The sequence below is a fragment of the Lissotriton vulgaris genome, chromosome 10, assembly GCF_964263255.1.
Source record: "Lissotriton vulgaris chromosome 10, aLisVul1.2, whole genome shotgun sequence".
Taxonomy (NCBI): domain Eukaryota; kingdom Metazoa; phylum Chordata; class Amphibia; order Caudata; family Salamandridae; genus Lissotriton; species Lissotriton vulgaris.
Window position 1 is genome coordinate 434,834,493 of NC_141698.1, and position 72,089 is coordinate 434,906,581.

The window sequence follows — 72,089 nt, forward strand, 5'->3', positions numbered from 1 at the left end:
ACATGGTCAGTGACATCACTCATGACATCACTGATGACACCATCCAGTGAATGTGTGTCTTTCTGAAAAATCAATATGTTTTATATATGTATTTGTAAAGGTCGATGGACGAATAAATGTTTAAATAAGGGTGTTAATGGATGTTTTATAAAAAAAAAATTGATTGGTTAACTGGCTTATTGTTAGCGTGTATTGTTTAAATATTTAAATGTTTGTATCAGTGTTTCACTTTATGTATAAGTGCCTGCATGGGTTGGTGAGTAGCTACATGTGTGTGTTTATGGGTTATTAGATGTTTTTTTACTATCAGTATGAGTGTCTCTATGGTTTGGTGGGGGTGTTACTTAACACATAGATGCATCAATGATTGACTCACTGTTTCTATGTCTTTTGAAGACAGCATATGTGCAGGACTGTATGGGTGGATGTGTGTGTATATGTGTGTGTTAGTGAGTGAATGACTGTCTCACTAGTGTCTTTATCAGTAACTACATATGTTTTAATCTAGTATATGTGAGTATTAATGTATATAAGTGAGTATATGTGAGAGTGAGAGATTGAAAGAGTTCCTGTTTAAATAAGTATGTGTTTCTATAAGTGATTGTTTAAGAGAGTAAGTATGTGTAAGTTTCCTTAGAAGTAAGGTGGTAGTGTGTGTATAGCTGTATATTCAAATAAATGGATGTTCAATAGTTTATTTGCATGTGTGAGTATGTGTGTGAGTAACTTTTGGATAACTGTTGGTGTGTAACAGGATGTATATGTGTATCACTACATATGATGAGTGAGTATATGTATGAGTGACTATATAGAACTGTTGCTGAAGGAGAGGATGTGTATATAGATGGTGGAATTACTGAATTGGTTGTTGTAAGTGATATGGGTATCTCCTTTTTTTGAAAATGTTAGCTTCTATTTTTGATTATGTTTTTCAAGGGTTACATTACACTGAAAGGAGGTCTCTCACTCTGTCACAAAGATGGTGTCATCAGTGATGTCATGAGTGATGTCACTGACCATGTCATGAGTGATGTAATATGTGACGTCATCAGCAGTGCATTGCAGGCGCGCAAGTTATAGTGAGTCCAACTAACTATAACGTGGGAATTTCAATGGTTTTATGTCAGTAAAATTTCCAGCTAACTATAACTGGTGTGAAACCTATAGTTTTTTCAGTGAATTTAATAGGTTTTTTAAATGCTAATTCCTAACTATAACGGATGTGAAACCTATGTTTTTTTCAGTGAATTTCATAGGTTTTTTAAATGCTAATTCCTAACTATAACTGGTGTGAAACGTATGGTTTTTTCAGTAAATTTCATAGGTTTTTTAAAATGTCTATAGCTATAAAATTTAATATTTTTGAAAATGAATGAATCCTATATTTTATTTGTATTTAAAACAATTTTTTTAATGTATATATTTTTTTTATTTTTTTATATTTTTTTTTAACCCTGGAACGCTCCCGGGGTGCGCCCCGGTGAGCGCCCCGGAAAGCGTAGTCTTTTGAAGCGCCCCAGGGCGCGCTCTGGAGAGCGTCCCGTTAGCGCTATTGCCGCGAACGAAAACATCATCGTGACGTATCGCGTAGCCGCGTGCACGTGATCTGCACGGCATAAGCGTACCCGGAAGCACTCAAGCGAATACGATCGCGCAACGTAAACATGTGACGTGCTTACGCGACGCGCCCGGGGGCGCGCCCCGGGGCACGCCGCGTAAGCGCGTCGGTCATGAGACCTGAAAATAACACTTTTTATTGGTGCAGAACAGTTTTGGTTTCATAATGATGAAATCCCTGGTCTTGTGACCTGAAAATAACACTTCTCATTGGTTCAGGCCTTTTTTTTTTTCCAGATGATGAAAGACCCCACCTTTTTTCCTTATTCTGACTTTGTCCTTTGACTTAGGAAGACCTGTTTTGCAATCTTTGAGGTATATTTTGTACTTTGAAATGGCTTCAATAGCAGTAGCAGCTGGAGCATCTGCACCACCACCACAACCAACAAGAGGACCACCACAAGATTACATTAGTGGTCAACAAGATGAGGAGGAGGAGGAGGAGGAGGAGGAGGGGAGGAGAAGATGGCTGCAAGAACACAATACCCCATACCAGCCAAAACCACACATTGTATGGAAGTTTTTTTCGATCCCAGAGGGCAAGAAAAAAGTCAATGCGGCCAAGGTGACTTGCCTAATCGGTGGCATGGAACTTTCCAGGGGGAACCCTAATAAAAAATACTCTTTTGGAAACAACACCATGATTCGCCACATGCAGCGCAGGCATCCGATGAACTATTCTGCTGCAGAGATGAGGGAACTGGCCAGTAACCCTCCCCAATCTTCAAGCACCACCTCCAAAACAAAGCAACCCACTCCATCGGGACCAGAGGCAAGGGAGACGATCCCTTGCATTCAGCCACGGTTTGCGGATTTTCGTATAACATGTATCCCTTGTGGTAAGACCATCTCCTATGGTGAACTGAGCATAAAGCTCATCGTCCTTGCTGGGGACAACCACAAATGCTCCGAGCAAATAAAAAAAAAATATTATTTTGCACTGCGGGCCCTTTTATAGCCCCCACATCAAACCTAGGAGGTCAGGGGGGGTTTACCCTGCCCCCTTATGGTCATGTCCTCCTTTTTTTCCACCTCTTGTGTCTCTATCCTACCGAGACACAAGATGGCGGCTGGTCCGGACTGTTTTGAATGTTTACAGACACCCGAGAGCCAATCAGCTTTCCGTGCGCACCTCACGTGTCGCGCCCGCTGCGCTCCCCGGTGCGCGTACCGGGGCGCGGCCATAGATATATATATTTTTTGAACCTAAATTACTCAAAATCCACTGGAGCACATATCTTGAGACATAGCAAAGGCACATCGGGCTACCAGTCCCTACAATTTTGCCAAGTTTGGTGGAAATCCATTCAGCCGTTCGGGCTAAAAGTGAGTTCGACCGCCCTATGGAAATTAACATGGAGAAAACACGTTTTGGGACCCCCCTTTTATCTCGGCCACCGCTTGACGAATCCCCCCCAAACTTTCAAGGAAGGACCGGAGCTCCGCGAGGCAAATTTGAGGAAATTTTCAGGCAGATTCGTCAACCGGCGCCAAAGTTATTCACAATAGAATTTTGAGATTTTGCATTGAAAAAAATCCTAACTATAACTACCTACTGGCGACCGCCAGTAGGTAATATATGTATTATCATATATATCGCACCCCGTGCCTCTGATGAAATGCAAGACATGAAACGCGTCAGGCGAAAGGGACGATATTTACTGTGCTGTTCTGCTGAACCCCGCTGCAGCTTCCAATAAAGATTTTGGCGATTAACGTACCTGTGTGCGGCCCTCTCTACAACAGGCAACCTTTGTTCTTGATAAATATATATATATATATATATATATATATATATATATATATATATATATATATATATATATATATATATATATATATATATATATATATATATATATATATATATATATAATTTATTATATCCTTTTTTCTATTTGAGAGGAACACCCAAACCTCCCCCTTTTAATTTACTCCTAAACTGCCTTTACAACTACTCATCCCTAAATCCTACAATTACTTGTACCACTCTTTATTACTACTCACTTCTAGGCCCTACAATTACTCTTATCATCCCTAAACTCTAAGATTACCCTTACCATCCTGTACCACTACCCACCCCAAAACCCTCAATTTACCCATTCCACCTATTACCACTAGCCACCCCACACCCTAAAGTTACTGTTTTCACCCTTCAACACTACCCACTGCTAAACCCTAAAATTACCTTAACCACCCTTAACCTCTACCCACATCTAAACCCTAAAATTACTCTTACCACCCCATAACCCCTGAATGTCCCTTACAACCCTTTATCTCTACCCATCCCTAAGCCTTAATATTGCCCATACCACCTTTTACCACTACCCACAACTAAGCCCGAAAATTACCCTTACCACTCTTTACCACTACCCACCCCTAAATCCTAAAATTACCCTTTCCACCCTTAAGTCCTCATATTACCCTAACTATCCTTTACCACAACCCACCCCATAACCCTACAATTATTTTACCACCTCTAAACCCTAAACTTATCTAATCCACCCTCCGGCACTACTCACATCTAAGCCCTAAAATTACCCTTACCAACATTTACCACTACCCACCCATAAACCTTAAAATTACCCTTACCACCCTTAAACTCTAATATTACTCTTACCATCCTTTACCACTACCCAACCTTAAACCCTAAAATTACCCTTACCACCTCAAAACTTTAATATTACCCTTACATCCCTTTACCACTACCCACACCTAATCCCTAAAATTACATTTACCATCCTTTACTTCTACACAACCCTAAACCCTAATATTAACCTCAGACCCCCTCTACTCTAACATTACCCGTACCATCCTATAGCACCACAGACTCAAAACCCTAAAGTTACCCTTACCACTACTCACCCCTAAACCCTAAATTTACAGTTACCACCCCAAAACCATAAAAATACCATTACCACCCATTACCACAACCCACTCCTAAACCATAAAGTTACCCTTATCACCCCAAAACCCTAACATTACCCTTACCACTCTTTATCACTATCCACCCCTAAACACTAAAATTACCCTTACCTCCCCAAACCCTAAAATTACTCTAACCACCCTTTACCACTATCAAAACCCCAAAATTGCCCTTACCACCCTTTACCACTACCCACTCCCAAGCCCTTAAAGTACTCTTACCACTATTTACTCGACCCACCCCTAAACCGTAAATGTACCCTTACCATTCTTTAGCACTACCCACCCCAAACCCTAAAATTACCCTACCACCTTTTAACACTACCCACTGCTAAACCCTGAAACTACCTTAACCACCCTTTACCACTATCCCCCCCTAAACCCTAAAATTACTCAAACCACCCTATACCCCAATATTAATCTTATCACCCTTTACAATGACCCACACCTAATCCTTAAAATTACACTTACCACCCTTTAACACTACCCATTCCTAAAACCTATATTTACTTATCTTATCAATACTTACAGTTAAAAATAAAGGCATGAGTGGTGAAGACAAAAACCTTACTTTCGTAGTGAAGGTATGCATTGTAAAGACTGCATGGTAAAGGCACTGTGTGGTAAAGGCAGCGTAGTAAAGGCTGTTTCCCCACTGGCATCAGTCAACCATCTCTCACATGGTCCACTAATGTTGCCAATAGCGACTATAATTCTCCACCACTACAGCCAAGTGGTCATGACATAATCCCAAACCAATCAGATATTTATGTCACCAGTGGTAGGGAAGGAGAAGCAAAAAGATGCCACAGTCTCACTCCCGTGACTTCATACATCATACAACGCTCACATAATCAATTGGACCTGACAGTGAGATGCTGTACTGCACAGGCTCTCTCCATCCTCTCAATCAATCAGTGGTGCAGCCCACATTAATGGCCCCTAAACCTTAACTTCAACCAGCTAATTAAAAAAAAACACATAATCAAGAAAGAGTAACACATGGCACTAATGGGTAGTAATGATATCCATCAGGCATTTTGGGGGAATAATATTGGTGACACAGCTGAATGAGTTCACCGCTGTCTGCTTCATTTCACTGCACCCCTCACCCGCTTTTAATAGTTTCAGAAGGAAACGTAGAGCCCTGCTTTCCATCCAGAGTGTTCTCTGCCTCGGTAAAGACTGGGAGCCTCTGAACAGTGTCCCCATTGGGTTTTTGCTCTTCTCTGTTAGACGCAATGGTCTGGAGAAGAGAGGGGAGTGATAGGCTAGCTACCTGACGAAACATAGGTTGTGCTTCCTTTGTCATCTAGAAAGATGGGACCCATCACAGGAAACAGAGCCATATTTAACTACTGAAACCAGGTTGGCCATTCACATCAATAGAACAATACAGGACACCCAACCTAGGAGGTGGGAGCACTCACCCTGGAAAGGGTAGGCATAGAAAGGCGTTCAGCCAGGCATACTCTTTTTTTGGTCATCGGTAGTCAGAGAGGAGAATGTGTTCTGTTGAGCTGCTCTTTTGTATTCATGGCACCTTCTTCGAGCTGTGGATGCTGAAGACTGAAGTGCACTGGCGAATAACTGGATGCTCACATGTCTGGTTTGGGACAGCTGCTAAAGCACCCCATTCAATTGGAAGATCTGGGGCCATATTATACATATGGTGCAAATTCCTTGATTGCGCCAAGTGCACCTTCTAAAACGTGCTCCCGGCGCAATCAAGGGAAAAACTCTGTTTTAGGGTAAATTCGCTGCCCTAGGGGCACTCGCACTGCAAAACGGTGGAGCTGCTTGAAAGGGAACCTTTCATTGATTTATTTAACATTTTAAAAAAAATAATTAGTTTTTAATAACTGTTTAGGTGTCTATGAGAAATGCATTACTACAAAAGCTTTAGTTTGTGTAGTAATATTTATAGTCTCAGAACTGTTTGGGAAAAATGTAAGTAACGCTTTCAAATCCTTCTTACCAAGGTATTTTTTTCCCTAACAAAATATGGAATAGTTTACAGTTATAACTTTTAAGGAACATATGGTCTTATTCCAATATTGCTCTAGGGCAGTAGAGGCATGTACTCTTCCCCTAATTGCACTACAGTCTGCATATTTAGAGATCTTTGCCAAGCAGACTAGGATCTATTTACCTTTAGCAGAGACATAGCTGTAGAGGCTCCGCTAAAGGCTCTGAAGCTTGACTGTGAAAATGGCATATTTAAAGTGTCTATACGCAAACGTTGTTTGTTGATCAAAAACAAACTCCCAAAAGGATGCTGTGGCTGATGGCCCAATGGCAGTCAGGCCAGTCCAAGGTTTCAGCCAGCACAGTAAGTTGAGGCTCCATCAACTGAAGCATGATGGTTTGACCAACTCTAAATAGAGCTGGTGATTAGGGACTTTGGCATGCAGGGACTCTACCACATTTGTAATGGAGTACCATCTCTGCCATACTCTAAATAGGCTCAATTTTTTTGAATTCCATGTTTCACAAAAATAAGTTTTTTAAATGTTGCTTTCTAATTGCTAAACAGTGGAAATCCAAGATATTGATGTGACAATACCATAAGTGATGTGGCAAAGTGGTGTGATTCAGTATTCAGTTTTCATTGATTGTGAATGAAATGAAGGTGCTGGAAGGAGGACTTAAAGTCCCCCACCTTTCTGTACTTACCGATCCCACAGAATAAGGGCCCGATTCTGATGTCCTTCGGAAGGCCTCCGAATCGGATTTGGCTTTCCCGGATCCGATTCGTAGCCCTTGTTTCCGACCGAATTACACACAGGTCCGAACAACCGAGTACAATGCAAAGATCGCGTACACGTCGACCGAATCAATTCTGGGACCCGAACCTGTCTGTACGACTCGTTCGTCTCAGCGAGGCGAAACAGCTGTCGGAATCATAATCTGGGGGGCCGTAGCAGACCCCACTTCACACCGGCCCTCCAAATCTGTCACAGGGTGTGCCCATGGGTCCAACCCATCCAGGCATGCATAGTGTGGCCGGCACCATGGGGTGTCTGCCACAGAGTGTACGTATTTCTCCACCCACCCGGTTTGCTATGGGAGCCGGTGTACGCGTCTGTACACAGGTTCCCAAGGAGGTCAATGGGAGTCCGAGAGAACCGAGTCCCTAAGCATACTGCTGCATCGTACTCGCTCGCTCGGACTCCCACAGCACCTTTCACTTGGACAGCCCTCCGGATCCGAGTCATACGGAGGGCTTTCCTAGCGAGATCGGAATCAGGCCCTAAGATGGAGTGGCTCAAATGAGAAAGTATTTTGTTGTGTGGTGTTATTTTCAATTATATGCTTGCCTAACTAAAAAGATTATTTAGCCTGTGGATCATTGGTTTTTAAATAGAGCTGGACATATCATCCCACTGAAAAGTAAAAGCAAGTTAGGCATTAGGAATGATCAATTAACTTGCAACTGCTCTCAACTGAAATCCATTCAATGAAAATTTGACAACACATAAGTGTTATGGCAATCCTGAAAAACAGACAGAAAATGTTCCTATTTGGTGGGTCAATAAAACCAGGCCTTGTTATTAAAAATAGGACTTTATGCCTTAAAGCATCATTAGGGTGTGAATTTCAGTTGACATTGTCTTGGACATATCTTGTAATCTACCTCTAGTTGTTAGTGCACAAGATTACCCACTAATCACTTGATTCTAAGTAGTCTAGATGACTATATTCAGCAAGAACCTTGCACGTTACCTACTTTAATGACTCAACATGTTATATATTGTGTATGCTACAGATTTATCACATCTGCCTGTATGTTTCTATGTAAAGGATTCTGCTATCACTGTGATTCTGGTTCACGCTATTCAAAAATAAAAACCAATAAATAAATGGGAGATGACTGTATTGTCTGTCTATTCTGCCATTTGTAGGTAAATTCTAAAGGATGTATATGTGAGTCTGTTAGACTTGGCTTTTTCAGCAGGTTTATCCCCAGCCTTTTTGCTTCCTGTTTCTGATCTGTTTTTGTTGGTTTTATGACTCTGGGAATTTTACCACTGCTAATCAGTGCCAAAGTGCATAGACTATCTGTGTAAATTGTTATTATGGATTGGTGTTTCCATGATTGGCCTGCTTGACTTAATACAAAGTCCGTAGTACAGCGCACTGTGTGCCCAGGGCCTATAAGTCAAATGATGCTAGTGGGCCGGCAGGATTGATTGTGCCACCCACACAAGCAGCCTTTCAAAGGGTTCTAAGACCTGCCACTACGGTGTCTACGTGCAGTCTCTACTGCCATGTCGACCTGGTAAGTGCACCCACTTTCCAGGCCCTAATCTTCCCATTTCATATATGTAAGAAACCCCTAAGGTAGTCCCAAGGTACCCCTGTGGGCAGGGTGCAGTGTATGTGAAGGGTAGGATATATACTGATGTGGGTGACATGTCATGATAGTGAAATACAGTGTGTTTCATTTTTCACTATTGAAAGGCTATCTGTCACATAGTATAGAATGGGAGTTTTTTATTAACATGTTATAACTTCCCATTGGGAGAAGTTAGAAAGATGGAGTTTAGTATGACTGAACTCAGAATATAAAAATGCTTCTTTTAGTGAAGATGATTTTTATATTGTGTGTTTGAAAATACCACTTTTCGAAAGTGGGCATTTTCTTGTTCAGCCATCCTGTGTGCCTCTGCTGGTTTGTGGATTGACTGTCTGGCTTTGGAGTGGCTGATTGGTGCTCTTAAGTCAGGGCGAAACTGGGCAACCTGAGCGATTGCCAGTGGTTAGACTTATTGTAGGTATCCTCCCATCATCTTTTGTGTGTTTGATGTACTACCCTTGTTTGCCAAGGGTATGCCGAGACATGGGTCCCTTGCACACTGTGCCACTGGAACCAAGCTACACCTACTAATGATCCCCAATCAGGGTGAAACCAGTCCTGAGTTGCTTGTGTTCTGATTCGGAGAGGGCCTGGCTTGGCAGTTCTGGTCAGCCTGCCCTACTGGAGCATTCTCAAGACTGATTTGCATATGGCTGGGTCTAAGGTGGCATGGTGACCAAAAGAAAGATGAGCTGGAATGCTACCCTGAGCAATTGCCAGTGGTTCAATTTATAGTAAACATCCTCCCATCACCTTCTGTATGTATGTTCTAGTGCAAAAATCCCAAGGTTACTGCACACTTATGTCACATAACATAACGCACACATAACATAACATAACATATGCAAATGACTGGGTGCCTTAGGTTTGAGCACTAAATAAACCCTTTAATCATTCTAAATCATTGACTGCATAGATGTTGCTTCGACTTGTTTGCAGACAGACGCTCATATTTTGCCCAACATATCAACATTTTCAATATGGGGTTATCGCGTCTTCGTCCTACAATATATCCTGTCCTGGTTCATGTCAATCGTTCAGTTTTGTGAGACATTGACATGCAGGTTTACTGCCACTACTATGAGGGGCAAGAGTACACAACTACTGGAACTGTAAATGAGTTCAGAACAATTTAAGGGCACAAACACAGAACAATTTGATATTTTGCCCACAAATGGGGGCAATCCCTGAAAAGAAAGGACATTTGCAAGGCTATTCACCACAAATGTTTGTTCTCAATTGGAAACAGGAACAGCAACTGCTGTAAAACTATCAGCTGGTGGCATGCTCAAAGCTAAACCAAACTAAAATAAGATTAAAAAACACAGGTGGAATCCGGGGAAACGGCATGAGCTGCCAATGCCTTCGTTAGTTGAGGGACATAATTAAAGTAGGCCTTGGCATTCGGTAGCCAAAGCTATGATGTCAGGTCTTGAACACCATGCCCCATTCCTCCACACGTCTTTCCTTGCGCCTTCCACTGCCCATCAGGGCGGTGAATGGGGAATTAGCTGCGGCTCTATTCGGACCTCTTAATTAGCTATTCTTGTGGCTCTTCCCGAGCAGGGGGGGCTGGAGCCCCAGCGCTGCCCCCGCTGTGCCCTGGCCCCTCTCCTGGAGCAGGCCACAAAGGACCCAGCGGGCCGTGCCAGAGAAGGACGTGGCGACGCCAAGGCCCGTCCGAGACTGTTTCCCACCTCCCAGAGGAAGTCTTTTCTCTGCTCCTGCCGCCGGAGCCCGCCGCGTTAATTGGGCTGAAAATCCAATCAAAGCCATCGCCCCGCCGAGGGAAGGGAGTGGGGGCCTAGTGGGGCAAAGCATGAGGAAAGAGAGAGAGAGAGACGAGACCGCTAATGAAGGCCTACCACCGCCTCGGGTCTCGAGCACCCTTCGAGAGGGGCGACGGAAAGGGGTGAGGAGGTGCAACCCTGAAGAGGGCACGGGGCTCCTTGAAGCAGGGTCAAGGCAGACGGAGCGGAGAAAACAGCAAATGAGAAGATGGGACGAAAGAATCCAAAAGCGATAGCAACAATAAGCTCCCCAAGAACGAAGGTTTAGGGAACTCAAAGCAATGGTAAATGTAGGATCCTATCAGCATAGATGCCAAGGTTTCAGATTGCTATGTGTGACATTTTTAAAATGTCAGTGTAATTATGAGTGACATTTCTATGACTATGAGTGACACCTCCCGATCAAAATCAAGTCATGTAGATGAGGGAAACACATAAATATCAGAAGTTACACCCATTTGAGCAACAGGGAACTCTTAGAGCTTGAAACTGCTGCACAGTACTAGAAAAGGAAGGGCAATAACATAGCATCCAGTAACTCGGAGAGATCCTCATAAACAGTTTTGCGATTTGCATTGTAGAGTGGCGTTCTCTGCTGCAGGGATATGAATCGTCTGCGATAAAACATGCCGAGTAAACTGCCAGTTGACACATTTCCGACTTTTGAACAGATATATTTATTTACAGCAGCCTTAGTTTTTGATTTGCTTACAGAAGTATTGAGCCACAACAATTCTACCTACTGTTGCACCTAGCTGGGGGGAAAAGTCTTCTGCCGTTGTGTTCTTGCTGAAGTGTCTCTGTCACACTGACTGGCTGCAGACTGAGGTGTTGTAGTGTAGATGAGATTAAAGTCTGAATGACACGACGGACAGTGACAAGAGCTTTGAGAGCAGTTCCTTGTGCTTTTAAAAGACACTGACAGCACCTGCTCTCGGACTCACTGGCCGGACAGAACCCGAACCCACTGCAGCACTTCTCGAGGTCAGATAGTGTTGTCCTAATTTAACTGCGCTGCAGGGCGGCTGCAACAATTCCTGGGGGCATGGGCCCGCAAGAAATTAAAATCATGCTGCGCCTGTAGGGGCTAGTCCGACGTCCTTGGTATCTGTTATGTTGGATCATTGTTGCCACAATAGTATTATTAATTGTTGACAGAGTGTGACCAGCCGATCGACTTCAGAGGCAAAAGCGGACCCATTCTGGCCCTGGATAATATTGAAAAAACTGCTCACAGGTAGTGCCATTGCGCATTCACAGTGATTCTCCCGCATTCAGAATGCCCAAAGAAGCCGTGCAGCCAAAAGGTCAGTGGAGTGACAGTGGGGGTAGCACGTGATTTGCTAGAAAAACACTCAGCAACAGGGAAGGTGCCATCCTGGATGTATTTATTTTACTGATGCAAGGAACTACGGGCACATTACAGACAGCACCTGTGGGGCTGCGGGGCCAACTCAGCTGCTAATCACAACAGTAAGTCAGCTGAGCCCAGCCCGTCTCGGCACCGAGTCCGAGGTGAGCAGGTAATGTCTATATGCAGGCTGCTAAATTAAATGAACGCTATTAATACTATCAATACATATATCAAGAACATGTCAGCCATGAATAATACTCACAGACCGGAGAGCACCCGATACGAGTCTTGCATGGCACTGTGACTGTGAGGCGCCAAACTGTCAGCACATTCAGTGGCGCACACAAAAAAATAACTGGCGCTCACCAGGGTGCCCACAGTATCGGACTGAGAGGGCAGGCAGCCCGGCCCGGCCCCCCTGCTGTGTCATGAGCCTGGCAGAGTGCAGTCGATACATTTGTAGCGCTCTCAGAGCTGAGAGCTGCAGCAGTCTGGGTTAACAGTTTAGGAACACGACGGAATCGCGCACCTCTCTCGGAGCAGCAGAGAGAGCCAGGGCATAGTCACAGGCGCCGCTGATGGCTCGTCTGGCAGCAGGTGGAAAAATGCGTGACAACGCATTTCAGTGCGGTGATGCGGATCACCGCACTGAAATGCGTGAGTGTCACACCTGTTGCGTGACGCTTGGCAGGACTGTATCAGTAATTTGGAATGGTTAATTATTGACAGGTATTGTGGGTGCCAAGGGGGAAACTAAGTGACGTTTTCTGTACAGTGCTTCCTAACGTGTACAAATGACACATAGATCTTTGATGTTGAAGCCATTTGTTCTTCTGCAGAACTCACAGATAGATAGATATTGTAAGTAATTGGCTTATTGGTTAAAAGGAGTTGACGCCCTTCTTAGCAACAACCACAGCTCTTGCCAGGTTAAACCACAAAAAGTCAAAAAAATTAACTGGTGCTTAACCCTCTGGTAGCTTGGCACAAAGCAGTCAGGCTTAGGTGTAAAGCTTTTGTGCAGCACACAAAAAGTAATAAAGTAACATCACATGCACGAAAACTACTGAACCAATTTAGAAAAGTATAGCAAATTGCAATAAGATAAGTGATACCAGAATGAAAAAATCCAATCAGTAAAATCGGGGAGATTCATTTTTAAGATTGTTACTTAAAATAGCACGTAAAAGCACAAGGTGCCACCTGCAGTCAGACCCGGGGAAAGTCATAAGTTTAGGTCGACCACAATGGTGCATAGGATGGATACAGAGACAAGGTAAGTCCTAATCAAAAGTTACCTTATAAGTCTGCTTCAAAAAGTTTGTTCACGCTGGAGGAAGCTGTAAGGTGGAGACTTTCAGTACGTAGAGAGGGTCGAGCATTGTGGGTGGTTGTTGCTGTAGCTCAAAGATCCCGTGACCACTGGAGCTTTATGTTGGCAGTTGTTGCGGGCTCTGAAAAACAATGGGAGAGATAGGGAAGTGCAGGAACACTCTCTTGATCCCCAGTAATATATCAATAAACAAAAGAAGAGAGGTTGATGTCTCTTAAAAGCCACTTGGATGGAGCCACCAGATTTAAGATAATCACACCCTATTTGGGTTTGAAGGAAAGCCCTCACACACCGACCTAGTCAGTGTCATGCTTCATCATCGGGCCCCACCGAAGAGACCTAGTGCCTCTTCGGTGTGCTGCGACGCCAGAAGACTGCGGAGCTGGTATTGTGTAAAGGGTGTGTTGTGAGGAAAAATAAACTTAAACTTAAAAGTGTCTAAAGGGTATCTAAAAAAAGTTTATTAGTGATCCCTAGGACACGAATACAAGAGTTTTATGTGTCTGAATTGTAAAGCCAAGGTAATGGTTGGTTTAATTCAGAATCAATATATCATTAGTATGTCAACATGTTTCAGCCTTAGTATTGGTTTAATTTTACCTAGGCATTCGTCAGGACAATGATAAACCCCGGCGGTATGGACTCTCTAATCGTCCACCCTAACCTGGGGACGTGAAAGTGAAAAAATAAAAAGTGTTTAAAGTGCATAAAAATAGGAAGAGCGAATGCTCATTCCAAAAATCACTCCTAGTTTGGAGTGTCTCGGCACTTTAAAGATTGGCGCTATCTGCACCATGGGTCTCAGGAGGGGGGTTGGAGTGTCCCTGGCACATCGCCCTCTGCACTCTCAGCCCGCTTGTACACCTAGTACTGCCTCTACCGGACCCCGACGATGATTCGTCGGGGTCCGGTAGAGGCAGTACTAGGTGTACAAGCGGGCTGAGAGTGCAGAGGGCGATGTGCCAGGGACACTCCAACCCCCCTCCTGAGACCCATGGTGCAGATAGCGCCAATCTTTAAAGTGCCGAGACACTCCAAACTAGGAGTGATTTTTGGAATGAGCATTCGCTCTTCCTATTTTTATGCACTTTAAACACTTTTTATTTTTTCACTTTCACGTCCCCAGGTTAGGGTGGACGATTAGAGAGTCCATACCGCCGGGGTTTATCATTGTCCTGACGAATGCCTAGGTAAAATTAAACCAATACTAAGGCTGAAACATGTTGACATACTAATGATATATTGATTCTGAATTAAACCAACCATTACCTTGGCTTTACAATTCAGACACATAAAACTCTTGTATTCGTGTCCTAGGGATCACTAATAAACTTTTTTTAGATACCCTTTAGACACTTTTAAGTTTAAGTTTATTTTTCCTCACAACACACCCTTTACACAATACCAGCTCCGCAGTCTTCTGGCGTCGCAGCACACCGAAGAGGCACTAGGTCTCTTCGGTGGGGCCCGATGATGAAGCATGACACTGACTAGGTCGGTGTGTGAGGGCTTTCCTTCAAACCCAAATAGGGTGTGATTATCTTAAATCTGGTGGCTCCATCCAAGTGGCTTTTAAGAGACATCAACCTCTCTTCTTTTGTTTATTGAGTTGTTGCGGGCTGTCAGGCTGTAGTGAAAAGTGCAGTTCTCGCGTTGCCAGTCACAAGCTGTCACTGTTGGCGTGAAGAGCAGGTCTCTCCAGAGTGTCGTGTTCGTGGTTGTTGCCGGCAGTAGAATTTCGGTGCCAATGAGCCTGTTTGCGGTTGCAAGGAGGCCACATTTAAGGATTGCCCATCCTGTCCACACCTAAGCCCCTTTTGCCTCACTGTAAGTAATGTGCAAAACCTATGAGGGGAGCTATTCAAAGTAATGTGACCCGGGACACTGACAGAAGCCACCACAGTTGTTTTGGATAAAAAATGCAAACTTTCAAAAAGTGGCTTGTTCAAAATTGTAATTTCAAATCTGACTTCAACACTAAAGAGGGTTTTAAATTACAGTTCATTTTAGTGTAAACAACATATCCTTATTTGTTCCCAACCGAAAGTTAGAAGGTATTAAATGTAATAAGGAGACCAATTGTTAGTCAATGGGAGAGATAGACCTTGCAACAGAGAAAACTTACCATAGACATTTTTACCGCTAGGACATCTAAAATGTAGATACTTTTTAAAAACAACACATCCTATCCTATGAGCCTATAGGGCATACCTTTTGGTGACTCATAAGCAGGGCTTTAAGTGGGATGAAAAAAGGGGGTCATTCAAAGGGGCGTGGCCAGTGTAATTAGGGGCGTGGCTTTAACAAACTTACACTAAAAATCTGTGATTAGCATAGTGTGCCGCCCGACTTGTATTTTTCTGTTTAGATATGTGAGACAACAAGTAACATCATAACTACAACAAGTCAGGACTATTGGCTTTGTTAATGGTTATTAGTTGCATAAGATAAATAAGCTGCAACTATGGCTTGCTACATATAATATTGAAAAAGCTTCCAATTAAAGACCTGGCGATCCTACCATAATGTTGTTGCTCTTGCGTTACAAAAAAGAAGGGAAATCCAGAAAGAAAATGACTCTAAAGGATTTCCCTTCCCCCACAACTCTCACCTGGCATGAAGTCATGACGTAACTTCTCCACTAGTGAGAAGTGAGCAGTGTGGGCAGCACACATCAATGTGCTTGCTGTCTCGAAATGGGTTTCTATTGGGCTGTTTCGCAACCTGGCACTTTTTTCCATACTGCAGTGACAGCAAACTGCTGTCACTGCAGTCCGAAAAAAAAAAACGGACCGCTTGTGCCATGGCTCAAAACAGAGCCCGATAAAGACCCATTTGGAGGCCCCCTTAAAAAAAACTGCCGGTGCTCAAACCCCTTGAGACCCGGCCCACTTAAAGCCCTGCTTATAAGTATTACCAAGCATTTGTAATGCAATAGGTCTCACATTAGGAAAGTTTGAGCTATTGGCATTTTTTTTTGTGTTTATTTTGAAAATAGATACATTAATAGCATTGTCATTTACAATGCCAAAAGCTTAAATTTTCGCAAATGTGACACCCATTGCATTTGTAATGCAATATGTGTTGAGAGTGAGTGAGTGAGTCAGTGAGTAAGAATGAGTGGAAGAGTCAGTCAGTGAGTGGGAGAGTCAGTTACTGAGTGAGAGAAAGTGGGTGAGTCGGTCAGTGAGAGTCTGGACAGTGAGTGAGTCAGTCAGTGAGTGGGAGAGTCAGTCAGTGAGTGGGAGAGTCAGTTAGTGAGTGAGAGAGAGTGGGCGAGTCGGTCAGTGAGAGTCTGGTAGTGACAGTGAGTGAGTGAGAGAGCGGGAGAGTCAGTTGGTGAGAGAGTGACAGAGTCAGTGTGAGTGAGAGTCAGTGTGAGTGAGAGTCAGTGTGAGTGAGTCAGTGTGAGTGAGAGTTAGTGTGAGTGAGAGTTAGTGTGAGTGTTAGTAGTAGAGTGAGAGTCTGTGAGAGTGTCAGTGAGTGTGATAGTCAGTGAGAGTGAGTTAGCCATTAAAGCAAGACATCTGCAGGTAGGGTGAGTACTCTAAAGCTCAACTTTCATTGTGACTATGGTTAGAATGTACTGCCATTGCCACTGGCTGTTTATACACCTCTCCGGCGGCTCTCGAAGACTATACAAGATGCTCTGCTGCTTGCTTCTTGTGGAAGTTCACTCACAATTGGTAAGAAAGATACAGATGTCACACTTGAACCATGAGGAGGTAACAGCATCTACCACGTGGCCCTAACAATACCTTTTCTTCCCTGGGCTTCCCAGTATTTAAAGCTACTTAAAACCACTCACCCATACGTTTTTCACTGCACCAATTGAGTCCATCTGTTTTTAGCTGTTTCCAAGGATTGGAGGGTTGAGGGGTGGGAGGGTGGAGGGAGTTGAATGTTTTCATACATGGACTACATTTGGTCAGTGAAATCGGATTATTTCTACAGGTTGCCATGCAGAGGGCAGTGCTGGGGTCAGGGAAGGACTGGCTGTGCCTTGAACGTCTGGCACCGGCTCTGTGTAAACACGCTTCTCCAGAGTGTGGCGTTTCACACACTCACACCCGACACAACTACCCTGAAGTGTAACAAACAGCTCTCTAACTCAAAGACAGGGGCAGGACACATGCACCCACACCATGTCATATATTTGTGGGTTCAAAAGACCCTCAAGCCACAGGGAAATTAATCATGTTTCCAAAAACAGTATATAAAATAACTGACTGCTGACACGTTACGTTTTGACAGTATATACAGTTTGACAGCCACAATCAGCCGGTCAGTTTCTTAATGTGGAACGGTTTTTCTTCCAGGAGGTGTGAGTTTACCTTGCCCAGGAGTAACACAGATTTCAGAGAGCATGGTCTGTCTGTCCCTGATTATTTTTTTTATTCAATAACTATTTTGTCTTTTGCTCTCCGGAGGAGAGGAGCCTCTTTCCAAGAAATTATATTTTTTGTTACTCCTGATCCGCCCCCTCCTGACCTCCAGTCTAGGAGTCGCCTTCATCTCAGACATGCATTTACTTGTGTTGGGATGCGGCTCGCGCGTGCTGCCGGTTTAGGCAGCGCCTGTCCCCTTCCGGGGCTCCTGTGATGAAGAGGGAGCCCCGGCACCAAAGAGGAAGTGAAGTGCGGGAGCTGAAGTCCCAAGAGAGCAGCAGATAGCAGTGTGGGGCTCCTTTTCCTAAGGAGGAAGACCTGCATCGTGCTGCTAGATATTCGGAGGAGCTGGAGTGCTGCAGTACCGCGCCGCAGCCAGCCACCACACTGGGTGAGTTTGCACGTTTCCTCTTGACAGGGGCTGGGAGCTTGGTCGTGCCGGGGACCCGGTGTTAGAGGCGCGTGTACGATGCTCAACACCGGGTGAGTTTGTACGTTTCCTCTTGGCGGGGGCGGGGGGCTTGGTCATGCCAGGGAGCCGGTATTAGAGGCGCGTGTACGATACACCACACCGGGTGAGTTTGCACGTTTCCTCTTGGCGGGGGAGTGGATGGGGGCGGGGGGGCTTGGTCGTGTCAGGGAGCCGGTCTTAGAGGCGTGTGTACGGTGCACGTTGACGGGCCGTGGAGCCCACGGCAGAAGGGGGAGGGAAAGTGAAAGTTACTCCATGAGGCTTGCAAGGGAGACAGGAGATGGGCACAGCGCGTGAGTGTATGTGGTGAACGCGCACGTTCACCGATCCGATCTGACCTGCAGCCTACGCGTGCCCATCTCCTGTCTCTCTTGAGAGCCCTTGAAAGTATAGTCGACGACTATAGGTCTCGCACTGCGACTGCGCTTTGCGCTGCATCGCAGGTGCGAGACCTAAAAAGGAAGGTTTAGGCCTGATAACAGTTTTATGTTGCCATGTTGAAATGGCAGTTTACAGATGCACACACAGGCTGCAGTGGCAGGCCTGAGATGTGTTTTACGGTTCAGCTTTAGAGGGTGGCACAGTGAGTGTTGATCCCAACTAGCAGCATTTAATTTACAGGCCCTGGGTTCTGTTAGTGCCATTTACTAGGAACCTAAAAGTCAATTAAATTGGCCAATTAATTATAATCCAAATGTACTATGTTTGAAGGAGAGAGCACAAGCACTTTAGCAGTGATTGTCAGTGGTGAAGTGCACAGAGCCTTAAAGCCATCAAAAGGGAATTCAGCAAACAGGAGGGGTGAAGCCAGAGAGGTTTGGGGGAATACCACACCAAGGATGTCAGGTCTACATATATATACTAACTGTAACTCTTGCGCCGCGAATACACTAGTGATGATGTCACATATTACATCATTCATGACATGGTCGGTGACATCACTGATGACATCACTAATGACACTTCAAATGACATCACTGATGACATCATTGATGCCATCATCCAGTGAATGTGGCTTGGTTCAATATTTAAATATGTATTATATATGTAGCAATCTGCATTGAAGAATGAGTGGATGTATAAGTGTCTAGAAGGACAATTTAGTAGCAGTGTGATTGACTATTTACTTGACTAATTTATAGTCAAGTAAATAGTGTCTCACTACATATATTGGATAGTGACTAAACTGTGTGAACATCTGTATTACTTTCTCAGTTGTTGTGTAAACTGCTGCACCAGTTAGTTACTAGCTGCATGAAAGTCTATATTAGTTATTGGTTAGTTAACTGATTATTTGTATGGGAGAGTGAATCTGTGTGTGGTTCTGTGGGGGGTCTGTGACTGCCCAAAGATGTGTCAATAGTTGATTCAGTAGGTATATGATGTTAAGACTACATGTTATAATACTTGTTTGGGTGAGTAAATATGTATATGGATGTGCTGATGAGCAAATATATCTCTCAATGGTGCATGTCCAACAAACTAGAATAATAAAAGGCAGTGTATGTGACATTTGTTGTATATAAATAAGTATACATAAGACTCAGTGATTGCATGAGTGACTGTATGGATAACTGATTACTTGTAATAGTGGTTTTATAAGACACTAAGTATGAGTTACTATCTATATGATTAAATTAAGTGGTGTTTGTATAAGTGTGTAGCTCAGTAAAAATAAGTATGATCCATTGTTTGCATAAGTGAGCAGGAGCAGGATGACTGCATTAGTAACTAGGATGTGTGCTGGTGTCTAATGTCAATATAGGTGTATAAGTATATTTCATAGTGTTCTATTGATCATTGACAGCATGTATGAGTGAATGTATAGATAATTGATTACATGTTTGTGGAGATCTAAGAATGACTGAGTGGGGTTTTAGATACTTGTATTGGTGTGTCAATGGATTCAAATATGGTACTCTATATTTTACAGTGAGTGATGAAAGATTATAGTTGTGTATGATGAGGTGTATCTGATTGTCACATGGATGATGTCATCAGTGATGTAATCCGTGATGTCACTGATCATGTCATGAATGATGTAATATGTGACATCATCACCAGTGTATTGCGGGCACGAGAGTTACAGTTAGTACAACTAACTATAATAGAGGAATTTCAATGGTTTTGTATGAGTGAAATGTCCAGCTACCTATAACATTCATAAAACCTATGTTTTTTTCAGTGAATTTATAAGGTTTTTTAAATGCTAACTCCTAACTATAACCTGCCTGAAACCTATATTTTTTTCAGTGAATTTCAAAGGTTTTTTAAATGATAATTCCTAACTATAACCTGCTTGAAACCTATGTTTTTTTCAGTGAATTTCAAAGGTTTTTTAAATGACAATTTCTACTTATTATATTTACCACTTCCCCATATTTTCAAACAGAAACCAAATCTGCAATGCTACACTTACCACTAACAAATTAACATCAACATTTAACTACTGTAAGAACGTCGAACATGTACTACGTGATTTACATCCAACTCACACCCATGTTTAAAGATCAATATATATGTGTTAGAGATTGTTATTATACACTTCCGACACCCAACAAAATCACAATACTCAGTGCCAATACCACTAAAACCACCCTCACGGACTTCTCCTTCCTACCACCTCAAAGGCAGCGCAAAACAGGACAACAAATCTTTCCAAAATAATATATCTCCTCAACAGCACACTAGCTTAATCTACAGAGATGTGGCAACCAAGTATGTATAAGGGAAAGAACTCTAACATCAACAATAATGTACACTACGCTGAGACTACCGGTGAAATTATACACAATTCACTATAGAAATCAAAAACTTTTCAGTGTGTAGATATACCATTGATACATGTAGTGTACTGAATGTTGGACCCAACCACATTATCTCAGACACTGGGGAAAATTTCAGTCATGTAGCTGTGTTCACCCCCCTCTTTAAAAAAGAAACAGAGTAGGCTAGTCCAACATAAACAACGTCAACGTACAACTATCAATAATTAGGCTACACCTTGGGCGTGGTTCACTTCTGCAAAGAGAATAGACTGTGCCGCAGCGAATGTTCCCACCCTGCCACGTGGCTGCCGCCATGACTGCGTGCTTCCTCGATACAGGCCGATTTTGAACTCACCGCCACAGCACCGCAGACTTATGTCTGTATCGACTAGTGGTTTCCATCGACACTGCGGACAGCAGGGTTCACAACTTGAATTCAACTTTGGATCTAAATTTGTCTTCAGTATCTGTGCTGAAAACTGCCTTCAATCTATTCTGCGGTCAGTAGAGTTGACAGCTTGATGCCAATGGAATTCAGCTTTGCATCAATACTACGGACAGCATTGAATCCAGCCTTGCTTTATTTAAGGCAGAGACAATTGTACTGTGTCCTCAGATTCTGTTAACTGTGACAAAATAGCATTCATCGATCTTTTTGTCGACTACTGCCTTCAATCTACACTGCGTACAACAAGGTTCACAACTTGAATTCAGATTTGCATCAACACTACGGACAGCATTGAATCCAGCCTTGCTTTAATTAAGGCAGAGACAATTGTATTGTGTCCTCACATTCTGCTACCTGTGACAAAATAGCATTCATCGATCTTTGTGTCGACTACTACCTTAAATCTATACTGCGTAAAACAGGGTTCACAACTTGAATTCAGCTTTGCATCTACACTATGGACAGCATTCAAGATATCCTTGATTTATGTAAGGCAAAGATTATTTTGTTAAAGGATGCCACAAAAAACATTCCTCAATGACTGTAGTGAGTTCAGTTTTCAAATGTACACTGCGATCAAAAGAGTTTACCACTTGATACCAGTGGAGCATAAGCACCACAGACAACATTAAATTCAGTCTCAATTTATTTAAGACAGAAAAATAGTACTGTGTTGTCAGATTTTGTTAAAGTATGTAACAAAAAAAGCATTCCTTGATGTCTGTGTCAACTACAGCCTTCGATGTACTCTGCGGACAGCAGGGTTCACATCTTGAAGTCACCTTTGTATGTATACTATGGACAATAAGGAATTCAACCTTGATTATTTTAATGCAGAGACAATTGTATTGTATGTGTTCAGGATTTTTCAGATAGAATGATGATTGTACATGACTCATTCCAGTAGACAAGAGACATTATACCACTGCGACCCCCCAACCACGAATCATCACAGGGTACACACACGCTGAGTTCCTTCGGTACCACTAAATCACTGCACCACAAGTCATTTCCCCGTAGCCTTATTAAAGCAGAATTCACTAGGCAAAAAACATTGCTCCCAGTACAGCCCCCATGCATTACACAATATTGCAGGTTACGTACAAGCTCAGCACCAAAGATATTACTAACTCAGTGCACCATAAATCATCCGAAAGAGGAGTAAACAGTTTTATGTCAGCAATGAGGCATACTATCACTTTTAAGTGGAATTCATGCAGAATCCAAACGACAAAAAACATTACTCCAATTACTGTGCCCCACTCCCCCCAGACCATGCATCATCACAGAATATGTACATGCAAAGCACCAAAGGTACTAGTAACTCAGTGCACCAAAAATGATTATCACGTGGCCTTGCTAAGGCACCATTCACAACACAAAAAACATTACTATCAGTACAGCCTGCCCAGACCATGCATCATCGCAGGCTCCACAGAACCTTCTTGTTTTAGATACCACTAACTCAGTAGAAACAAAACTAAATATAACGCCTATCTAACCCTACACAATATCCCTTCATTATGCTTCCTTGAAAAACATATTTTATATCACTTATACATTTAGTTGAATAATAATATGCACGCTGCATATATGTTCTATCTTTCACTTCATTCATAATTGCAGATGATGCACCCCTCCCTAAGATCTACACTGCGGACAGCAGGGTATACAACTTGAATTCACCTTTGCATCTACACTATAGACAGTAGGAAATTCAACCTTTATTTATTTAATGCAGAGACAATTATACTGTATGTATTCGGATTTTGTTAAAATAAGTGAAAAAAACATTGTTCTATAACTGTACTGACTACTAGCTTCTATGTACACTGTGCACAGTAGGGTTCACAACTTGAATTTTCCTTTTCATGTACAACACAGACAGCATTAAATTCAGCTTTGATTTATTTAAAGCAGAGAAAAAAATAGTGTTGTTGCACTGCCAGTATGTGCAAGCACCTTCAATAGCTGCATCATGTGAACTATGATAACAAACAATGTACAAGATTGCACCAAAATGTACATCCACCACCAGCAATACCAAGTACCTCTGGGGTATCACCTTCAACATCGCCACCAGACATACGTCCCCAATTTGTGAAAGTTACAATGCACTGCGTGAAGAGGAATCGTTTAATTTGTTATGAGGAGTAATCAGTACACCTAGTTTTCACAGCAATTGATAACCATTGATGCTAGTTTTTTTTCACCCTCAAAGTTCATATAGTCTAGTATGCAACAGTGAATGATTTCAGTGCAGCCCGTTCAGACCATGCATCATCACAGGGTGAGCACATGATAAACACCAGACGTACCACTATCTCAGTACACCGAAAATAATCGCCACATGCCCTTGTTAAGGCAAAATTCAATAGTCAAAACACATTTTTACCAGTGCGGTCTGCCTGGACCACGCATCATCGCAGGTTCCACGCAAACCACCCCTACCTCAGTCCACCACAACTCATGAACTCTTTACAATAGAATCTTCTGTGTATTATTTGACATACAATGCTCCTACCTTTGAACAGCAGAAGTCATAAACCGTTTATGATTAAATATCTGTATAGGATATCATGATTACTATCTACTTCTCTTCTACTTCTTACCAACAACAAAGTAATAAAATGGAGCCAAGCACACGTGCTGGTACCCACTTCAACTATCTATCTGTGTCTGTGTATTTATTGTGTTTGTAAAATGCTGATCCTCTGCCCTACCGCATTATATTGTGCTATAAATAGCGTATGCAACCATCTTACCTGTTACAGTAAGTGTGGGCTATTCCTCCTTTTTTTTAGCATAGTTATAGATCGCAAAATCAACCCAAAACTAATACATTTTCAGGCACGGATACATTACGTCATTACTCTACAATCACAGGATGTGGACGCAACTCCGAGGCTCGAACACTGATTTACAGCACCAAGTTCTACAGTGTACCTGAATAACCACATACGTATATATATATATATATATATATATATATATATATATATATATTCACTGAAAAAACCATAGGTTATAGACCATATATAGTTAGGAATTAGCATTTACAAAACCTTGAAAATTCACTGAAAAAACCATGGGTTATAGACCATATATAGTTAGGAATTAGCATTTACAAAACCTTATTTTACTCACACAAAACCATTAAAATTCCATATATAGTTAGTTGCACTAACTATATATCGCGCACCCGCAATCCACTGCTGATGATGTCACATATTACATCATTCATGACATGGTCAGTGACATCACTGATGACATCACTGATGACATCTCAAATGACATCACTGATGACAGGCTGCTCAGAAACAAAATGTGCCATTTTCCTGAAAATTTCAGCCAATTCCGTCCACAAACGCCAAAGTTATTAGACATAGAATTTTCAAAAATCCCATAGAGAAAAAATCCTAACTATATATACCTACTGGCGACCGCCAGTAGGTAATATATATATATATATATATATATATATATATATATATATATATATATATATATATATGTATATATGTATGTGTATATATATATATATATATATATATATATATATATATATATATATATATATATATATATATATATATATATATATATATATATATATATATATATATATATATATATATATATATATATATATATATATATTAGCTGGCCTTCATGTGCCAAAAACTGCAACTTAAACCTTTCACAGCCCTGTATTACTACAGCTACAACACTCCACTGAATGTACAACAAACATTCATAATCGCAGAAATGCGTCATGTCCACCATCTTTTATGTGTGCAACTATGAACGAAAATAGAGTCAGTAATGCCCCATACCTTCCATGTTGGCCAAGATGTGGGACTTTACAGATATAATGGCAGATTTCTTTTTAAGACCCGGGTGACGTCAGCACTACAAAACGGACACCCGAATCACTTGATTTCTCACATAGCTCACGGCAGGACCACGCCCATAGCTCCGGAACAGGATTCAGAGCCTGGCGCAGCACTGGCATACTTCAGGCCAGCCCACTCCACGTACGCTTCCAGGAAAACACAACAACGAAACATTGCCCAGATTTAATTGTAGTGATTTCTTAGTTCCAGGTCTAGTTGTCATAACGGCACACACACACCCCCTCATGGCTGGTAAATACCCACACCACACCCATCCAGAGCATCCGTCACTACACACGTGACCTTACCAATAAAAAAGATGAGGCGCACGTGCTCTATGCCATTTTAGAGTTGCTCCCATCCCAAGTGCTGTGATGGCCCGTCCTAGTGATTCAAACGCCTCATGTCGGCACGAACCACCGAGTAGAGGGGCTCACCACTACGTGTGTGGCCTCTTTGGTCACTGAGTTAGTGGTATCAGAAGCACTGAGCGGGTGAGGAAACTGCGATGATGATGGGAACACGAGTATGTCATTAGCCATACCGATATCAAGACTCAGCACCATATATGAGACTTCTTAGTGGCAGATCGGGACTACATGATGCAGAAGGTGTCCTGTCCACGAAAAGGTGAGCAGTGAGCCTGGGTGAGCATTGGAGGGAGTCAAACGGCTGTAGTAGACAGGATACAAAAAAGCGAGGCAGCGATTTAGACAAACGCAGTCCTATATAGTGTATCAAATGACATGTACATTTTTTTTCCAATAACAGGAATGTTTTTATAATCGTCAAACGTCCGGAATATAAACTATACAAATAGTTCCTTTAAATGTGAGAGGGAACGTGTGTGAAAGGCCGATGTTATTCAACTCCACATTATGATAGTAACAATTACCAAACATAACATCTTTCTTTTACTATCTTTTAGATGTAGAGCTTCATGATGCATTATGTTCCAGCACATGGTGAAAAACACACTGGTGACAGAAAGTTGAGCTGTGAATATTCTTTGCAATCACTCTCTCACTTCCTCTCTCCTTTGATAAAAAAAATTACACACAATGTAAACTTCATTTTTATCTTACAGGTTGAGTTTCACAAATTGGCGTCCCCGCCCAACACCTCTAAAACTCAATGTTTGAGAATTCTGTGATGATGCGTGGCCATCGTAACAACGTTTAAGAAGGCTGCTACGACACGTGGTGCACCCTCTTCGAATCACGCCAATGCACAAGGTGAGTAAAAAAGCTTCTTTCCGAAACAACCACAAGTCATCTGTGAAAGTGGGTAGTGTGCAGCTGCTTCACTACGTAGGAATGTACAATTACCTCCGAGCAGTGACAATAGATAGATTACAACAGCCTGAGAGGCAAATCTACAAGCCCCTTACACCACTTTTGTATGTACTATACTATGACTAAATCTATATACTATATTTCAGATCACTAAACTGGAGGGTGCACTATGAACCAGCACATACTTGGACACACGACCAAGGGAAAAGGTGAGCTACGAGTATTTTCTCCACTATTAACTGCTCCATCTATAACTTTCACTCTCTCACAGTTTTAATGTTGTTTTCTCTCTCCTTCTCTCTCTCCCTCTCACATCATTTCTCTTTCTCTTTTAAAGTTATGGAAGCTACTGTCCACTCTGCCGTGACCAACTAAAGCTGAGTTCAAGTTGTGAACTCTGTTGGCCAAAGTGTTTACACAAGGAAAGCAGATCGACATAGATATACAATGCCTCCGACTAAATGCATTAGAAATGAAAGACCTTATTTACAAACCCCTTGTGCCACTTTTGCGTCACTTTCAACATGAGAAAAGTAACACAAAAACTGGTGCAAGAGTCTTGTAAATAAGCCCTAAAGAATATTGTCCTGCATAATGACTTGATCTCTCACCTGATTCTGTCTCATCTCTGAATAATTTTAAAGACCTGTTGATCTGTAATGTAAATCTGACGCAGTAGGCTCTTCCATACAGACACCGATTGAATGCAAACCTATAAGACAAGTGAAATGTATCAGGCACACTGCACACGTTAAAAGAAGAAAATATCTTCAACTGTTAATTTGACTTGTAATGTTTGACCTCATTTAGTCACATCGATCTAATTTTAAACACTCATTTTCTTTTTTGTTTTGCAGATTACCTACCGTATTTCAATTGGACTCCATATCACATTTTGTTTATTATATTGTTTTGTTAAAGTTATGTTTCTAGTTATTTATTGTATTGTTATCTTTAAGTTCCGTTTCCATTTTTTTATTGTTTTATTAAAAGTTAATTTTAAAAAAGTATATACGTCTTTTTTTTGGGGGGGGGGAAGGCCGTCCCCAATAGAAATGATATTTATAATTTGAATTATAATTCTGAGGCTAACTCTTTACCAGATCTTTACCAGAGTCTATACCTATGACTAACGGTTCCACTAGTGTGGTGAACTTCTAACCTCTGTGCTCATTTAAGTGTTCCATGAACTGTTATTATGGTAACAGGCAGAAAGCCGTTTGGGGTAGAGTTTAAAGGTACTGGCTGTACAAAAACCGTTATATTAACCCTGGATCCTCTACAAGACCAAAAAGGAAAGCAAAGTAAAACAAAACACTGTTTACCAGATTTACAACCCCCTTGCAAAACTTTCATGTCCAAGGCCCCCCCTACAAAATTAGAAATGTGTGGGCCTCAACGACCCCCTTCAAGCCCCGGGAACCACCTTCCCCGGAAATTTGTGTATTGTGTTTTGCGTGACCCTATGCCTAAAGCCCTCGAGAGCCCTGGAGACCGCAACTCCCGACAGCTGGCTCATGCAGTGTCCCGGGATGCCTACCCCTGGGACACTGCTGTTTGCTTTGAGAGGGCAGGAGTCTCACAGCTCCTGCACTCCCATAGCAAATTTAGTTTGTATTTTGAAAGACAGAGCAGAGAAATCTGATCTCACTTTCAAAATAAAAACAGATTTCATTTCCACATATAAGTTAGCATTCCCCCTTGCGGAAAAGCAATGCTGACTCCCGAAGAACGCGGGAAGCCGGCGGGACCGTGGGGGCATTTGTAGCTCCCCTCACGGTCCCCAACATTTTTTATAAGACCCGGGGGAAAGGGTCCCCGGAGATATTAGAAATTCTTAGTAGGGGCTATTTTTTTACGGTAAAATTACAAGTAGCGCCCCCAGCGCAGCGCTCAGTGCGGCCCCCTGGTGTGCACGTGCTGGATGCACGACTCATAATCTGTAGGGTGAGCGACTCCAGTGCCTTTGTTGTACAACACGTTTGGGACTCGGCATTACTTTTCCACATCACGAGCCACTAACATACAACTCCACATATGGAAAAGTAATCTGATATTGATTTTGAAAGAGAGAACAGATTTCCTTGCTATGGGAGGGCGGGATGGACACCACAGAACACTGCAGGAACTGGCCCTCCCACATACATAAAGCCCCGGGGAGTGGTGGTCCCTGGGGCTTTGGAGACCTTACTCCAAAGGGTGGGTAACGGGGCACTCAAGTGCTCCATGAGGGGAGCCATGTAGTCCCCCTCCCACAATACATAAACCCGACGGGTGATGGTCCCCACGGCTTTCAGGACCTCCGACCCATCCCCCCACCAATTATTTTCTATTTAGCCCCGGGTGCTGATGATCCCCGAGGCTGGGGGACCCCTCTGGACCCCACAGAAAATTGAATAATTTTGCTCCCGGAATTTAACCCCCCGGAGACTAATTATTTTAGAAAAAATCCTTATTATTTTATTTATTTTACGGCACAGTCCACGCACCCTACACGCATCCCGGTTAAAAAAAAATGTGGGCCCTGGGGGTCCTTCTAGGACCCCCTAAGCAGGTCTAGAGGGTAAAATTATTTCTACCCTGCCCCCTTTCTGCGTTTTGAACACATATTCCACTGCCTTCCTCAGCCTCGCTTCTACCGAGGCACAAAATGGCTGCCAACAGTTCCTGGTTTCGAATGTTTACAACCGCTTGACAGCTAATTAGCATTGACCGCGTGATCGGGACGGTGCGCTTATGCTACAATGCCAATCCTCGCACAATCTGCGGATCCACTGCGCCCATAGATATATAAATGACTTTAACTGTAATTTTCTCAGGAACTAATGAACAGATTGAGACCATATGAGCAAAAGGCACAAGTCAGAACTGAGGACTACGTCTCAGCCAAATTTGGTGTAATTCCGGTCAGCCGTTCGGGCTGTGGCCGTGGCTAAAGGTCCTATTGGAAATTGCATTGGGAAAACATGTTTTGGGACCCCCCATTTTTTCTCAGCCCCTGCTTGACCAATCACCCCCCAAACTTTCAGGGAAAGAGCGGAACTGAGCTGGCCAAAAGTTCGGAAAATTTAAAGAAGACTCATCAATCGACGCCAAAGTTATTGCCAATAGAATGTTGCAGTTTTCCTATGGAAAATAGGTCCTAACTATACCTACTGCCGACTGCCAGTAGGTAATATATATATATATATATATATATATATATATATATATATATATATATATATATATATATATATATATATATATATATATATATATATATATATATATATATATATATATATATATATATATATGTATGTATGTATGTATATATATATATATATATTCACAGAAAAAACCATAGGTTATACTCGATATATAGTTAGGAATTTGCATTTACAAAACCTTGAATATTCAATGAAAAAACCATTGGTTTTAGGCCATATATAGTTAGGGATTTGCATTTAGAAAACCTTATTTTACTCGCATAAAACCATTGAAATTCCATATATAGTTATAAGCGCTAACTATATATCGCGCACCCGCAATCCACTGCTGATGATGTCACATATTACATCATTCATGACATGGTTAGTGACATCACTGATGACATCACTGATGACATCTCAAATGACATCACTGATGACATCACTGATTACAACATCCAGTGACTGTATGTTTCTGTAAAGTTAAAATATGTTTTACATATTGATGAATGTGTGGATATATAAGTGTCTGGATGAAGGATTTACTAGGTGCATGACTGACTGATTGAGTGAGTGATTAAATGTGTCTCACTGAGTGCATGGGTTAGTGACTAAACTGTTTTAATTTGTGCATCATTATATCTGTTGTTCTACAAACTGCTGCATATGTTGATCAGTAGCTATATGAGTAACTGTATGGGTTGATTGGTTGCCCAAGTATTTGTATGGGAAACTGAGTGTGTGTGTATGGGTGGCTGGAAGGTGTGTGACTCTGTACATAGATGTGTGAGTAGTTGATTCACTATATGTATAGATTCAAAACTGCATGTGGAAACAGCTGTATGGGCGGTTGACTGTGCATGAGTGTATTAGTGAGTGAATGAATATCTCAGTGCTACATGTCAAATTAAGTACATATGTAAAACACAGTACATGTGAGAGTTGACATCTATAAATAACTGTGCATAAGAGCTAGTGAATGTGTGAGTGGCTGTATGGATCATTGTGAACATGTATCAGAGATTGTATAAGAGAGTAAAGTAAATATGTGTTAGTATATGTTTGAATAAGTAAGGTGTGTATAACTGTATAGTTGAGAAAATGGAGGTGTGATTGATTTTTGGCATAACTGACTAGGTGTGTGAGTAACTCCATGGATGAGTGACTGTCTGTTTACACTGATTGTATCTAAGGTTATATTAGAGTCTGAAGAGGTTCATGGTATTATCACATGAATGATATCATCAGTGATGTGATCAGTCATGTCAAATGAGATGTTATCAGTGATGTCATCAGTGATGTCATTTGAGATGTCATCAGTGATGTCATCAGTGATGTCACTAACCATGTCATGAATGATGTAATATGTGACATCATCAGCAGTGGATTGCGGGTGCGCGATATATAGTTAGCGCTTATAACTATATATGGAATTTCAATGGTTTTATGCGAGTAAAATAAGGTTTTCTAAATGCAAATCCCTAACTATATATGGCCTAAAACCAATGGTTTTTTCATTGAATATTCAAGGTTTTGTAAATGCAAATTCCTAACTATATATCGAGTATAACCTATGGTTTTTTCTGTGAATTTCAATGGTTTTTTAATAGCAAACATCAAAAGCTGTCAAATGTCAAGTACGTGATAGGTAAAAACGTTTTCGTGTTTATGCACGCTGATGTGCTTTGAACGCTGCCCCCCCCCACTCCCCTCTTTTCTCTTAGTAGTACTCTCTCTTTGCAGATAGTGAACGGTAGTTAACGCAGACCTTTACCCCTGTTGTAATCCGTCGTACCTGCTTGTCTCTCCATTTGATTGATTATTATCCAAGCATTTACTGTTTTACAATTGGTTCTCTTTGGATCATTCTCTATTTACAAACAAGCACAAAGTCGCAATACTCTGTTTAGTCTTTGCAGATAGTGAAAAATCGTGTAAAAAAATAAAAGTAATCGAGCAAAATCAGTAGACCACTAATTCGATCTCTTTTTAACCTCGGTAAAATACAAACATTAGGAATAACCCTTCATGAGAAATACGAAAATAGTGAAATGAATTGAGCTCCACACCATGAGGGCTGCAAAACAGCTCGACTCCGCCACCCACACCGCCAAAAATAACGGCAAACCCTATGCAAATATTATAAATATACACAACACACCACCAAAGAAACAGAATAAAACATTTTATTAAATAACTATTTACATAACTATTTTATACTTTTTATTGCCCGATCCGGCTAGCTCAATCGATCGAGCATGAAAGTCATGCACTGATAACAAGCGTTGAGAGTTTGTAGAATGATGTCTTCAGATTTTCCACATACAGTGTAGTGGCGCGAACTGGCAGGGGGCGTTTGGATTCTACCCCTTCTCCAAATAAGATTTTCATACGTGAATGTTCGTTCATGCTTTTTGTCCCAGAGTTGCTTCCATGTCACTGCCTTACATAAATGGCATAAGTCCTGGTTATTGAGTGCCATACTTCAGAGTTCTAAGCAGTTCTTGTAACACTGTTTAAACCTTATTTGCACCTGCTGCAGCTTCACTATTCAAAGTAGTGGGGTCCATTTGTGGACCTGACTGCATTGGAAAACAATGTGATACGGTGCCTCCCTAAACCGCTTGACGGAGGCTCCCGAGGGGCGGTGAGATGGCGCGGACTGAGAGGGGGCGCTTGGCTCCTGCCCCCTCCCCAAGTCGTGTTGCCCTGGTGAGGCCTGAGATCGCCCCCGGCATAGGTGGCCGGCTCCCGGGGTCCGGCGGAATTTTTTCCCTTTTGAAGAATCTTTCATTCTGGACCTTGTCCCACAATCCGTTTCACCTGAAGACACGCTGTCGCAGGGCGCCCCTTTACCGTTTTAGTTGCCATTCCGCCCACTTTTGGTACTCTGTGCCTCTTCCGCCATTCAGCTCTTTACCGCTCGCTCTTGCGACTACAACGTCTCGCTCACCATGTAGTTGAGGTGCTCCCGCTCTTAAGATTTGACCAAACTTTTTGGACTGCTGAAAGCGGTGGAATTCCGACCGCTGGTTGGTGGAGACATTTTGACTATATTCTGCACCTGCATTGTCGCGTAATGCGTCATATGACGCGACGCGTTAGCGCACCCGGATGTGCTCCGGTGCGCAAGGCGCAGCTTCCCGGAAACGATCCAGAGCGCGCCGCGCAGCGCGTAACGTAAGCATAACAGGTCATGTGACTTGTTAATAAAACTTTTCATTGGTTCATTTTACTTTTCTTTTCCTAATTATGTAAGACTAGGTCATGTGACCTAAAAATAACACTTTTCATTGGATTAAAACATTTTTTTTCACCAAACGATAAAAGCCCCACCTTGTTTCTGGATGTTTCAGACTGAAGCTGGCGTCACCATGAGAGCACCACCATCTCGTAGCTCCGTCGTGGCCATTCCGCAAGCAATCATGGCAGCCGCTCCCCACCGGAAGCCTGCGGGAGTCGAGGGCCCCCAAGACTTTTGTACAATCTTCAAGGCTGAGGGGACGCTTTCGAGAATGGAACCCAAGCCCTGGCAGACAAGCGACCGAGTTCCAAGGTGTCCCAGGGCCATTTTACTGGACCAGGCCCAAATCCGAAGAGCCGGCCGCCATTTTAAGAGTCCTGTGGAAGCCGCCTACCGCTGCACCGCAAGAGTGGGAGCAACTCAACTACATGGTGAGCGAGACGCTGTAGCCGTAAGAGCGGGCGGTAAACAGCTGAATGGCGGATGAGGCACAGTGTAGCAAAAGCGGGCGGAATGGCGACTGAAACGATAAAGGGGCGCCCCACTACAGCAGACAAGCCTCCGCCATGTGCTTCAAAACTGCATATGTATCTCGTGATATCAAGGTTGGGCAACCAGTACAGAACAAGCAGTTACGAGTCCCATTTACACCGGCGCCATTTTGGGCGCGGCCGGGCAGGTCCAGGATCTACTGAAACATAAAAAATGAGGCTGACGTCTCTGAAGCAGTTCACGAACAGCAGGACATAGCAAATAAACATGAACTCTCTAAAGCTGTTAACTCACTGCAGAACAAAACAAGTGAACCTGAAACCTCTGGAATAATTGTCGCTCAAAAGAACAACACACAAAACTCTGTAGAGCCTGAAGAAAAAAAAACAGAAGGGCACTGTAGTTTCAGACACACTTAACACTAATGACGAAACAAAGATATCGTCTGTTTATAAAGCAGTTATCATCTTGACAGAATTGACAAAGAAGTGTACAGACACCAATGCATCAGCATTCTCGGAGATAACATCTTAAGGAACAAAGAAAGACCTGTTCACTCTTGACACCCCAGGTGCTGTGTATATTGCACTATAGTGCTGCATCGACAAAACGGGCAACCCTATTGATGTGGATTTTTCATTATTGATTATTGTAAAGAAATGGCGACTCCCCCCTTTAGCAGATTAGCTAAATGTTTGCGTAATTTAGACATAAAAGTTATATTATTGTTGTTGTTGTTGTTATCGTTATAGTTCTGGTTAATTTAAAAAAATGGTTAAATATATTTACAGTTTTTGTTGCGTTCGTTATATTTAAATATTAATAAAGTTTTAAAATGTAACTGTCTTGGAGTACTATATTTTTTTAAAAAATCGGGTGAATGGGGCCTTGAATCGGGTTATTGTCATGTGTGGGCTTTGCAAGTGTACTGCTACAAGATCGGACATTTCAAACTCAAATGCACGTTCATTTTCTTACCTTTCCGAAACATGGAGCGCAATAGCAGGCAGAGAAAGGGTGATGCACGTGTTGAACACTGCCTGGCCTGCAAATTGTGCCAGTGCCCCCCCCGCCCCGAGTACTTCACAAATCTTTAAAAGACCATGCGCTTGTTCAATGGGAAGTGGATAACATGGCTAAGAGCATTTGCTGTCTAATGCATGAATATCGCTGACTTCTCAGCGATATTCATGCATTGCGGCCGTTTTTTATCGCATGTGCGATAAACCTTGCTAATAGCAAGGTTTATGTGCGATAAAATTCGCCGAAGTGCGGCGATAATTATTGTCTCTAAACAAGTTAGAGAAAAAAATTACCGCTAGTTGTTGGTAATATGCCCCCGCATTTTTCCTTGCAGGAATCGAGAAGCGAAAGACTAGCACTGAAATCAGTAGTCTCACACCTGAATCGGGAGGGTTGGCATGTCTGGATACTCTACAGCTGGAGCCATACACTACATCCGCAGGGCTAGGTGATAGCCTAGGTCCGGCCTGGACAATCGGACACAGAGGAAGAGAAGTGTCAGAGGGTGCGGTAGTGAATAGGGTGAAAGGGAGGTGTCGAACGGGCACAGGGTGTGATTCTCAGAGAAGAGCAGCGCAGATGGGGGAAGTATATGGCCCATGCATGAGAGAGAGAGAGCGGGGGTGACCATTGCGTGGGGGAGATGCGTGCGAGGGTGGGGAGCCATGCTGAGAATCGACGGCGTGCAGAGAGTGGGTCTGGTCAAGGCATCTAAAATAGCTGCCGTGCACGACAAAATTGTGGCATTGGACAAAAACGCAAGATGGCGCAGACAATGTTTATCAATAAGGATTCATTTATAACAAAATATTTACTCGCAGTGACAAAATGGTGTTCAACACTTCCTGATTTCCATCGAATCGAACGTTAACAAACGTCACGCAGCAAAAAAAAAAAAAAAAAAAAAAAAACCACGCACAGAGCGGTTTTTAGCCATGTTATCCAATGGAAGGTGGATAACATGGCTAAGAGCATTTGCTGGATAATGCATGAATATCGCTGACTTTTCAGCGATATTCATGCATTGTGGCCGATGTGCGGCGATAATTTTTGACTCTAAACAATTAAAACGAAGCACAAAATGGCGAATTCCCGTTTCGCTACCAGTTTGCGGCCCAGTTCGCGGCCCGAGAAGCGCTTCTACCGTGAAAAAAAATTTTTTTTTTATTTTCCCCACGGGACCCTTTAATAACCTCAACAACATTCCTAGGGGGTCAAGAGGGGTATACCTTGCCCCCTTTCAATAAATTCCCCCTTCGTTTTTCACCTCTTCTTCTCTCTCGATCCTACCGAGAGATAAGATGGCGGCCGCTCCGGACTATTTAGAATGTTGACAGACACCGGAGAGCCAATCAGCTTTCTGTTATCCAATGGAAGGTGGATAACATGGCTAAGAGCATTCGCTCGATAATGCATGAATATCGCTGACTTTTCAACGATATTCATGCATTGTGGCCGATGTGCGGCGATAATTTTTGTCTCTAAACAATTAAAACGAAGCACAAAATGGCGAATTCCCGTTTCGCTACCAGTTTGCGGCCCAGTTCGCGGCCCGGGAAACGCTTCTACCGTGAAAAATCATTCTTTTTTATTTTCCCCACGGGACCCTTTAATAACCCCAACAACAATCCTAGGGGGTCAAGAGGGGTATACCTTGCACCCTTTCAATAAATTCCCCCTTCGTTTTTCACCTCTTCTCTCTCGATCCTACCGAGAGATAAGATGGCGGCCGCTCCGGACTGTTTAGAATGTTGACAGACACCGGAGAGCCAATCAGCTTTCTGCGCGCAAAGTTCCGTTTCGCGAAAAGTAAGCGGACCGGATCGCTGCCCGGAGCGCTGTTACAGATATATATCTTGGTTTGAACGTTAATTTCTCAAAAACTACTGGAGCACATATATTGAGACCTAGCAAAGGCACATCGGGCTAACAGTCCCTACAATTTTGCCAAGTTTCGTGCAAATCCATTCAGCCGTTCGAGCTAAAAGTGAGTCCAACCGCCCTATGGAAAAATGAATGGAAAAAACGCGTTTTGGGACCCCCCTTTTTTCTCAGCCCCCCCTTGACGAAACTCCACCAAATTTTCAGGGGCTGCTCAGAAACAAAATGTGCCATTTTCCTGAAAATTTCAGCCGATTCCGTCCTCAAACGCCAAAGTTATTAGGCATAGAATTTTCAGAAATCCCATAGGGAATTAATCCTAACTATATATACCTACTGGCTATTGCCAGTAGGTAATATGTATATGTATATGTATATATATATATATAAATATATATATATATATATATATCCGCCCGCCGATCCGACTTTTACCTTTTGAAGGTTGCTGCAGTAGATGTCAGAGTGCGTCTCCAACCGGTGGGAATGTTGGAGCTTTGATATATATATATTACCTACTGGCGGTCGCCAGTAGGTAGTTATAGTTAGGATTGGCTACCATAGGAAATCCGCAACATTCTATTGGGAATAACTCTGGCGTCGGTTGAGGAATTTATGTGTAATTTTTCCAAATTTTGGCCAGCTCCGCTCCGCTCGTTCCCTGAAAGTTTCGGGGGAATTCGTGAAGTGGGGGCTGAGAAAAAAGGGGGTCCCAAAACGTGTTTTCCCCATGTTAATTTCCATAGGACGGTCTGACAAGTCTACAGCCCGGACCGCTAAACGGAATTACGGCAAACTTGGCAAAATTGTAGGGACTGGTACGCAGATGTGCCTTTGCTATGTTTGGTGAAAATTGCTCCAGTGTTTTTTTTGAAAATTAACTTTAAAAACACATATATATCTATTGGCGCACTCCGAGCGTTCAAGGGTGCGCGTACCTGGGAGCGCACCAGGCACGCTACGGGAGTGCGCGAGCGGATAGCTGATTGGCTGTCGGGTGTCTGTCAACATTCTAAACAGTCCGGAGAGTCCGCCATCTTGTGTCTCGGTAGAATCGAGACACAAGAGGTGAAAAAGAAAGGGGGAAATAATTAAAAGGGGGCAGAGTAGACACCCCCTGACCCCTTAGGTTTTCTGAGGGGGGCCTAGAAGAACCTTGAAGGGCTAAAAAACTTCTTTTTTTTGTAAAATTTTGCGGGGTAAGCGCTGGCGGCGCTCCCCGGTACGCTCCCCGGTACGAGCACCCTGAGTGCACAACGGGAAAAAACAGTGTAAAAGAATAGAGTAAAAAAATAATGTTGAGTGTTTAGAGGAAAGTGATGCATTGCTGGAGTGTGTCACAAAAATGATGCAACTACAGCAATGCATCCTTTCACATGGGGCCAGTCCCATGTGAAAGGGCCTGCGTCAGTCTTACGGCTGCTTTTAAGCAGGCGCAAGATTTGGACGCTACAGCGTCATAAAAGTGACGCAGTGATATCTCTTAGATTTCACTGCTTCACCTCTACGACCCTTTCTTGCGTCAATACATCCCTTTTGCATACATTACACCTGATGTAGGTATAATGTGGTGCAGGGGTTTACAAAGTGACGCATCTACCTAGATGCGTCACTTTGTAAATATGACTCAATAAGGTTCATTTTTTACAGCACTGGTGCGTCACAAAAAGTGACGCACCAGTGGCGTAAAAGTGACGCATGGCCTCATAAATGAGGCCTTCAGTCTTCTACTCATGCGTCATATTTAATATATGACGCATTATGTCGCAAGTACTTACAGATACGTCAGTATTTCAGACGTATCTGTAAGCGCAAAAGTGATGCATTGCTGGAGTGTGTCACAAAAGTGACACAACTCCAGCAATGCATCCTTTCACATGGGGCAAGTCCCATGTGAAAGGGCCTGCATCAGTCTAATGCTTGCTGTGAGACAGGCACAAGATTTTGACACAACGGCGTCCTAAAAGTGACGCTGTGAAATCTCATAGATTTCACTGCGTCACCTCTACGACCCTTTCTTGCGTCAATGGTTAGAGCGGCAGACCCTGATGTAGAGTTCTGGCCAGGGACCAGGGTTCGATTCCCGCCTCGGCGGGGTCTCTGGCTCAATTTCCTCAGACCTGTTAAATTCTCGCCTCGGTGACTATTCTAATCACGGGTCCCACGCTGCAACTCTGGGCAATAGCTTGCTTAGCCTCCACACCGGCCCCAACAGCGCGAAGGATGCCTGGCTTCACCCTGGGGGCGACCAGGAGTGGACACTTTACAGGGAAAGCCAGGAGGGGTTCCACAGCGGTATGAGTATCAGCGCCAGGAAGCCGCATAGGCGACACTGCAAGGTGACGTCTGGTGACAGAGTGCTCTATAAGTACCATGACATTTACATTTACAATACACCCTTTTTGCATACATTACACCTGACGTAGGTATAATGTGGCGCAGGGGTTTACAAAGTGAGGCATCTACTTAGATGCCTCACTTTGTAAATATGACTCAATAAGGTGCATTTTTTACAGCACTGGTGCGTCACAAAAAGTGACGCACCAGTGGCATAAAAGTGACGCATGGCCTCATAAATGAGGCCTTCAGTCTTCTACTCATGCGTCATATTTAATATATGACGCATTATGTCGCAAGTACTTACAGATATGTCAGTATTTCAGATGTATCTGTAAGCGCAAAAGTGATGTATTGCTGGAGTGTGTCACAAAAGTCACACAACTCCAGCAATGCATCCTTTCACATGGGGCAAATCCCATGTGAAAGGGCCTGCATCAGTCTTACGGCTGTTGTGAGACAGGCGCAAGATTTTGACACAACGGCGTCCTAAATGTGAAATCGCATTTACTTTTTTCTGGTCATTTGGAATGGAAAAAAACTTCCATATGATGTGTTCTTTTATTTTCGGCTGCGGAACCTCTTCATCAAGAAATTCATTTGAGTCATCTTCACTGCTGGATGGTCTGGCAGCCATGGTAATCCAAGATATTAATCCCACAAAGATCCGACAGCAAAAAGAAAGGTCTTGCAGTCACAAAAGTGAAAGAAGAAGTAAAGGAAATGGGTGGGGATTTCATTCTTTGTAAAAAAAACTGTTAGCAACCAATGAAAAGAGTTATTTTAAGGTCACATGACTTGACGCACTTACGCTGCGCGCACCGAAGCGCTTCCGGGGCGCTTACGCGGCACGAACGTAGGCGCTTCCGGGGGCGCTTACGCAGCACGACTGTAGGCGCTTCCGGGGGCGCTTACGCAGCGCGCCTGAGTGACGTTTCGATAGCTTCACGGAAATGCAAAACCATTTTCATTTCGTAAATCAAAAATACTGCTTTTATAAGTATGGTACTAAATGTCTTCCATTATTATTTACTTTTCATACATATTTTTTTTTTACGAACGCAGAAATAGCGCTGTCGGTGCGCTCTCGGGAGAGCTTACCGGTGCGCGCACCGGGAAAAAAGGTAAAAAAAAATATATACATTTAACAAACGTTTTTAAAAAAAAGTATATATATAATTAATTGTTGTAAAAAACAGCTAACAAAAAAAATAATCACAGGTTACAAAGTCGATATACAAATGAATTAGCTTTTAAAAAAACTATGAAATTCACTGAAAAAACCATAGGTTTCACAAACGTTGTAGTTAGGAATTAGCTTTTAAAAAACCTTTAAAATTCACTAAAAAAACCATAGGTTTCACAATCGTTATAGTTAGGAATTCGCTTTTAAAAAACCTTTGAAATTCACTGAAAAAACCATAGGTTTCACACCAGTTATAGTTAGCTGAACAGTTTACTCATACAAAACCATTGAAATTCCCACGTTATAGTTAGTTGGACTCACTATAACTCACGCGCCCGCAATCCACTGCTGATGATGTCACATATTACATCATTCATGACATGGTCAGTGACATCACTGATGACATCACTGATGACATCACTGATGACATCATTCATGTGATAATACGATGCATCTCCTCACACTTTAATCTAACCTTTGATACACCCAGTGTTAAATACAAACTACTATTCCTGAAATTAATGACACACCAATACCAGTAACTAATTACATACGCACTCACTGATTCCTAGGTCTACACACACATCCACTCATTTACCCATACAATTACTCATACATACAGACACTCATCAATACAATACTATCATATCCACTCATACACCTATACAGACACTTACATGCTGACACTCATCCATAAAGTTACTCAAACACATAGGGCCAGATGTAGGTAAATATATATATATATATATATGGAAGAAAAGGTTGCCACCTAGGTGGGAATGCACTTACAGGTAGGAATTAATGCCTCTGCTCGTGCCCTTGCGCTGGCATTAATTCCTACCTGTAAGTGCATTCCCACCTAGGTGGCAACCTTTTCTTCCATTTGTTAGCGGCCGGCCACGGTCGCGGGTTTGCACATCTGCGGACAAACTGCAGGTCCACGGCTGCCTCATTTGGGCAGCTTTTTGTGGTACAGGAGGTGCCTTTACTTGCGGGGTGCTTGCGGGGACATTGGCAATCCCTTTAAAACTTTTTTTGCATGCGAATGGCGGCGGCGACCCACTTGGGTTTTATCGAACCACCAGTCCCAGAAAGCATTGCTTCAGGTTTCACACCTGTGCATAATCACTGAGGGTATTTACTGGTGCCTGCAGCTGCCGTCATGTCACATGTGCTGCCACTGAAGAGGGCGTTGGCCCGAAACGCGTCTGGCAGGAAAGGGACTCTGTTCGCAGCTCGTGCCCTTGCGCTGGCATTAATTCCTACCTGTAAGTGCATTCCCACCTAGGTGGCAACCTTTTCTTCCATTTGTTAGCGGCCGGCCACGGTCGCGGGTTTGCACATCCGCGGACAAACTGCGGGTCCACGGCTGCCTCATTTGGGCAGCTTTTTGTGGTACAGGAGGTGCCTTTACTTGCGGGGTGCTTGCGGGGACATTGGCAATCCCTTTAAAACTTATTTTGCATGCGAATGGCGGCGGCGACCCACTTGGGTTTTATCGAACCACCAGTCCCAGAAAGCATTGCTTCAGGTTTCACACCTGTGCATAATCACTGAGGGTATTTACTGGTGCCTGCAGCTGCCGTCATGTCACATGTGCTGCCACTTAAGAGGGCGTTGGCCCGAAACGCGTCTGGCAGGAAAGGGACTCTGTTCGCAGCTCGTGCCCTTGCGCTGGCATTAATTCCTACCTGTAAGTGCATTCCCACCTAGGTGGCAACCTTTTCTTCCATATATATATAATATATATATATATATATATTACCTACTGGCGGTCGCCAGTAGGTATATATAGTTAGGATTTTTTCCCTATGGGATTTTTGAAAATTCTATGTCTAATAACTTTGGCGTTTGTGGACGGAATCGGCTGAAATTTTCAGAAAAATGGCACATTTTGTTTCTGAGCAACCCCTGAAAATTTGGGGGGTGTTCGTCAAGGGGGGGCCGAGAAAAAAGGGGGGTCCCAAAACACGTTTTTCCCATGTTAATTTCCATAGGGCGGTTGGCCTCACTTTTAGCCCGAACGGCTGAATGGATTTCCACAAAACCTGGCAAAATTGTAGGGACTGTTAGCCCGATGTGCCTTTGCTAGGTCTCAATATATGTGCTTCAGTGGATTTTGAGAACTTAACTTTCATAATATATCTGTAACAGCGCTCCGGGCTGCGCTCCGGTTCGCGTACTTTTTGCGTAACGGAACATTGCGATGCGAATCTGATTGGCTCTCCTGTGTCTGTCAACATTCTAAACAGTCCGGAGCGGCCGCCATCTTGTCTCTCGGTAGGATCGAGAGACAAGAGGAGGCCAAAACAAAGGGGGAAATTACCATAAGGGGGCATAGTAGATGCTCGTTGACCCCCTAGGTTTTATGTGGAGGTTTTAAAAGGGCCCAGCAGGGCAAAAAAAAAAAAATTTTTTTTTTTTTGCGTGGTGAGCGCCTAGTCCGCGAACCGGAAAGCGTTCTGGGCAGCGTACTATAAGGAAAAAAGAATGATAGACTTTTCAAATACTGTATGTTAATTGTTTGTTGTTTTTGTTGATTATTTTTTTTTTCTTTATTTTTTAAGCATTTTTCCATCATTCATGACATGATCAATGACATCATCAGCAGTGGATTGCGGGTAACAGTATCTTTTCTTTACTCCCTGTAGCTGTCTTTCTTTTAATATAACTGTCTGTTTCCTTCCCTTATACTTACTGTTCTTTTTAAAAAAAAAAATTTTTGGGTCGCTCCCGGTTCGCGTACCGGAGTGCGGACCGGGAAGCGAACTAAAAGAAATAGAGGTTGGCAGAGTTTCAAAAATTCTACCAATTTTTTTATAATGGGGAGGTAGTTCTGAAAAGAACTTTTTTTTTGTTTTTGTTGTTTTACATTTTTTTTATTATTTTTCTGAACATTTTTTTATTTTTTTTGTATTTTCTGAACATTTTGATATTTTTTTGTTTTTTTTGGGGGAGGGGGGAAACAAAAACGATTCATTGAAAAGGGCTCAACAGGAGCAACGAAAAAAAGAAGAATTTATTGTTTGGGGCGTTTCGGGCAAACATGATTGTTAATAGCTTTCATAATTAGAGTAATGCAACTTTCTCTGTAGCAAATGATTTGGTTACAGCGCACGCACACTTGTTTCACTTCCCCAAAGTTCATTTGAATGTTTGGGACCATCTCCCTCGCCTCTGGTCCTGACACTTCTTGAACACCCGATCTTCTTGCCATCGCAGGGGGATTTTGTTGCTCATCACGAAGCTGGGCAGCACTATAGTTGTTTGGGTGCCACCTACTCATATGCCTATGCATAGTGTAATTGCCGTAGCTGTATTTCTTATCAGTCCCCCTTGACAGTCTATCATCGCATATACGGCAAAACACATAGCGTGCATTCACTTTTTTTTGCCCCTCAGGAAATTTAAAAAATTGCCAAATGTAGTTCTCTTTTCGATTATACCTCCTGGGCTCCTCTGGCAAAAACCTTGGCTCTTCCTGCTCTTCCTCCTCTTCCTGATCTTCCTCTTCTTGTTGTATGATTACTCCAGCAGGTGGTCCTCTCTTCCCATGAGGAGGTGAAGGTGGTGGTGGGGGTGCACCAGCTGAAGCAACTACTGAAGCCATTGCTCAACTATGAAAAAGGGTCTTTCTCTCACCAAGATGAAAGTCAGAGTGAGGAAAGAAGGAGGGGTTTTCATCATTTGGGAAAAGTATAAGTTCTAAACCAATGAAAAGTGTTAATTTTAGATCACATGACCTAGTATTACATCATTAGGAAACCAAAAGTGAAATGAACCAATGAAAAGTGTTATTACCGAGTCACATGACCTGCTGTGTTTACGTTTCGCGCTTTGCTCCGCTTTCCGGTCCGCTTCCGGGTCCGCTAACTTGGCGCGTCAAATGACGTATTACGCGACAACGCAAAACGTCATTCTAACGTAACAGTTACGCTAAAGGAACGTTTACCGGTTCGCGGACCGAGTCGCGGCTTTAAATTGAGCTAACGGGAAGCTGACCGGTTCGCGGACTGGGAGCGAAACAAAAAAAATGTTTTTAAAAAAATTGTATAAAAAACATGTAAAATATATTTTAAGATTTAAAGAAGAATACATTTTACAGCTACAGATATTAGCTTTTAAAAAACCATTGAAATTCACTTAAAAAAACCATAGGTTATAGACCATACATAGTTAGGAATTAGCATTTACAAAACCTTGAAAATTCACTGAAAAAAACATAGGTTATAGACCATATATAGTTAGGAATTAGCATTTACAAAACCTTATTTTACTCACACAAAACCATTGAAATTCCATATATAGTTAGTTGCACTAACTATATATCGCGCACCCGCAATCCACTGCTGATGATGTCACATATTACATCATTCATGACATGGTCAGTGACATCACTGATGACATCACTGATGACATCTCAAATTACATCAATGATGACATCTCAAATGACATCACTGATGACATCACTGATGACATCTCATTTGACATTACTGATCACATCACTGATGATATCATTCATGTGATAATACGATGAACCTCTTCAGACTCTAATATAACCTTAGATACAATCAGTGTAAACAGACACTCACAGACTGTCACTCATCCATGGAGTTACTCACACACCTAGTCAGTCATGCAAAGAATCAATCACACCTCCATTTCCTCAACTATACAGTTATACGAACTTTACTTTTTCAAACATATACTAACACATATTTACTCTCTTATACAATCCCTGATACAAGTTCACAATGATCCATACAGCCACTCACACATTCACTGGCTCTTATGCAGAGTTATTTATATATGTCAACTCTCACATGTACTGTGTTTTACATATGTACTTACTTTGACATGTAGCACTGAGATATCCATTCACTCACCAATACTCATGCACACAGTCAACCGCCCATACAGCTGTTTCCACAAGCACTTTTGAAACCATACATCTAGTGAATCAACTGCTCACACATCTATGCACAGAGTCATACACCTCCCAGCCACCCACACACACACTCAGTCTCCCATACAAATACTTGGGCAACCAATCAATAACCTATATAGTTACTCATATAGCTACTTATCAACACATGCAACAGTTTACAGAACAACAGACATAATGATGCACAAATTAAGACAGTTTAGTCACTAACCCATGCACTCAGTGAGACACATTTAATCACTCACTCATACAGTCAGTCATGCACCTACTAAATCCTTCATCCAGACACTTATACATCCACTCATTCTTCAATATGTAAGACATATTTTAACTTTACAGAAGCATACAGTCACTGGATGTTGTCATCAGTGATGTCATCAGTGATGTCATTTGAGATGTCATCAGTGATGTCATCAGTGATGTCACTGACCATGTCATGAATGATGTAATATGTGACATCATCAGCAGTGGATTGCGGGTGCGCGATATATAGTTAGTGCAACTAACTATATATGGAATTTCAATGGTTTTGTGTAAGTAAAATAAGGTTTTGTAAATGCTAATTCCTAACTATATATGGTCTATAACCTATGGTTTTTTCAGTGAATATATATATATATATATCAGACACCTCCCTCCGAAGATAGCAGGCTGGGGTCCAGAGGGGATTACTCCAGGGAAGCTTTATTCATCAGACACAGCAGAATAATGGCGGCGAGCAGAATAGTGGCAGCGTATGCATTTCTGGCGAGTGTAAGTGCACTCATCAGCGCCCTTCACTACAGAGAGTACACTACTCAGTCCCACTTCTCTTCAGATATAAACAGGTAAGACGCTTCTCCCCCACCAAATTACATTCAATGCTTCCTACAGCTCCCAGAATGCTCCATGTTGAACACCCGGGATGGTGAAATGGAGGTCGAACAAATGTCAAATATTGGAGCAGAATCTTCCAAACGGGCTGAAGCACAGTGCTCCCCACACCGCGTCCAAAGTCACAACGCATCCCCTCGGGTCCCCTTGGACCACCGCTACCACTTGGCTCAGGAAAATACCAAAAAGGGGCCCCATGTGCAGTGCACGCGGGCCTCCCAAGGTGAATACCTCGGACCTCCTAGGCCCCTCCAAAGAGTTGTGGTGGTCACCGGACTAGTCGATCCCTCGACTCTAGAACTGCAGTGAAGCAAAGCCAGCGTCGTCCGGGTCCTTATGCAGCAGGGACACCCAAATTCAGGCCCGGACTGGCTGTTGCGGGCACCGGGCAATCCCCCGGTGCGCCGCAAGGGTGGGGGCCGGTTTTGGGCCCCTGGGGGCCGTTTTTGTTACAGGGCCGTTTATGCAGCATAGCTGCAAAATTGGTCCTGCAACAAAACTGTCCGAAAACCGGCCCCATCAAAGAGCTCAGCCCTCCCACGGGGTCCGGCCGAGCACTTTTCCGGGGCCGGTTTTGTTTCCCAGCCTGGCCCTGCCCAAATTGCGCCACTGGCCGGCGAAAAAATATATGGCAGACACCTCCCTCCAAAGAAAGCAGGCTGGGGTCCAGAGGGGATTCCTTCAGGGAAGCTTTATTCATCAGACACAGCAGAATAATGGCGGCGAGCAGAATAGTGGCGGCGTATGCATTTCGGGCGAGTGTACGTGCCCTCATCAGCGCCCTTCACTACAGAGAGTACAGCTCCCAGAATGCTCCATGTTGAACACCGAGGTGGTGAAATGGAGTTCGAACAAATATATATATACATATATATATATATATATATATAGTCCAAGTGCTCACCTTAAGTGAAAAGCAAGCGGGACAAAGCTACGGGTACAGACACAGGATTTATTGGGCAAAGCAGAACACAGTCCTCACAGTCTGTGAAACGCTTGGACAGACGCGTTTCTAGCCGGTATGGCTGTCATCAGTGCCAGTCTCACAGGCTGGTTGATTGCTCCTGGGCTTGTCTCAGAGACCACTCCCTATCAAGTAGTCTCTCGGCTCCTCCTCCTTGTTACAGGTGTGTGTTGAGTGCTTATTACTCTGGGTGAACTGCATGCTGGTTAACACAGTCCTTTGTGGTACCTCATTCAGTAATGGGGAAATCCAAACATCAGAAGATGCCCCTAATATTCGGCGCTGGACTGTGTGCCTCCACAGAACTCCCAGGTAAGTTGATCCGGCTCAAACCTCTGTCTGTACCCTTATCAGGCAGCGTGATACCTCCTTTCTTTAGAATTCACAGAAGAAATAAAGGAACGGACTCTACTTTTTTTGGTGCAGTGTTATTTATTTGTGCTTTTTTCGGCCGGCATGACGCGTTTCCGGCTTGCACTATCTTTTGTGTTTTTGCACTTGCACTTCACTTCTTAGTTGTTTTTGTGATTAGGGTAAATCAATCATGAGCAAAGATGGCATGACAGTACTGTTTTTGCAGCAATTTTGCCACTTGGCAATGAGTTTTGCATTACAAAATGTCGTAATTTTAGAAAGATTTTGTTTAGACTTCTTTTAATTATCAAACGTCTTTACTATAAACTATATGTGTATTTATATTGTATGTTAAGTATTTATATATTTATTGTCGACATGTACATGCATTGAATACTGGTTATAGATAGATTGTTTACATATTGCAAGTCTTTTTTCTAGCTTGTTTGTACGCCCTTAACAACGCAACTCACATTCAGGTAGTCACTATAAAGCTATCATGATTGTTCTGGGGTCATGTGATCATGGCTGTGGTGACGCAGCCGAAACGCATCATGCTGACTAAGAAGGTGAAATAAAGCACTTTGAAAAGCGTATCCAGCGCATCTGTGGTCTGTGGTCTGTGGGTTGTACCTGTTTCTTCGCTACAAGCTGTAGTTGGAGCACAGGATTATTGGAGATATATATATGTATATATATATATATATATACACACACATATATCTGTAAATATATATATATATATATATATATATATATATATATATATATATATATATATATATATATATATATATATATATATATATATATATATCCCCACAACTCCTTCTGCCATGAAGGAAAGGCGCACTCGCAAATTGGTGATTTAAACTCTTTACTCCAACCTGACAACTATCCTGACTTGTTTCAGTCATTGCAACCTTTATCAAACGTAAAGTCCAGCATTATTGTGGTAACCTTTCATCCAATTGCTTTATTCATAATCATGGCCCCCATTGGACCTCCTTTATGCATGCAAATCAAATGCATTATGGGACCTGTGGTTATCGATGTCAATTTCAACAATTTGAACCTTCCAGTGGGTGATGCCTGCTCTTTTGTTGTCCGTATAATTACTCATTATTTGCCCAATGTGTTTCATAGCAGACCCGCTTTCAAGGCTGCACGGATCCCTACCTCGGATAGTCCAAGGCGGCAGCTATTACCCCTTAGTGTCCATTGTGATGCTTTTATCGGATGCTGCGTCCTCAGTGGCAGGACCAAACCACAATTTATAACCCCACAACTCCTTCTGCCACGAAGGAAAGGCACACTCACAAATTGGTGATTTCATCTCTTTATTCCAACCGGACAACAATCCTGATGTGTTTTCAGTCATTAAGATCTTTCTCAAAGGTAAAGTCCGCCATTAGCATTCTGGTAACCTTCCATCCAATTGCTTTATTTATAGCGTTGGCCCCCAATGGATCTCCTTAGTGGATGCAAACCCCTACCTCGGCTAGTCCGAGGGTAAGCCATTACCCCTTAGTGTCCTTCGACTTCCACAGAGTTGGTCCAAAGCGGGGCATTGAGGTGCTCTTATTGGGTGGTGCGACTACCGTGAACAGGAACTTCAGTTCGAAACGCGTAGGAGAGATATACGATCTGCAATAAAGAACATCTGAAAACTAAGAGGTGTGCCGCGATATTTAATTTCTTGTGAGATATATATATATATTCTTCCAATCCTGTCTTGGTATGAAAAAGAACAGGCACCGTCTCCGTGGATGAAGATCAAAGGCTTTTATTCTCCAATATAAACCATCAGACGCGTTTCGGCGGACAAGTCCGCCTTGTTTACTACGTCTCTACATCATATATATATATATCTCACTGCTCCAAAAGGTTGCCCTCTATTAGGAAGCACTCAGACACTGTTCTTAGGTGAAACCTTTTAATGGTATGAGCGGAGAGTGAGGTACAGAAAGCATTCAGCAGTTCAAAATTCTCCCCGGTGCCTGACGCGTTTTGAAGTTAAAACAACCTTCTTCCTCAGAGGCCAGGACTCTATGAAGGTATGCATACTGTGGGCCTAACTATATACATGCAAGTGTCCCGCCCTGAATGGGCCGCTCCTGAAGCGAGAGATGCTGGGTCATGTAGTCCACGGCACTGTATGCATCTAAAGCTGCATCACATTTATAGCCCCCAGATGGGCCTCCGTACTTGCCCTCCACTTTCAATCCGCCACAGCGTATCCAAAAGGGGAACCACCTGTTGTCGGCCCCCTGGCCCCCACGTCTCAATGGGGCCGTGCATTTCTGACGGCTTGGCTGCCGCCATAATCTCGCTGCTCCAAAAGGTTGCCCTCTATTAGGAAGCACTCACACGCTGTTCGTAGGTGAAACCTTTTAATGGTATGAGCGGAGAGTCAGGTACAGAAAGCATTCAGCAGTTCAAAAGCGTCCCCGGTGCTGGCGTCTTTCGAAGTTAAAACAACCTTCTTCCTCAGAGGCCAGGATGCTATGAAGTATGCGTGCTGTGTACTTAACTATATACATGCAAGTGTCCCACCCTGAATGGGCCGCTCCTGAAGCAAGATATGCTGGGTCATGTAGTCCACGGCACTGCATGCATCTTAAAGCTGCTGCAGATTTAAAGCCCCCAGATGTGCCCCCGTAGTCGCCCTCCACTCTCAATCCACCACAGCGAATCCAAAAGAGGAACCAGCCATTGTCGGCTCCCCTGGCCCCCACGTCTCAATGGGGTGGTACCTTCCTGACAGCTGGGCTGCCGCCATAATCTTGCTGCTCCAAAAGGTTGCCCTCTATTAGGAACCACTCAGATTGTCGTAAATAAAATTTACCTGGACATTTTTCTATACATTAATATCAATAAGGATAGCTCATAAAATGAGAGGCAGAGTCCGTGGTGCCTCAGTGCAGAATTAACGTTGTATTCATGGAGGGCCTAATAACAGACATGTTAACGGTGGACGCAAATGCATAGGCGTCTTCATTTTGGCCATAGAGGGAAAAATGCATGGATGTCATGCACATATACTACACGTTGGGGTACACGTAGGGGACGCATAGGCCATATAAAATTCCATTTTCCTCATTCCCTCCTTGTCCCCTACGTTCCCTTCAGGATACATCTATCTTCATGAGACCATCTATTTGTTCATACAGCATCATTTGCTCGTCCTTTTTCATTCGTGCACGGGAACGTGAACGTGGACGGGGAATACAAGCAGTGGCACACAAGCCGCAAATCTCTGGGCCACATTGCAGACAGAGACAGCAACTGAATACTATTAGCAGTATTATTCCTAGGAATGACAATACTTTCCATCCCCAGGCTGATATCACACTCCAGAGCCAGCCGGACCAAGTCCAGGTGTCTGGATTCTGGTGCATCTGGTGAGCTATCTTATGGAGTCTTGTTATTGCTGCATACACTGATGGTGCGTTATTAGGAATAAACACACAACAACTGGAGCCGATCACTCTACAAGCTCCGCCCCTATCGGCCAGGATGACGTCAAGAACAAGGCGGTTCTGAAGAACGACAAGTCTCATAGCAGACTGCTCTTCTGTTAAGTTTCCTCAGGCAAAAGTAGTCTCATTCACTACTGCTTCCAGTGTTCTTGTTAATCTGCATATTACTTTACTATTTTGAACGGGACCTATGAACCAAAAATATCCTTTAATGTAATCCTTGTACTGGTCCCATGCTGACTCAGAGTAGTCGATAACCGGAGGAAGGTCTCTCCTGTGTCTTACATGTACTAGTTGGGAATCTCGAAGATAATGGGATGGAGCTAGGAAAACAGGTGGCAGTAGGAACGCAATATAACACGTTCCACCCCAGTCCAAGGGTAGACGTACATAAGCTGTCTGACCACAAATGAAATAGGAATGGCGGGAAGCTTTGAAAGTAGACTTTCCTTTATCATTGAATTCGACCACAGTATTACAATCACTGTGCCCAAGGTGTACTGAGCCATTTTTCCTAACGCATAATTCACCTTTCACTGGTAAGACTGTTATAAACGGTGAACCTGTGTTGGTCTCGGACTGGACGTTCAAAATCATGAGGTTAAGAGAAAAATTCCCTAATTCGTACACTTCATTTTCTAGGTCGGTCCCTTTCCTTTGGGGAAGACCGTCCTCGTCTGGGAAACATGCCTTATTCATAACTGTATTCAGGTCTCCCCATATCCAATCGCCCTGGGAAACTGTGGACTTACTGTCTAGTGATAACATTAAAGCAAACCATGCTCCGCACGAACCATTGTGTGAGAACGGATAAGGAAAGAGCGGCAGAGCTCCCTTAATTTTCTGATAAGGTGGGAGTCGGCCACATACCCAGCAATCTGTTACATTGCTGGTCTGATGAGTATGGTGTAACATACGAATAAAAGTGTTGTTGCGCAGTGCTAGTCGATAGGATAGTTCGTGAGGTGGCAGGTCACTGAATGTGTGCTCTACAGTGTCATTAAAAGAAGAATGTATATGTGAACCAAGAGGAGGAAAAAAATAATGTAGCGTCAAGCTTATACATATAATCGATATACTTAAAATAAACATAATGATCAGAGTAACTATGCATCGACTGCGTAAGGATTTGCAGTATTTGTCTTTCATATTTTTCTGTCTATCTCTCTAACTACTTGGGTCTACGATCTTGTACATATCAGGAACCTGTCTAACCGCTTCACCCGAGGGGGACTTAAACAATTAAACGCTGTCTGACTTACTAGACCGTAATTTAGACCTGTACTCCTGTTGCGGAGTCTTTTCTAGCAAAGGGAGTTTAATGTCAGTGTCGGAACAGTTCTAAGATTCCTTCACGGAACAGTCCTCAGATTTCTTTATCGCACCAAGTCCATGGAATCTTTTAACATGGTGGGCATGGATCCAGCCCTTACGTCCTTCCACTTTAATAGCCGTCCTCGTGGTCAGTAACACAAGCTTCGGCGACTTCCAACGCGGCTCCAGGGGGCTTGACCGGTCGAAATTTCTCACCAGGACTAGGTCTCCAGGGACAATGACGTGGCCCTTAACCTGGGTGTTGTCTGGGAAAGCGGCGGCAACCTGTGAACGACAAGAGAGTAGTGCAGACATCAAGGAAGCCAGGTAATCTGTCAGCATATTACTGTCAACATCGGTAATCTTACGTGGCATAGGCGTACCCCACATATTCGGCGGTCTACCAAAGACCACTTCGTACGGGGATAGTCCGGTTCTGGAATGGGCTACCATACGCATGTAAAAGAGGGCAACCGGCAAGGCACCCTCCAATCGACGCCTTTTTCTGCACAGACCTTCGCTAGCCGTGTTTTCAGAGTCTGATTGTGTCAATCTACGAGGCCTGCTGCCTCGGGGTGTCGTACTTAATGGAATTTCCACTGGTACCCTAACAGGAGAGATACTTGTTTCATTAGTTCAGAAGAGAATGGCTGTCCATTATCTGAATACACGACACGGGGCAAGCCGTATCGTGGAAAAAATTCACGAACCAACTGCTTGGCAGTGGTCACAGCAGTGTAATCTGGGACCGGGTACGCTTCTGTCCATCTAGATAGGGCACATACAACTACGAGGACATACTTGAATCCTCGACATCTATCCATCTGAATGTAATCCATCTGGAGGACTTCAAAAGGGTGGTCAGGAGGATGAAATCCACCTTGTTCCACGGGAATGCCTTTACCTGGATTGAACTGACAACAGATCATGCAGGTACGCACTTTCTGTTTTGCTGCTGCACGTAAATGCTTGTTGAACCAGATGTTCTGTAAACTGTCTAACATGGCTTTTTCTCCTAAGTGTGCTGGACTATGTGCTGTATTTATGATGACCTGAACCATGGCATCGGGGAGAAACCATGTGGCTGTCAAGTTCTCACTGCGTTGTCTCTTACCTTAAATCGTAGAGTGGATGAAGGCAACGCAGAGGATTTCCGCAGAGACGCAAGTGACCAACTTCCCAAATCCCTAACTATAAACTTGCTGACTAATAAATACAGCTAAGCATAGAACTAGAAATATGGGAGGAGGGCCGGTACTGGACGTTGAAGTGTAGATTTACTTGCTGTCGACCTGCGAACAACAAATGAGGAAGGGGTTGTTTAACCCCTTCCATGCTGATGACGGCCCCCATCCGTCATGCATTACAGTGCTCGTGTGCTGATGACGGCTGGGGGCCGTCATGAAGCCATTGATTCTTTAAAAGCTCAGCACACGAGAAAAATCGGCCCAGCATGGAAGGGGTTAATTGGTCCCTGAAGCTATCTCTTCTCTAACCTACTCTCTGATTAACTTTGGGGTCTAGGACCTTAGTTGCTCCTACCTGCGATCAGAAGTAGTTGGTCTTGGTCCAGTATTTCTTTGTCTTGTGGTGGTGGGATGTTGGATCGTCGTCCGCTAAACTGTCCGGGCGCTAATCCAATGTGCTCTGTGTTTCTGGTGATGAGTCTCTACAATTGAAGAAGATTATCTTAGAATTGTTCCTATTAAACATGAACTTAAGAACCTCCTAAGACTACTGACTTACTTGCAATTGCTTTCAATTAGGTTTTCAAATAGGGAGTTCAGGGAATTCTTTCTGCGCAGTAAAACCTGTTAAAGCAACTCCAAAGAAAAGACAAGAAAACACTTCCCAAACAAAAACATATTTTCCTCCAGTTTAAAGACCTTTAAATAACAAGGAGTTATAAATTCAACAACATTGCACATCACAATTGCAAAAATCTATTCTTGTTCAGCATCACAAGAATCATTTACTTTCTATCAAAGTCTTTCCTTTTCTTGCGCCGCCAGAAACCACTTCTTTCAAAGTCTCATTCTTTCTTGCGAAGGGCGCCTATAAATTTGAACTGTCACTTAACTTTTAACCTTTCTTGTCCTTGCAGATTCTTTCAAAGTCTCCAGGAAATCTTCAGGAAGTCTCCAGGTGCAGGTCGGCGCTCATCTGCTGAAATCCTCCAAGACGATGTCAAGCGCGACCTCTCTCGATCGGAGAACACGAGGCAAAGCGAATTCTGGAGTTTGGGTGCGGTTTAAATAGTTAACCGCACCCAAGAAATTACGTGCACACGTAACGCCTCTGCAGAGAAAACTCTCGAAGCGTCTAACACCTTCAGCGCGTCCTGCGCGCAGCTTCAGAGAGCGCTCTCGGAAGCGGCGGAAAACTCAAAGCGGTTTTCCCATTCAGCGCGTCCTGCACGCAGCTTCTGAGAGCGCTCCTTGACGCATTTCTTTAACCTTACTTCAGGCTAACATGGAACTCTTTAAAGATCTACTTAGCAGACCACCTAACAGGAAAAAACGAGTGTCATGAAATGAGACAAACAAAGAAGCCATGTAAAGTGAAAAGTACACGTAATTAAAAGCACACACACTTACATACTGGCAGTGCAGGTGCACGGGAAAGGGTGGGTTTTCTTACTGAATCAGGATCTGGGCATTGCCTAGAAAAGGGGATTCATGACAGTACTCCCTCCTCAAGATCCCCCCCAAAACTGGTACTATAGGTTTGGGTTTGTTCGGATGTCTCGCATGAAAAGATTTTACCAATCGAGGAGAATTCTTTAAGTGTTCTAAAGGCTCCCACGACCTTTCATCAGGACCATAACCCTTCCAGTCCACTAGATAGAAAAATTTTCCCCCGACTCTTTTGGAGTCCAAGATTGCTTTCACCTCAAATTCTGGGTTACCATCTATAATCACTGATGCAGGTGGTTTGCTGAAACGTGTTTGCGAGTTAAAGGGCTTCACTAAGGACACGTGAAACACTGGATGAATCTGATATTTTCTGGGGAGGATCAACTTTACACAGACTGGATTCACTACCTTTTCGATTGAGAAAGGACCAATGAACCTCGGGTTAAATTTGTGCTGACCCTTAAGTTTTAAGTTCTTAGTACTTAACCAGACTTTATCTCCAGGAACGTATTCAGGTTGTTTTGTCCTATGTTTGTCTGCAGATTTTTCCAAACATGGGAAATAAATTGGGATCCCCTATCAGAAATTACCACTGAAGGGATTCCATGTAATCGAATGACATTAACCATCAACTGTTGTGCTAATTCCAAAGCAGTAGGTAATTTCTTTAGAGGAATAAAATGAGCCATACGGGAGAATTGATCTACAATCGTTAAGATAGTAGTATAGCCTTTATTGGTCTTTGGAAGCTCAACTATAAAATCTAGAGAAATAGTGTGCCATGGATGAGGTGGAATAGGAAGAGGGGTCAGCAAACCACTAGGAGCTTGATGTGACGGTTTATTTTGAATGCAAACACCACAAGTTTCCACAAAGGTCTGAACTTCTTTAAACATAGACGGCCACCAAAAGGTTCTCTTTATGAGCTCATAAGTTTTAATCTTGCTAGGATGAGCAGAAAGAGAAGTGTCATGATGACAACGAAGGATATCTTTTCTTATCGACTCAGTAGGTACAAAGATTAAATCATGCATATACATTAACTCATCTCTTACTTGTAAGAAAGGTAACTCTTTCTTCCAATGATCAAAACCTTTCTTGTCTAACTCCTTTTTGATTTCAGCTATGATATCACTAGAGGTTAAACAAGCTTGAAATCGTGACACAGGCAAGATTGGTTGACTTTCTTCTGAAGAAGAGTCTGGTGAATTGTATCCCATTCTAGATAAAGCATCAGCCTTTAAGTTTTCCTTTCCGGGTCGGTATGTGATCACAAAATTGTAGTCATTAAAAAACATTGACCACCTGAGTTGTCTAGCAGTTAAAGCTTTTACAGATTTTAACACTTGGAGATTTCGATGATCAGTGTAAATCGTTATAGGATGACGAGCTCCTAACAGGTAATGGCGCCATTCTTCGAAAACTGCTTTTATTGCCAAAAGCTCCTTGTCAGCTATAGCATAATTCAATTCAGCCTGAGACAATTTTCTGGAATAAAAAGCTATAGGATGCATTTGTCCTGTGTTTTTATCCCTTTGAGATAAAATTCCTCCTAAAGCATATTGTGAAGCATCAGCTTCTACAATAAAGGGTTGACTGGGATCAGGATGACTCAGTATAGGAGCTGAAATGAATTTTTTCTTTAATTCTTGGAAGGCCTTTTCCGCCTGATCTGACCAAATGAATTTTACTCCTTTTCGAAGAAGTTTTGTAATTGGAGTAATTATTTGGGAAAAGTCTTGAATAAAACGACGGTAAAAATTAGCAAATCCTAGGAAACTCTGTACTTGTTTTACCGTAGTGGGACTGGACCAGGAGTCTACAGCTTCTACCTTTTTTGGGTCCATTTCAATTCCCTTGGGGCTGATGACATAGCCCAGGAACTCTACTTTTGTGACATGAAATTGACTTTTTTCCAATTTAACAAACAGAGAATTTGCAAGTAGTTTTTGAAGAATGGCACGCACTTGTTGAACATGTTCTTCTTCAGAATTAGAAAATATCAGAATGTCATCGATAGAAACCACACAACAAACATCTATGAACTCATGTAACACCTCGTTGATGAAAAATTGAAACGCTGCTGGAGCATTGCATAGTCCGAAAGGCATGACCTGATATTCGAAAAGGCCAAATTTTGTGCGGAAGGCCGTCTTCCATTCATCGCCTTCCCGAACTCTTACGAGATGATAAGCTCCGCGTAAGTCTAACTTGGTGTAGATTGTTGCCCTCTTAACCTGATCTAACAGAGTAGGAATCAAAGGCAACGGGTATCTGTTTTTAATTGTTACATTATTCAAGGCTCTATAGTCTATGCACGGGCGCAACTCACCTCCCTTTTTTGGAATAAAAAAAAGAGAAGATGACACAGGTGATCTGGAATGCCTAATGAAACCATTTGCAAGATATTCATCTAAATATTCTCTAAGATGCACGTTTTCCTTTTCTGTTAAGGCGTAAATCCTACTGCAGGGTAGAGTTGCTCCGGGAACTAAATCAATTCTACAGTCAAAGTCCCTGTGTGGCGGAAGGGTATTGGCCTTTTTCTTGTCGAATACATCGAATAGATCGGAGTAAACTGAAGGGACCCCCTCGAGAGCCAAAACACTAGAAGAGTCCGAGCTAAAGTCAAAACCTTGAATTGTATCATTAGACTTGTTCAATTGAAAGCAGTTATTGATACAATGAGTGGATCTAAAAGTCACTGTTTTTGAAGCCCAATCAATTAATGGATTGTGTTGTACTAACCAAGGTATACCTAATATTAATTTGAACTGAGGGGCATCAATAATATCAAAATGAATCCTTTCTCTGTGAATTGGTGAACAGTCCATTTCCAATACTTCTGACTGTCTATTTATTGGACCGGAAGTCAGTTCCTTACCGTCTACTGCTCTTACAATCTCAGGATGATCTTTCTGAACGGACTTAAAACCTAATTGAGAGAAGTATTGAGTGTCAACAAAATTACCGGTAGCGCCAGAATCTAAAACTGCTTCTACTCTTTTAGTCGGAGAGGAAGGAATCAAACTCTTTAATTCCACTAAAATACAGAAATGTTTACATCCCAAAGGGGGAACAGTAGAGGCCAAACTGGGAATTGCACTCGATGAACTGACCTCGACCTTCACCGAGTCTTCTAGTTTTCCGAAAGCTCTTGAATCAAGGCCACATCAGAAGTTTTAGTCCTTCCTTTATTGGGTTTTGTTGGACAATCTTTAACGAAATGTCCCGTCTTTCCACAGTAAAGACATTGATTTAACTTACGTCTCTTATCCTTTTCCTCCTTTGTAAGGGGACCTCTTATAGAACCAATCTGCATAGGTTCCACAGCATCTAGTTTGGGGACTGATTCTCGAGGAGAGATACTTTTCTCTTTTACAAAAGGATACTTGTGGTCACTCCTCCCCCTTTCTCCCTTTCTTTCTCCTAGACGGTGATTCAGTTTTACCACTAAATCTATGAAATCTTTAATGTCTTCAGGTGGTTCTAAAATTTGCGTAACCATGTCCTTTAAATCATCTTTTAAGCCTCTGTAAAATATAGAAACTCTTTTATCATAAGGCCACTTGGCTTCTAAAACCAGGCGATTGAATTGAGAGATGTAATGAAGTAAATCAGAAGACCCTTGCTTTAAATTGAGTAACTCATTATCTGAGGATTGGACAAAGACATGTTTTGAAAAGATTTTCTTTAAAGCTCGCTCAAAATTGTTTAAATTATATAAAATGGGATCATCGCTTTCTACCAAAGGTACTGACCAAAGAGCTGCATCTCCTCCAAAATAAGATAACATAAATGCCACCTTAGAAGAATCATCGGGAAAAGCAGATTTTTTGGCTAGAAAGTGTAAATGGCATTGCTGTAAGAAAATGGAGAACTTGTTAACATCCCCGTAAAATCTTTCAGGTTGTGCCAAAGGCGTAGATACAGGGGTTACCACTTGAATCTGCGACTGAGCTCCTGACTCTGAGGTTGTGTCTATAAAGGTTGCAGGTTTTAAAATTGGCCTTTGCTGTATTGCGGTTTGTAAGGCTGCCATATCACTACGAAGAGATGCATTCTCATCTCTTAAATCCTTAAGCACAGCGACAATATCTTGTAAGGAAACTTGGTCCATTGCGTCTGGGCGAAAAGCTACTCGTGGGCTTTGCCTTCTGTCAAGTTCTCACTGCGTTGTCTCTTACCTTAAATCGTAGAGTGGATGAAGGCAACGCAGAGGATTTCCGCAGAGACGCAAGTGACCAACTTCCCAAATCCCTAACTATAAACTTGCTGACTAATAAATACAGCTAAGCATAGAACTAGAAATATGGGAGGAGGGCCGGTACTGGACGTTGAAGTGTAGATTTACTTGCTGTCGACCTGCGAACAACAAATGAGGAAGGGGTTGTTTAATTGGTCCCTGAAGCTATCTCTTCTCTAACCTACTCTCTGATTAACTTTGGGGTCTAGGACCTTAGTTGCTCCTACCTGCGATCAGAAGTAGTTGGTCTTGGTCCAGTATTTCTTTGTCTTGTGGTGGTGGGATGTTGGATCGTCGTCCGCTAAACTGTCCGGGCGCTAATCCAATGTGCTCTGTGTTTCTGGTGATGAGTCTCTACAATTGAAGAAGATTATCTTAGAATTGTTCCTATTAAACATGAACTTAAGAACCTCCTAAGACTACTGACTTACTTGCAATTGCTTTCAATTAGGTTTTCAAATAGGGAGTTCAGGGAATTCTTTCTGCGCAGTAAAACCTGTTAAAGCAACTCCAAAGAAAAGACAAGAAAACACTTCCCAAACAAAAACATATTTTCCTCCAGTTTAAAGACCTTTAAATAACAAGGAGTTATAAATTCAACAACATTGCACATCACAATTGCAAAAATCTATTCTTGTTCAGCATCACAAGAATCATTTACTTTCTATCAAAGTCTTTCCTTTTCTTGCGCCGCCAGAAACCACTTCTTTCAAAGTCTCATTCTTTCTTGCGAAGGGCGCCTATAAATTTGAACTGTCACTTAACTTTTAACCTTTCTTGTCCTTGCAGATTCTTTCAAAGTCTCCAGGAAATCTTCAGGAAGTCTCCAGGTGCAGGTCGGCGCTCATCTGCTGAAATCCTCCAAGACGATGTCAAGCGCGACCTCTCTCGATCGGAGAACACGAGGCAAAGCGAATTCTGGAGTTTGGGTGCGGTTTAAATAGTTAACCGCACCCAAGAAATTACGTGCACACGTAACGCCTCTGCAGAGAAAACTCTCGAAGCGTCTAACACCTTCAGCGCGTCCTGCGCGCAGCTTCAGAGAGCGCTCTCGGAAGCGGCGGAAAACTCAAAGCGGTTTTCACATTCAGCGCGTCCTGCACGCAGCTTCTGAGAGCGCTCCTTGACGCATTTCTTTAACCTTACTTCAGGCTAACATGGAACTCTTTAAAGATCTACTTAGCAGACCACCTAACAGGAAAAAACGAGTGTCATGAAATGAGACAAACAAAGAAGCCATGTAAAGTGAAAAGTACACGTAATTAAAAGCACACACACTTACATACTGGCAGTGCAGGTGCACGGGAAAGGGTGGGTTTTCTTACTGAATCAGGATCTGGGCATTGCCTAGAAAAGGGGATTCATGACAGTGGCTTTGCCTTTTGTCATCCATCCCTGATCTGTCTGGACCCCTCCTTGTTCAGTCCATTTCTTGATTTCGTCTGAAGTGGCATGTGTCTGTATGTCGAGTACATCTTGTGAGGGATCCCTGACTGTCATGCAATTTGTTAGTGATGGTACTTCAGTCTTTGTCGTGTTATCTGGAATGTCCGTTTGAGTCTGAGCTGTAAGTTTAGCTGTTCGGTCTGCCAGGTCGTTACCCTGGGAAATAGTGTCAGTGATTTTCGTATGTGCTTTGCACTTCATGATGGCTATTGCTGTGGGCAAGTGTATCGCATCTAACAGAGCTTGTATGAGGGGACCGTGCTGTATTTTGGCACCGTGGGAGGTCAGAAAACCTCTCTCTTGCCAGAGGACTCCAAAGTCGTGAACGACTCCGAAGGCATACTGTGAATCTGTGTATATGTTTACTTTCAGGTTCTTGGCTCGTATGCAGGCTTGGGTCAGAGCGATGAGCTCTGTTGCTTGGGCAGACAAGGTGTCAATTCGTCGTGTTTCTATGACTTCAGTATCAGTGGTCACTGCATATGCGGCCACTAACTCTCCTGTGCTTGTTCTCATACATGAACCATCCACATAAAGTGTCAGGTCTGGGTCGGGTAATGCAATGTCTGTCAAGTCTTGTCTGGGCTTCGTCACTGTGTTAATCACTTCCACACAGTCATGTGGTGCAGGGTCTGATATACTTGAGGGCAAAAGTGTAGCTGGGTTAAGGATGTTACAACGTCTGATCTCTATGTGTGGCTGGAACAATGTCAGTTCATACCCTGTCAGTCTTGCTATAGTCAGGTGCTGTGTCTGTGTCCGATTCAGGAGAACTTCCACTGAGTGTGGAACATGTACTGTCAGGGGATGTCCTAACACTATGGAATTGCTTTGTCTGATTGCTAGAGCTGTTGCTGCAACTGATTTCAGGCACGGAGGCAGAGCCTGGGCCACCGGATCCAATGTACTAGAAAAGTAGGCACAAGGCTTGTGTTTTCCTGCTTGGTCTTGTGTGAGCACAGATAACGCTGTGCCATCGCGTTCAGTAACAAAAAGTGTAAAAGGTTTGCTGTAACATGGTGTCGCTAGAACAGGTGCTTGACATAGAGCTTTCTTCAGTTCATCAAAAGCAAGTGTATGTTCCTGAGTCCAGGGGAGGACAGTCGAAGTCGCTGCCTCCTGTGTTGTCAACTGTATGAGTGGTTTGGCTAGATATGCATACTGGGGAATCCATTGTCTGCAGTAAGAAGTGAGGCAAATAAAGGCCCGTACTTCCTTTTGTGTCTTGGGTTGTGGAAGATGTGCAATTAACTGAATGCGGTCAGGTGTCAGCTGTCTACCCCTCTTGGACAGCAAGTGACCTAGGTATACATCTTGCTGGACACAGAATTGCAGCTTTGAAGGGGACACCTTGTGCCCCTTCTCTGCCAGGAAGTATAAGACTGTCAGTGATGCACGTTCGCAGTCTCGTTCTGTCCTTGCTGTGATCAGAAGATCATCAACGTATTGGAGCAGTGCAGTGTCAGTAGGCATGTGAATACTGTCTAGTTGTCGTTTTAGTGCTTGACTGTAAATACTAGGGCTTTCTGTGAACCCTTGAGGAGCCCTTGCAAATTTGAAGCTTCGGCCATTTAAACAGAATCCGAAAAGATATTGGCTTTCCGGATGGATCGGGACACTAAAGAAGGCGTTCTTGAGATCAATTACAGTAAAGAACGTCGCTTCGGAATCAATGGCAGTCAATAGGGAAGAAATGTCTGGGACCACTGGGTACTGGGGTATTATGCATTTGTTTAATTCTCGGAGGTCAATCACTAATCTGTAAACCGTTGGTGCATTCGGGTCAGTTCGTTTGAGAATCGGAATGATAGGGGAATTGCATACATTGGAGTCAGTTTCTACAACCACTCCTTATGCAATGAGTTCGTCAACAATTTTCAGTAATGCAACTACAGCATCAGGTGGTAACTTGTATTGTCGGATTCGTGGCAGTACAACTCCTTGCTTAAGCGTGACACGGTATGGTGTAATGTGCATGCACCCTACATCAGTCGGACCTTGCGCCCATAAATGCTGTGGTACATTCTGAAGTCTGGGATCAAAATCTCTTAACACATAATGTCCTTTAAAATCACGTAAAAACAATCTCACTCCTTCCGGAGAACAACAAATCACTGCTCCTAGTTCTTTCAATGTTTTTATACCAAGCAAGTTTTCTGGACATGATTTCGTAAGCAACAAGTCTGTAGTACGAGACAATGGACCAACTCCTAGGGAAACTGGCTTGGACACTTCGTGAACAATAGGCTTTCCTGAAAATCCCAGGGAAATATTCTGTGAGCCTGAGAGGGGTGCCCCTGGAACCTCGTTGTGACTGATGGTAGTTCTGCTCGCCCCTGTATCAATCAGAAATTTTCTGTCCTTTCCCAATACATGACTATGCACATAGAGACCCTCTTGATCTACAGGAACCTCAATAAGGGGCAAGCCAACCTCCCTCTCTAGGCTGTTTCATGAGTACTGTTGATAATCAGGGTAATCTGACTGTGCATACTGGTACATTTGTTGTGTGACATGCTGTGTGGCAGCAATGGGCTGGGGTACGGCTACTGTCTGTTGTGCGTTCTGTGGAGTTTGCGTGTTCTGCGGAACGTGTTCCTGTCTAGGAGGACGCGGGCTTTCTTTCGTCTTGCCTGTAGCTATGTTATGTTTCAGGACAGCACATTCATTTATATAGTGACCTGGCTGTTTGCTATCGTTGCAGTTCCCTTTGACAGGTGCCGTGCCCTTTCTCTGACCATCGGCTGGAACTGATTGAGTTACTAGTACTTTCATTTTCGTGTCTTTCATGCGTCTCTTTTCATGTTCTTGTTCTTCTCTAATTCTGTTCTGGTGGTACTGTAACATTTGTAACATTTGGGAAGGACTATTAGCTTGCCAGGTACTCTCAACTTTCAGTACTCTATTTTTAATCTGGGGTGTGGAATTCTCTACCAATTTGGTCACAAACAGATGTGGGTACGATTCACTACTTGTCTTCAGGCCACTATTAATAAGAAAACATTTTTCGAATCTAGAATAAAAATCACTAGTGTCTTCATCTTGTTTCTGTTTGCAGGCTGAGATGGCATCCCAATCTTCCTTTTTAGTAGTCAATAATCTTGGCAAGACCTGTATCAATAGCTCGGGTAATTCTTTAGCTTTGTCCGAAAGACCAATACCTGGGGCTCTTTTTTTATCTTCGTCTTCTAATTCTGTCCAATTAATCTTTTTCTCTCCCACCTCCCATTCTTTTTCTTTGAGTTTTTCATAAATACCTGCTGGTAACAGTACTTTCAACATTTTAATGATATCGGCGTATGTATACTCCCCCATACGGAGCATGTCTTTTAATTCACAGTGGAACCCTGCTGGGTCTTTATCATGACAGGGTAGTAATTTTTTCATTTCCAATAATTCCATTTTTGTCAAGGGTGTATGAACAAATACTCATTGAAGCGCACCCGCGTCAGTTCTAACGGGATGAACCTCTCGTAAAGGATTCTGTCTGTCTATGTAAAAGATCTTTCTTTCTCAGTGTGGAACAAAATGTGGGGTCAGGAAAGTCATGTACTTATGTCGTTGTTCTAGTATGACTTTAATTAATTCGGTACCTAGGCCTCTCCATCTTTCCAGGAGTAAATCGTCCAATAATTTATATAGGGGACCTGGATCAGAATGCTGACTTTCGTACAGTGTAATGAGGTGCTGAACCATGTACATACCAGCTAAACGCTGTTCTTCCGGAGGAAGACTTAAAAATGTTTGCGCTACTATATCATCTTTATATATGTTAGAATTACAAGCCCATTGAACTGCTGATCGGGCTAGTTCTTGTTCATGCATAGTACTAAGTTCGCTACTCCCTACTCGGTTTTTCAGTGCTTGGTCGGTGGCTTGGAATATGTGTTCGAGAGAATATTGTTCTGGTATTGGAGAGAGAGAACGTTTATTGTAATCTAGACGTATGGATCTGTCAAACAGTCTTGCCCTACCTACGTAATGTATTTTACTTGGGTTCTCAGCTACTAAATCATCGTCCTCTGAGACTTCATCGTCTTCTTTCTCAGCTTCTTTCTCGGCTTGTTCTTTTTCGTGTATATCAAGAATTTCTTTACGAATTTTCCTGTACATGCTTTCTACACTATTCTGTTTATCATGTTTACCCATAGCTATATTGTCACTCCAGTTCATCATACCTTTAGTTACTTCTTTGTCTGGTTGATCTCGTTCCCTGATTAAACAATTAATCAAAAACTGTAAGAGCATGCGTTGAAGCTCCACTTTTCTATTTTCCATGGCCTCGTGAATACTTTCCGGTCCCTCCCCCGTTCTAATGAAGTGGTATATTTTGTCTAAGTGTTCCTTCATGTCTGGTAAAATAATCAAATAGTCTGCAACACGTCTTAAACGTATTGAGTATATGAGCATCGAACCCTCACCTGGTACTGGATCATATATACAATCGGTAAGGTACTGTCTAAGGGTTGCGTATGTTGCTGGTTTTGGCGTGTGTTGTAGCGCTAAATCTCGTAGTGATGATCGTTTTAATGGAGGTGATGTGGAGGGACCCCCTCCCGCTGCTCCTAGACTGGAATCGCCTTGGCTTGAATCAGGTTTTACTGCTAACGCTGTCGCTGGTAATGCGGGTTGAACTTGTGTTACGGGTGGTTGCGTTTCAAAAGGATTGGTAGGGACGGTGGCAGGAGGAACAGTAGGAGGAGTAGTTAGGTTGGCAGGAACGACAGGGTTTGGAGGAGGTACATTTACATTTACATATGCTGGAGCAGCGTCATCTAAATAGGAGGAAAAGAAAATGTCCGCTGCGGTCTGTTTATGACTACGGAGTTTAGTCGGGATCAGTGGTGGCGGCAAGTTACTGGGTACTTCCGGGGTCACTTTAGGTAGAACCTCGGCGAGGAGGGGGTACATGCCTTTAATAAGGGCATTTCTTTGTCTGTCTAATTGTTCTGCCTTAACCCGTTCACCTTCTTCTAGTAGTTCTTTTTCTTTGGCTCTTTCCGATGCTTCTCTACTTCTCTCTGCTTTCTGGATTTCTTTCTCTGTTCTCCTATGAGCTTCTTTACGCCACAATTCTATGGCATCTTTCTGGGATTCAAAAGTGAGTGGGGTCTTGCACAGCGTAGGTAGACAGATTTGTATTGGTAATGGATTGTGGCGTGCAATCGGGTTGTAACACTGTCTGACCAAACAGTGTGCGCACAAAGCTAGAAAATTCGAGGGTCCCCCTACTGGGAGGGGAACAATCCAATGCACAGCATGAGGACCGTAGTCTTATTCCATAGACACATTAGTCAAGAGTCTGCATGTGTAGTTTCATGATCACTACCCTTTTGGCATGCCGCGAGGCACCTTGTATACCTTTTCATAGCATTCCCTTGATTAAGGGCTTTTGTCCGAAATGCATCGGGATCTTCTGTTGAGGAGTTGAGTTATAGACTATGTAGTGACACACTTCTGGCTTGTATCACCATATTGAAGCTGAATATGCAAGAATATTCACCACGTGAAGATTAAAAATTGTGAAACTACACATGCAGACTCTTGACTAATGTGTCTATGGAATAAGACTACGGTCCTCATGCTGTGCATCGGATTGTTCCCCTCCCAGTAGGGGGACCCTCGAATTTTCTATCTTTCTGGGATTGTCTGGCTTTCTTTTTCCACAGTACTTCCTCTACTCTCATGATGCAATCAGCATCCCATGTCCCTGAGACAGGCCATCTATATTTCTCTTCTAGATCCTTGGTGTAGTCTACCCATAAATCTAAGTACAGTATGGCATCTAAGCCATGCTTGTGGTACATAAAGTGTCCAGGAGTGTCCCTTGGCGGAACGGAGACTGCCTCTTCGAGTATCCCTTTCCTAGTCCCTATCTGACGTAATTTCGAAAACAGTGGCATGTTGAAACTAGTTTAAACAAAAACACAATGAGCACAATAATCGACTGTAAACAATCATGCATACCACGACATTAACACATTGAGAACAGATACTACCTATTACATGGAATAACACAATCCTAAAATAAACCTCGTCTTACTGGATGCACTGCTAAAACAGTACAGTCATACCGGTCTCATAAAGAGACACGTCTTTACCACATCCACCGAAATGGACACGTCTATACCGGGTCTGTGTACCCAGACCCGTCTTGACCGGGCTCAAATAAATGAACCCGTCTATATGCGTTCCCAACAATGGTACTCACCGGGAAGCAAAACTGAAGGCCTCGGAAACTCGATACTGGACTGGACTGTTACGGCTTCTGGTACTGCTACTGCTGCTTCTGCTGCGCATGCGCCTCGGAACAGGTGGGCCTCGGGATACCTCGGACCTTGCTCTCTCGGCTTGGGCTCTGGTCGGGATGGTCCGCAATCCTCACCGCCTCGTGTGGATGCCTCGTTGTAGTCTCCGTCTCCTCCGTGGGCCTGAGGGAGTTAGCAGGAAAACCCGCAGATGTGCACAGACTGGGTCCGTCACGGCTATAGAAGGGGTCAGGGGGCTGCGCTTACATCGCCGGCGCGTGGGGAAGGGGACTAGTCCCTATTCGGGCGCCAGAATGTCGTAAATAAAATTTACCTGGACATTTTTCTATACATTAATATCAATAAGGATAGCTCATAAAATGAGAGGCAGAGTCCGTGGTGTCCGAGTTCAAAAGGGCTTTATTTCAATGGCTCGAGCCAGGGGAGAATCGGGTTCCATCACCACTAAGGTTCAGGAAGAGATATCTAACGTTTTATTAACATCACACATTATATATAGTAAAACCACATAATTGCAATGAATACAGTAGGCGGAACACTCCAGGCGGAGCAAGTGAAAAGAGAGAGAGATAAGACCACATGGGCGTGAAAGAAGGCGTGTAAAAGAGGCGTACACGAAGGTGTTCACTTGATGAGTCATAGTAGTGTCACAGGTGGGTGGATGCATAGAGGAGGTCTGCAGGGTCAGCAGAAACCTTTACCCTGCATGTGCGCGTAACGGATCATGACGTGAATTTGACGTGTAACTGGGGAGAGCTGGGGGTTGACTTTAGCACTAGTAGAGGAGTCTGGAGTCTGGGATGTCAGAACGACCTGTACCTTTGGCATATCTGATATCTTGTGTTTGGAGGATGTATTGTCTGAAGTAAAGGTTTCTCTAGTAAAGGCTGTACATCACTAAATGCTAGTGTGTGCATATATTTCTTCGTGCATTACGGGGGGCATGGGCCTACTATGGCAACGGGTTCAGTAAATCACTTGCATGGAGACAGGAAGGCTAGGCCCTACGCTCTGCAAGCGGGAAATGTTTACCTATTTCACTAGACTGGAATGTGTTTTTGCGGAGGCTGAACAGATAACTGTAGGCAAAATACCGTCTTGGCAGGCAGGCAGGCCGGGCACCTCTCGGCTGGGCAGGGAGTGAGGGAGAGGTCAGGGATGCATACCTAAACTGCAGTTTTCAGAGACAGAAGAGGCTCGGAGCCTGAATTCAGGGCCTGGCTCAACTGGGCCACAAAAACGTGTGCTTCTCGATGTTTAAACGTGTACCATGTAAATGCATTGGCAACGTAGGCCTCAGTGCAGAATTAACGTTGTATTCATAGAGGGCCTAATAACAGACATGTTAACGGTGGACGCAAATGCATAGGCGTCTTCATTTCGGCCATAGAGGGAAAAATGCATGGATGTCATGCACATATACTACACGTTGGGGTACACGTAGGGGACACATAGGCCATATAAAATTCCATTTTCCTCAAGATGCTGTTCATAGGTGAAATCTTTTAATGGTATGAGCGGAGAGTCAGGTACAGAAAGCATTCAGCAGTTCCAAAGCGTCCCAGGTGCCTGACGCGTTTCGAAGTTAAAACAACCTTCTTCCTCAGAGGCCAGGGCGCTATGAAGGTATGCGTGCTGTGGACTTAACTATATACATGCAAGTGTCCCGCCCTGAATGGGCCGCTCCTGAAGCGAGAGATGCTGGGTCACGTAGTCCACGGCACTGTATGCATCTTAAAGCTACCGCACATTTAAAGCCCCCAGATGGGCCTCCGTACTCGCCCTCCACTCTCAATCCACCACAGCGTATCCACAGCGTAGTGATGTCATCAGTGATATCCCTGACCATGTCATGAGGGATGTAATATGTGAGGTCATAAGCAGTGCATCGCGAGGGCGTGTGTTATAGTTAACTCAGGTAACTATAATGGCTGAATTTCTCTGGTTTTGTACAAGTGAAATGTTTGCCTAGCTATAACGTTCCTGAAACCTTTGTTATTTTCTGTAATTTTCTAAGGTTTTAAAATGCTAATTTCTAATTATAATGTCCCTGTAATTTTTTTTTTGTGAATTTCAAAGTTTTTTTTTAACTAGCAGCCACGTTTGCAGAGTGATGGGGAAAGGCGGCTGGGCCACCGTCCAGCTCTCAGGAATTCGGATGCATGGGGCTTACAGGAGGTACAAGGAGAGATTTTTGGCCCCCAAGGTCCCTCTGGAGTCAAGGAGACTTTATCCTCCAACTAGTAGTTTACTGGGAGGCACATTTGCATAGTGGTGGAGAAACGTACTGAAGGAAACAGGAGGGGTAGTTGTCCCCAAGGACCTCCTTGGGGGCCAACTACCCCTCCTGTTACCTCCAGTAAGCCCCACACAGTGGAATTGCTGAGAGGTGTTCACAGGCCACACCCCTTTCCCCACCACTCTGCAAATGCGCCTCCTGGCGCACTGCTGGTTTTTTATTTTAAAAGGGGAGGGGGACTGATTTCTGACCCGGAAACCCATTCCCTGGGCCCGGCCATGTTTATTTTTATGGGAGTGAGACCGTGTGGACCCCCTTGCCTGGGCCAATTCCCATACCGTAGGGCCAGGCCTTAACCTTTTTTTTTTTTTTTAAAAAGGGGTAGGGCGGCCTCAAGCAGATTAGTCATCAGCTGGGGCACAATTCAGTTATGCAGGATGTAGGAGTCATGGGCTGAGCCGGGAAATCTGGCACATGCATGCAAGATGATCATATCTGTCCTTGTATATCATCATGGGGGACAGAACATCATGCAGCACCATGCTGAACATCGGTTGAAAAATCCCACCAGCGCTGGCCACTGTCTCCTGGAATGATCCAGTGGCAAAAAAATGGAGGGCTGCCATGAGTTTATAAGTTGGGATGAAAGCTGTCGGATATGTCCGGCGAGGCTGCAGGTGGCGCTCCAACATATCACAAAGTGTTTTCAGGGTGGCTCTATCAAGAAGGAATTTGCGAATGATCGCCATCCTTCATGTCCTCCAGGACTATCAAGTGACGAATCAGATTTGGCCTCCTCCTAGTTGAGATGAAAGTGGACACATGTCAATGAAATCCATCATGAGATGGCCACAGCATATCACGTTCTGGATGACACAGCAAAAACAAAGACTGGCTTGATAATTGAGTTACATACCAGCTTACATGTGTGGACGTTTGAGCTACACAAAGGGCACAACTCTCTATTTACAATACACAAGTACCTCAAACACCACATAGGTCAATGTGAATGTGCATAGTGATATGGCCACATTTCACATGTGCACACCTGGGAGCATGACATCCAGCCAATGTGTAACAAATCAACAACACTGGCTCATACTTAGCTGCTGTACCTGTCACACCTTAATGCATAATTTCAACTTGGCACATAGCCACAACACAATGACCACAGTTGGCACCAAACTGACAATTGCCTGTATGAGCAGACAGAAGAGCACATGTAAGTAACTACATCATACAGTGAGACAAGCATTGCCATGGTTATCACTGCACCTCAACACATTGACAAGTGTACACATTGTAGAGTCCATTACAACACTGTCCTGCCTCATCGACAATATAATTCATATGTGACATGTGAGGGAGTATAGACCAATTTACGGCACACATACACAACCAAGGCATGTGTAGTCACCAGTGGAGTCACTGACACATTGGCATTGTGTGCACAATGATGTGCCCTTCACCATCTGGCCACTGTGCACTGTTGAAGTGTGCCAGATGGGCATTGCCATTGTATGTCCCCCAAATTGTGGTAGCTATCACCTGGCATCAGCGTTGTGTCCCCGGCACCCCCCTGACACAGGTGCCATAGTCATTGGCATTAGGCATGGGCGGAAAATCCGTTCCGCTCGCGGATTTTGCGGATTTTCGGGAAATCCGCAATCCGCGAGATTTGCGAATCTCCCGCAAAATCCGCAAATCCGCGAGCAGCGGATTTTGCTCGCACTGCTCGCACTGTTCGCGTGAGTTCGCGTGAGTTCGCGCCCCGCGAATAAGTGCAAAATTGCAGAAATACGATCTTAGCAAAACTGAAAGTAACTACTTACCAGGTTCAAAAGTTCAGGCTCATCATTAGTAGCCATTTCCTGTAGTGCTTCCTGAGGGGCCCCTCCAGAGTTCAGTTGCCAGTTGAAACTATTATGTGACCCTGCTCTGAACCTCAGAATAGTTACACATATGCCACAAAGGTCCTGAATTACAGCTAAGGGAGACAAGCAGGAGCCAGGCTGGAAGTTAAAATCCATTAATCAGCCCCTAATTCATTATTGTCAGTTGGGGCAGGGCAGGTGTTGTAACTAATTTTGCAACAATGAAAGCACTTAGCAAGTGCAAAAGATCACTAATCAGGGCGCACTAAGGAAGCAGGTGCCAGCTAAAAAAATATTCTGTGACACATTAATCAGCCCCAAATTAATTCAGGTCACTTGAGGCAGGGAAGGTGTGCTTTGCTTTGCTGAAAATAATGTACACTGGACAACCAGAGGGTGTGGTGATGAAACAGAGGGTGGCATGGGTGGGCCAGAGGGTGGCATGAGTAGTCAGAGAGTGGCAGTGGTGACAGAGAGTGGCAGTGATGAAGAAGAGTGTCCCAAACAGGCTGGACACGTAGAAACAACAAGTTCGCGAAACTTGCGACCCGACAGGTAAGTTCGCAATTTGCGAAAGTGTACAAAACCCTCGCGAACTGGCAGAAACACGGGCGAACACAAAAAAAAAAAAATCCGCAAATTCGCGAGAATTCGCGGATTTTGCGGATTGCGAATCCGCAAATCCGCAAAATTCGCGAACGCGAGATCCGCAAAATTCGCTCATGCTTAATTGGCATGGAGAAATGCCCAAATGGTGGTCGGCATGCTTCGCCACACAAATCGCGGTACCTCATGTCATTGTATGACACACAAATCGCAAAAACAACAAGTGATGGACTGAATGTGGATCAATGTCACACACTCCCCCAGTCAAAAGATCTGGGCCCAAATCCATCGTTTGGACTTGGAGTCAAGCTAGCCGGGCTGATGAGAGGTGTTACCTCGAAACCGGTCCGGTCCTCGGATGCTTGATTCCGTTCTGGGAAGGACATGGCTTTTGTAGTTCGGACTGAACTGTTCCCATGGGGCAACAGGGTCAGAGCTGATTTGCATATCGCCATTGTCTAACCCAGGGTGGTGTGGAGTGCAAAAAAACGATGGATTTGGGCCCAGATCTTTTGACTGGGGGAATGTGTGACATTGATCCACATTCGGTCCATCACTTGTTGTTTTTGCAATTGCCGCCCTAAGTGCGCTGGGGATGCCCAGACGTGGGTCCCAGGCACTCCACACCACTTGGAGTCAAGCTAGCCGGGCTGATGAGAGGTGTTACCTCGAAACCGGTCCGGTCCTCGGATGCTTGATTCCGTTCTGGGAAGGACATGGCTTTTGTAGTTCGGACTGGACTGTTCCCATGGGGCAACAGGGTCAGAGCTGATTTGCATATCGCCATTGTCTAACCCAGGGTGGTGTGGAGTGCAAAAAAACGATGGATTTGGGCCCAGAT